Raw genomic sequence first — 72,089 nt, 5'->3', positions numbered from 1 at the left:
CTGGGTGTTCTTTGGAAGGAATGATGCTAAAGCTGAAACTCCAGTACTTTGGCCACCTCATGCGAAGAGTTGACTCATTGGAAAAGACTCTGATGCTGGGAGGTATTGTTAGCAGGAGAAAAAGGGGATGAGAGAGGATGAGATGGCTGGATGGCATCACGGACTCAATGGATGTGAGTTTGAGCGAACTCCGGGAGTTGGTGATGGACAGGGAGGCCTGGAGTGCTGCGATTCATGGGGTCACAAAGAGTCGGACATGATTGAGTGACTGAACTAACTAATTAAAGAGAACCCAGGGAGCTCCCTTGCCCCTAGTGGTGACAATCAGAAACGCCATAGTTGTGACCCTCTTCCTCACGGCCTCTAGAAAACGGAAGAATGCATCCCGTCTGTCCCTTCCACCACTGATGGTGACGCGCTCCAAGGTGTCTGGGGTGCATAAGACTGTCGAATTGATGCATACCAGGCGACACAAGGTGTGCATATTGATTATAGAGATAACCGTGATTTTTCTCAAATTAATTTTAATTATATGTTCACACATAACATAGTTAGTGTGGGATGTTGAATTTTCCAAAGGTGGCCAGATTATTCCACATGCTCTTCTTTGATGAGAACTTGCTGTACTTGATCAGGTGGTGGAGTCTATTTCTCCTCTCCTTTTGCCTGGAAAGACTCCGTGCCTGTTTTGATCAAGGCCACACAGTGGAAATGACCTGGTGCCTGTTCTTCTTGTGGCCCTTAATTGGCTTGGCATGCTCTACATTCTGCCTCTTGGAAACTAGTCTCCCTGTAAGAAATGCTGCTTCCCTGAGACGCCCATGCTGTAAGGTCAAGCTGTGTGCACAGGACCTGGAAGATGAGACATTACATGGGGAGAGAGAGACCGAGGGGTACCGAATGGGCTGGACACAAGAGTGAAAAGCTCTCTCAGGCCTGGGTCCTCTAGCTGTCCCAGACAACATTGTGTAGAACAGAGATAGTGAACCCTCCCTCAAATTCCTGACCTACAAAATCATGAGCAAAATAAACATGGTTGCTTTAAGCCGTTAAAGCTTGGGTCATTTTGTTTCCTAGTCTCAGATCACTCAAACACTGAATAATAAATATTTGAAAGTGACCAACAATTGTTTTTTTTTTAAATCACCCTATATTTAGACTCTAAGTTGCATGTTGCAGGCTTTCACAGACTGTGAATTCCAAAGAGATCTGATTAACATCCATCTCCAAAATGCAGAGGCCCTGAGCTGCCAGCTGCCTGACTGAAAGCCCACAGGCCTTGCCCTGGCCGTCACTCTGCTTCACTCTCCTGGTTGCTTCTAGGAGCGCAGATGTGTGTGTGTGTGCTAGTTACTTAGTTGTGTCCGACTCTTTGCAACCCCGTGGACTGTAGCCTCCCAGGTTCTTCTGTCCACAGGGATTCTCCAGGCAAGGATACTGGAGTGGGCTGCCACTGCCTTCTCCACTAGGAGTCCACATGTGCCCTCAAGCCAGACTGTCTGCTGGCAGCAGTCGCCACGGACTGTGCAGTGTTACTCCTCTTAGGTTCCAAATCCCACTCAGTTTTGCTCATTGCCACTGAGCGCTGTCTCGCCATTGCCACTGCTGTTTGGCCTTGTCACCGACGCTGTCCCAGGGCTTGTCTCAGCCACTAATCTCTGGTGTGGAGGATCCCAGAACCTCACCGTCTCTGATGAAGCCAGTCGCTTCACTGCTTGTCCTCACCCCCTTAACACAGGCTCTGTCCTGCTCAAGGAGCCAGGCGGGAACCAGCTAGTCCTTGGCCGGTCCCTTTCTCCTGACTCTGCTTCTCTCCCCTGGCTGCTGCACAGCCCACTCACCTGACTTGCTCTTCTCCACCACTCCCCAAACCAGTGGCTCCCAGGCAATCAGCGGGTGCAAAGGAGCCATCAGAAGGAACCTCGTGGTCCTTTTTCCCAGCTTCCCTGCCAAGATGCCCTGTTTGAACAATTCACCAGGATCTTGGGTCGGGGGAAGAGCAACAAATGAGCAAACACTTATCAATGTTCCTACACTCAATCAAAAACCTTTTTAAGCGGGATGAAGAATTGGAAGAATTCTTAACTACATCTTTCCTCTTAGATTTTTGCATCCCTGCTTGTGTTGCGTGACCACATATAGACGTGGGAAACTGTTCAAAATCTGAAAGGTATCCACACCAGATGATGGGAAGCAGCCTCAGAGAAAGGAGCAGAAAAAGAAGATGAAAAGGGACGGCTGAGAGAGGAAGGGAGAAGGAGTCAGGGAGAAGGCATCCGGGCTGGAACTTAATAATGAATGGTGCTCGCTGGCTCCTCGGGGACACCCTGGAGCCTCCATCACTGATATAATTGAATTATTGATGGGAAATATATGATGCTCTGGCTGGAGTTGACAGGTGGAAGACAAGCTGACAGCAATTTGAATTGATTCTGAATCTAACAAAGCGGAGACATCTCTGATTTTCAGAGATGCTCAAGGCCCCTGTGGGCAGAGATGGTGAAGAGATCCAGGTTTTCAAAGGGTCTAGGACTCTCCCTGACCAGGTCTGGAAGCAGCAGGAGAACTTATCTAGAATCATGAGCTTGCCCGCTGATTTTTTTTTTAATTGGAGAATATTTGATTTACAATATTGTGTTAGTTTCTGCAGTACAGTGAAGTGAATCAGTTATGCATATACATATAGCCACTCTTTTTTAGGTTATTTTCCCATATTGGTCAATATAGAATATTAAGTAGAGTTCCCTGTGCTATACAGTAGGTCCTTATTAGTTATTTATTTTATATATAGTTGTGTGTACGGGTCAATCCCAATCTCCTAATTTATCCCTCCACCCCCTTCCCTCGAAATGTTCTTTATGTGTGAACCACCAGGGGCTCCTCTAGGACTCTGGGTATTTCTCAAGCAGCATCCAGCCCTGACTCTAATCTGCTCCCTCTTGTCCACTTGCAGTTGGAGCCTGTACTAGGTTGCTAGGGCTGATGTAACAAATACAGTTGAGCCTCAGTTCCCAGAGGAGATTGGTTCCAGGATCCAAAATCCTATAGTCAGCCTCCTGTACATGCCATTTTGTATCCAAGGATCAACCAACTGGGATCGTTTCCTACTGTATTTGCTCTTCAAACAAATCCACATATAGGGGGTCCCACCCAGTTCAAACCTGTGTTGTTCAAGTGTCAGCTGTACCACAGTCTGGGTGACTTAAACCACAGAGGTCTATTGCCTCAGTTCTCGAGGCTAGTAGTCCGTGATCGAGGTGTCAGGAAGGTGGCTCTGTCTGAGGATTCTGAGGGAGGCTCTGTTCCACGATGCTCTCCTTGCTGGGGGTGGTTTGCTGGCACTCTTTGGCATTTCCTGTGCCATCCCAATATCTACCTTTATTTCAGCTGGTATTCTCTGTGGGAGTGGGTCTGTCTCCACATCCATATTTCCCCTTTTTATAAGGACACCAGTCATATTGGGTGTCCTCTAATGACCACAACTTGATTATCCATTCGATGATTCTATTTCTAAATAATTGTCCAAATAAGGGTTGAAAATATCTGGTTACCTCAGTTTGAAATAGAGAAGTGCATCAGATCAACACGTGCACTCCTTGTTGTTGTCTGTTGTTCAGTCGCTCAGTCGTGTCCAACTCTCTGCAGCCCCATGGACTGCAGCACACCAGACTTCCCTGTCCATCACCATCTCTCAGACCTTGCTCAAACACATGTCCACTGAATCAGTGATGCCATCTAGCCATCTCACCCTCTGTCATCTCCTTCTCCTCCTGCCTTCAATCTTTCCTAATATCAGGGTCTTTTCCAATGAATCAGCTCTTCACATCAGGTGGCCAAAGTATTGGAACTTCCGCTTCAGCATCAGTCCTTCCAATGAATATTCAGGACTGATTTCCTCTAGGATGAACTGGATGGATCTCCTTGCTGTCCAAGGGACTCTCAAAACTCTTCTCCAGCACCACAGTTCAAAAGCATCAATTATTTGGCGCTCAGTCTTCTTTTTGGTCCAACTCTCACATCTGTACATGACTACTGGAAAAACCATAGCTTTGATTATATGGACCATTGTCAGCAAAGTGATGTCTCTGCTTTTTAGTATACTGTCTATGTTTGTTGTACACCTTAAATTTACGCAATGTTATATGTCAATTATATTTCAATAAAACTGGAAAAAAAGAAGCAGCCAAAAAAAAAAAGACTCTACTACCAAATAAGTCTGCATTCACAGGTGTGTCAGGACTTATAACTTCAATACCTTCTTGAGGGACACAATTCAACCTGTAACAGAGCCCTTTACACCAGATCTCTGCCCTGATTCCTGTCCTTCTTCAGATAGCAGACTCTGTATTCTGTCTGTTTCCTCAGCTCACCACAGGGGCATCCCAGCTCACTCCCAGAACTCTGTGCCTATCGGCACCCAACTGGCTCCAGAGTACTCTCAGGTTGACACCTCAACCCTGAAAGCCAGGGTTTTTGAACAATAGAGTGCCTGGGTCACTATTGCTAGTCTCATCAGCTTCTACACAGCCCAGACCCCTTCTGATCCTCTGGCGTGTGCAGGCACCAGCCCAGCTAAACTGCTGAATCGCACAGAGCATCAATTAGGGGGATAATCAACATAAAGAAAGTGTATTTGCTACAAAGCTCTTGTTATCTCAGATGTTAAGAGAAAAAAAAAGAAAACCCTCGATTTTCTCAGTCTCTAGGGTAGCCACCAGAGCAAGCACAGAACTAGCTCTCAAAGAATCCGTGTACCAGCCCAGCCCCCACCTACAATTGGAGTAGCTTTGACCAAATCACTTAGCTCTCTGGCACTTTCGTCTCTCACCTGGAATGGACATGCACTGAACTAAGTATTTACAAGTTCTTCATCTCTGTGATTCAAGGAGGACAGGCGAAGATCAGTACATGCGATACATAGTGATATCTGTTTTTCCTGGAAGCTACACAGGGCTGCTGGGCTGGAAGAAGCACAAGCTGAAATCAAGATTGCCGGGAGAAATATCAATAACCTCAGATATGCAGATGACACCACCCTTATGGCAGAAAGTGAAGAGGAACTCAAAAGCCTCTTGATGAAAGTGAAAGTGGAGAGTGAAAAAGTTGGCTTAAAGCTCAACATTCAGAAAACAAAGATCACAGCATCTGGTCCCATCACTTCATGGCAAATAGATGGGGAAACAGTGGAAACAGTGACAGACTTTATTTTTGGGGGCTCCAAAATCACTGCAGATGGTGACTGCAGCCATGAAATTAAAAGACGCTTACTCCTTGGAAGGAAAGTTATGACCAACCTAGATAGCATATTCAAAAGCAGAGACATTACTTTGCCAACAAAGGTCCGTCTAGTCAAGGCTATGGTTTTTCCAGTGGTCATTTATGGATGTGAGAGTTGGACTGTGAAGAAAGCTGAGTGCCGAAGAATTGATGCTTTTGAACTGTGGTGTTGGAGAAGACTCCTGAGAGTCCCTTGGACTAAAGGAGATCCAATCAGTCCATTCTAAAGATCAGCCCTGGGTGTTCTTTGGAAGGACTGATGTTGAAGCTGAAACTCCAGGACTTTGGCCACGTCAAGCGAAGAGTTGACTCACTGAAAAAGACCCTGATGCTGGGAGGGATTGGGGGCAGGAGGAGAAGGGGACGACAGAGGATGAGATGGCTGAATGGCATCACGGACTCGATGGACATGAGTTTGAGTGAACTCCAGGAGTTGGTGATGGACAGGGAAGCCTGGCGTACTGCGATTCACGGGGTCGCAAAGAGTCAGACACAACTGAGCGACTGCACTGAACTGACTGACACAGGGCAGATAAAGCCTCTGTGGTCTGTTGGTGAAACTTGAGGGCCCAGCATAGTCTCCCGCCTGGGTAAGGTGCTCAAACGCCTGCACAGTGTGCCTTTCAGAACTGTCTCATCTGGCCCGGGGCACCATGACCTGCTGCGTATCTGGAACACTGTCCGGGGAGCTGGACCGAGGGGCTGGGGTGAGGGTGCAGCTGCCTTGGGACAGGTACTGCAGGCTAAAGGCCAGGTCAGGAAGATCTCAACCACAGCCCACTCCAGTATTCTTGCCTGGAAAACGCCATGAACAGAGGAGTCTGGCGGCTGCAGTCCCTGGGGTTGCAAGGAGTTGGGCATGACTGAGCGCACATGCACGCACTGGGGCTGAGTCTTGGAGATGCTCAGATGGGATGGCAAAGGCGACAGCAGAGGACCAGCAGACACCCCAGGGACCCACAGGAACCAGCTCTTAATTTTACGTGGGGGCATCGGGAGCTTTCACAGAGGACCTGAGATTTGGGTACTGAGATAGGCATTTTGTTGTGTTGTTAGTCATTCAGTCGTGTCTGCCTCTGTGACCCCATGGACTGTAGCCCGCCAGACTCCTCTCTCCATGGGATTTTTTAGGCAATAATACTGAAGTGGGTTGCCATACCCTCATTTATTGACTCCTAACCCCTAAGGTGGTGGTATCAGGAGGCGGGGCTTTGGGAGGTGCTTAGGGTATGAGGCTGGAGCCCTCCTGAATGATACTGACCCAGAAAAGACCCCCCACAGCTCTGTGGCCTCTTCTGCCACGTGAGGACACAGGAGCCTGATCCTGGAAGAGGGGCCTCACCTGACATGCCTGCACCTGGTCTCAGTCCAGACCCTGATAAATAAATCCCTGTTGTTTATAAGCTACCCAGTTTCTGGTATTTTGTTTCTATAGCCTGAATGGACAAAGGCAGGAGCCAAGAAGAGAGTGAGCTTCAGAAGCACCATAGCGAGGCGGTGGGGCCAGGGGCTTGGTGCTTGGTGCTCCCTGGCCCTGGGACAGTCCCTTAACCTCTCAGGTCTCTTCTATGAAATGGCAGGGGATCTACAATTGAAGGTATTGTGATTCAATATATGAAGTGTCCAGAATTGGTAAACCTGTGGAGACAGAAAGCAGATTGGTGGTTGCCAGGGGCAGAAGGGAGCAGGTGTTCAATGGACATTCTATTTCCTTTTGGAGGGATGAAAATGGCTTGGAACTAGACAGGGGTGATACTTACACAACTTTCTGAACGTGCTAAGTGACACTGAATCATTCACTCTGAAATGATTGACACTGTGTAACATGAATTCACATCAATTAATAAAAAATAAGAGCTGGTTGTTTTTGTGGAGCATAAAAAAGTGTTTCTCATAATTTGGGGATTTTTTTCCCCCTTGTATAGAGCTTCAAAGAATATTTTTCATTTGTCAGAAATGACACATACTGGCCTGTCATGGAGGACAGTGTAGAATAAGTCATTTTCTTTGACAAACTCAATAGCGTTTCCAAAATGCTAAAATGGTTTTAATTGCATTAGTTATTGGGATGTACACAGACTGCTGGTTTAGTATATATATTCCTAGTATCATAAATGTCTTATATACAGGGGAAAAGCCACTAATTTGAAGCATCTAAAATTTGGAGATTCCACTCAAAATGCTGTAGAGAATTGTTCTTTTATCAAGCGCATATTGACTAAAGGGTAACATTTTGAGAACTAGACATCCCACGTGTTACTGCCGGGAGGTGGGGAGGAGTGGCTACTAGAAGCAAGGAAGGGTGAAGCTTGCTTCTGGAGCGTGGATGCTTCATCCAGCATTCTCAGTGGTACCAAGATGAGGGAATCATGGGGACTGCTTTGGTAATGACATGGATGAGCTGAGGAGGGATTCTGAGGAATGGGGAGAGCGTGGAGCTCAGAGGCCTGGTTACTATGGTTTTGTGCAGGGTTATAGCTGGGGAGAGCAACCAGGGAGCCAAGTGCTGCTTTGAGAGGGCAGAGCCGCCCCAGTTCCTAGAGAGCTGATGATGTCCTTTTAAAGCCTTGCCCTAGATTTGCTAAGCAGGCAGTCCTCGGAGCAAGGTGAGAACGCTCAGAGGCGGGACTGAAAAAGCCTTCTTCAAGGATAGTCTTAGCATTTCAGGGTGATCGTCACAGCCTAAATTCCATTAAGGTGGAGATAAATGCAAGGATTCAGATTACAAGTACAGGAAATATCCCGATTCGAGGTCAGAAGACCCATCTTCCAGTCTCAGTCATGTCACCAACTGTGTGACGTCAGGCAGGTCACTGAACTGCTCCATAGCCCACGTGAGAGGGGCCTCAGAAGCCCTCTGCAGCAGTCAGCTCTAACTAAGTCTGTGTCATTCTAGAAGAACACAGTCAGGTTGACCAGGTCATCTATGAGCTAGAAGCCTGGGGATGAACGGGTTCTATAAGCTACAAAAGCCATGCAAAGGTAAGAATTTTTTACTGGAGATGGAAAACATTAAGATATGCTTAATTTTCTCAATCATCTATGGGGCAACAGATATTTAGTGAGCTCAGTGCTGGGTGCTGAGAATACAAAGAAACATAGGATAAGCCTCTGACTTGGAGGAGCCTCGGACCTAGAGAGGAAACAGCCAAGAACAGTGGAATTGGGAAGGGTGGTGAGCGGGTTGGGGTGGGGGAGCGGTCCTTGCATGAGGCGGCACTCAATCTGAGTCTCAAAGAATAATATCCTAGCCAAGGCTGATCTGACTTCAAGGAATAGAAATCTCTTCAAATGAGGGGCTGAGGGATCTCCTGGAACCTAAGCCAGGAAATGAGTTATGTAGCCCAGGGTCATCGATCTGAAATGGAACACTGGAAAGAACAGAGGAGACACATGGTCTCTCTCTTTTTGAAAAAAAAAAAAAAAAAAAAAAATTTTTTTTAAATTATTTTTGGCTGTGCTGGGTCTTCATTGCTGCGCAGGCCTTTTTCTCTAGTTGTGGCGAGTGGGGGCTACTCTGGCTGCCTGGCTCAGGCTCCTCCCTGCAGTGCCCTCTCTCGTTACACAGCACAGCTCCAGGGTGCATGGGCTCAGTAGTTGCAGCTCCCGGGCTCTAGAGCACAGGCTCAGTAGATGCACGGGCTTCATTGCTCCACAGCATGTGGGATCTTCCCACATCAGGGATCAAACCCGTGTCTCCTGCATTGGCAGGAACCACCTGGAAACCATCCTCTGAACTACCAGAAGAGCCCGCCTCTTTTTCATTCTCTCTCTCCTACTCCTCCCTTCCCTCCCTTCCTCCATCCCTCACTCTCTCTCATTTCTGACTCCCTCTGTACATCTCTTCCTTTTTCTCTGTAGATCAGCTTCTCTGTGTGCTCATCAGCCTGTAAATGAGCCCCCAGACTGCTGCCATAGGCTCCAAGCCCAGAATCCAGATAAACTTCTAGTACTGTTTCTGATTTGCTTTGTTTTTATTTGCTTTGTCACTACCTGACCACAAGGTACAGAATTCGTTTGAATTCTAGAATGATTGATCTAGCTCAGTTGTCCAATCCAGGATACCCAACTCACCAGCCAACTGTTTGGGGCTCAGCTGACCATCTCTGGTCCGATCAACAGAGTGCATAGTATTGGAAAGTCTCTCTTCCAAGGGCCAGGCAAGCTACAGGGGAGTAGCAGGCTTGTCTGTCGATGTTGAATCTAGTGGAGAAGAGAGGAGAAGAGAGATGGCAAGGAAGAGAGAGGGCAAGGAAGTAGTATGAGTGAAGGACCATAAGTTCCTTTTGGTATCATGAAGCATCTTGAGAGGTTCGATAAAGGGTGCCTCCATCTAGAGATACTATTTGAATAATAACATCTTAACTGGAAAGGCCTGGCTGCCAGCCTATTAGAACAGGCAGTGGCTGTCAACAGCTGGACTGGTGCTTGAACCTGATGCTTGAATCCAGCATTCAAGGCTGAATATCACACCTGTCTTTAACTATTATGAAAGCTTTTCAAGCATCTGCATTTTTACTGAAGGTTGTGGCCCTCTCTTATCAGGCTCCCCTGCCCTCACTTCTTCTTTTACCAAGTGAACGGTTCTCAGACTGAGGAATGAGTCAGCTCTGCGGGCTGAGTCCGGACTGGTTTTCACCTCCAGGCCACCTGTGGAGTGCACAGCACAGCTGTTCCTTGTGGCTGCTGCTTGGGTCTGAGGGGACTTGACTTGCCTGCAAGAGTTTTGAAGCTGCATTTCCCCTTTTCAGCCTTTCTAGGGATAAGAAGGAGGAAGCTAACGTGGTTGGATGGCATCACTGACTCAATGGACATGAGTTTGAGTAAACTCCGGGAGTTGGTGATGGACAGGGAGGCCTGGCATGCTGCAGTCCACGGGGTCTCAGAGAGTCGGACATGACTGAGCAACTGAACTGAACTGAACGTGTTTGAGCCCCATGGAGGCTGCAGAGAATTCTGGGTGAGTGAGCACTAAAAACGGGGGAAGTTTCTGGAAAGCGTTTCTCAGCCAGCAGTACTTTAACCCTGGCTGGGGTGAGTCTCTACCAAGCTTTGTGTACCGGTGACTCATCTGAATGACTCCTTCCCTCGCCAGAGGGGCTACTGGTTCTTATGGGGCATCTCTTATGTGCTGGACATTGAGCTAAATATGACATGTATCATCATATTCAATCATCCATAGTCCACGATCAGATTCACTGCACAAACTTTTCCATCCCAAACATCCTCAGAGCCCACCTATTTCATATGGAGCTCTGGGTACTCTCTATAAAAACCACCATGTGGAAATAAGGCAGAGAAGATGAAGATGGCACAACCTTTTCACATCATAGCAGGTCAAAGAGCACCCCAGAGTGTCTAGAATTGCTCTGCCCAATGCAATAGCCACGAGCCACTCTGCCTGTGAGCTTTTGAATGGTGGCCTCTGGATTGAGATGTGCTGTTAAGTGGAAACTCTACACTGGACTTCATAGACTCAGCATGGAAAAAAATTGCAACATAGCTTATTAAAATGTTTCCTGTTGATTCCATGTTGAAGTGATAATATTTCAGATATATTGGGTTAAATAAAATTTATTACTAAAGTTAACTTCAAAAAAAAATCAAAAAAAAAAGTTAACTTCAGCTCCTTTTTAAATATGGCTAATCAAAAGTTTTAAATTATGTCTGTGGTTTGAATTTTATTTCTGTTGGGAGGACTGCTCTAGTGGAATGTACTTAGAACATCTCATTGTTTCCTATTGATTAAAAGTTCTAGATGTAATGAAGTTACTTGTTAGTTTATAAACTTTTTTCCAGTAGAGATGCAGATAATTTCTGTTGAGTGGAACAAATAACCCTTAAGATTTCACTGGTTTTATATCTAACCCAGCAATTGTGTCCTAACATTTCATTATTCAATCATTGTTAATTCCTAACATCTTGGCTTTTTATGTGTTCTTTGTACTGGTCATAACATCTTGTTGGTTCCCTAATTAATGAGTTTTTAAAAATCCTTGACACATGTTCATTTTACATTTAAGAGTTTTTTCTTAACTTTTTGAAAAGTTTTTTTAAAAAAAATAAGTGATTTTTACTTTTTAGGCCATCATTAATAGCATGCAAGCCACATATGTCATTTAAAATTTTCTTGTAGTCACATTAAAAAGTAAAAATTAATTTAAAAAGTATATGCCTTTTAATTTTGTATGTGCCAAATATTATCATTTCTATAATCAACATAAAAACATTATCAAGTTTATTTTACATTCTTTTTTCATACTCACCCTCAGAAATCTGGCCCGTCTCAGCCTGGACCAGACACTTTCAAGTTCCTAATAGTCACTCGTGGACGTGGATCTCGCATTGGACAGTGCAGGTTTTGACTCTAAATGTAGAAGTAAAGGAATATGACCAACAAATAAGTCAGCTCAAGACATCCAGGGTCCACATGTGAGCTGGAAGGCGGTTGTCTCTACAAAGACAACCAGAGGCCCCAGGGCAGAGTAGAGCTGTACCTGATGAGAGTCTGCCCCAGTGCTCAGGAAATGCTCATCCCACCTTTGGGATGAGCATCCTGTCCACCCACCAGCTGGGTCCACCTGAAGAAAATCACCTGTCTTTTGGGTTTCTCTCATGCATGCGTGCTAAGTTGCCTCAGTCGTGTCCGACTCTTTGCAACCCTATGGACTGTAGCCCGCCAGGCTCCTCTGTCCATGGGATTCTCCAGGCAAGAATAGTGGAGTGGGTTGCCATTTCCTCCTCGAGGGGATCTTTCTGACCCTGGGATCGAACCTATGTCTCCTGTGTCTCCTGCACTGGCAGGTGGGTTCTTTGCCACTGGCGCCTCCTGGGTTTCTGTTTCCTCGTTTGTAACATGGAGGGGTTGAAGTTCTCTGAAGTCCCTTTCGTCACTGATGTGCCATCATTCTCTGAACTCCTCCTTGGGAGCACCCTCTGGGGAAATCAGCCACTCACTCTTGGAAGCATCTGGGTACTTCTGAGTCTTCCTCTTGTTCTTGTCATCTCTTGACAAGAGGCTGCGAGGCTGGGAAATGGATATGGAGCTGCCCACTCAACCCAGAAGAGGCTGCTCCCTTTGGGCCAGTGGGTAGGATCTCTTGCTTCATGAAGTTCTATAGTCAATCTTATGCAACAGAAGATGAAGGAAGTTAATTCCCTTCTGAGGATTCTAAGAGACTGTGAAGGAAATTAGGAGCCAGGATGTAACAAAGAAGAAAGAGAAACTCCAGGTTGATGGCTCACTTCAGGAGCTGTTAACTAAGTGTCGATTTCTGTAGGTGAAATTCTCTGGAGCCTTAAGACCAAGTCTTAAGTCTGTAGCTCTTAAGTCTGTAGATGTTTTTGCATAAATCAATGAGGGGAGGCCAAACGGATATGCCTTCCTCCAGTCCAACAAGATGCATATCCTGTGAGAATCCAACAACTAAATAACAGGGAGATGCCTCACCTGCTGGTGCCCAGAGAGAGGGCCTATGGGACAGAGGCTCAGGGAGGTCAGTTTCTGTCTGTAGGTATAGGGACTGTCTGAAGATGGGAACTTCCTGTGAATCAATGGACAGCATCCAAAGGCTGGGAGATACAGGCCTTTGAGGTTCCAGGCAAAGTCTACCAGGAGAAATGTTCCACGTGGAGGCTTAGGACCTGTCCAAGTGCTCCCCTGTTTAAATCACCTTATATTAATAACAGTTGTGCTTGAATTACGCCTTTTATTTCAGCTTCTCCAGTGACCGGCACATTATCTGGTCCACAGCAGCTACTCACTAGATGCTGAATTCATGCATGAATCTATCAAACAGTTCACCAGTGGATAAAGCAATGAATAAATAAATACATGATTCTTTCATCAGATGGTTGTTGGACTAGGTGTTTTTTCCAGGCTTGAGAATGGAGAGTTTAATGAGCTAGGAGAGATAGGAGAACCACCCCTTTCTCTGGCGCTGGACAGCCCTTTCTTCTGACATTTCCACAGAGCGGAATGGCCAGGAGCTTTTGAAGCAAAGGCTCCCTTTCCTCCTGGCCCATGACTTACTGAAGCCATCTCCGGACAGAAAGAGGAGGCGGGGAGGGAGAAGCAGGGGCAGAGATATTTTCTGTCACATTTGGACTTATCCATTCAGGCCAGTTACATGTGTCCCATCAAGTCACAGCAGGGTAGGCGCCTTACATACAAGGGCAGCATTATGATTCGTGAGATGCTAGAGAGGGCACAAAAATAGCTCCTCCCCTGTTGCCTGAAATCCTACCACGAGGGATGCACTAATTATTTCTTTATGTCTTAAAGAATAATTCTGATTTTAGGAGTTCTCTATTACTCTGCATAAAAACCTGGGTGAACAGACACCCTTAGTGCTTATCAGCTCATGTCTTAGGGTCCTGTAGGAAAAAAAGTCAGCACAAGATGCCTGAAATAAACTCTGCTGTCTTTGTTCCTTAATGCTGCAGAACACTGGGCCTTTTCCTCCCTGGAGCTTAAGGGTTTAACATCGGGCCAATTTCTGGTGAGGGAAGGCAGATACAACACTCTGACTGCAGGCTATTAAGAGCCAAACAGATCCTTGTGGAGGTCCTTGTGTGAACAAGAGCGGACCCCACCAATCCACAGGGCACAGGACAGACATCTATAATAAAGCCTACCTTGGACTAGAACCCTAGGAGCCAGGTACATCTTTAAAATACATCCTAAGCTTTCCAAATTTGCCAATAACTCAAAGTGATACTGCTATTATCATGGTCCCTTGAGGCTATTTTTTTATATTAAAAAATAGCTGTTAAATATAAAACAGACTTTATTCTGGAAATACGGTCTTGGGAGCAAATTACAAGTGAGATTCCTTCTTCTAACACAATATTTTTTGAACCCCTATTTCTAGTAAGTCATTGTTGCGTGCTATGTATGCGTACAAAATTGCTTCAGTAGGGTCCGACTTTTCTGCGACCCCATGGACCATAGACCACCAGGCTTCTGTCCATGGGATTCTCCAGCAAGAATACTGGCTTGGGTTGCCATACCCTGCTCCAGGAAATCTTCCAGACCAGGAACTGAACCCACATCTCCTGCACTGGCAGGTGAGTTCTTTACCACTGGCACCAACTGGGAAGTCAGGTAGGTGTTCGCAAAGTCAAAAAGGGAAAAATCTTTTTGTTTGTTAGTACAGATGCCAGAAAGAGGTTTACGGCTTATTTACAATCGTTTGCTAAGGATCTATTCTGCGCCACGTTCTATGCTGAGTGAAGAACAGAATGATCAATAGAACATCGTTTTTGCCCTCTAGCAGCTTAATTCACTGTCCCTGTTGGGTGTAACTTGGCTGGGGTGTCTCCAGAATGCTTGCCCTGAGTACGGAGGGTACACTTTTCCTGGTGTCCTCTTGTATGTGCAGATTCTAGCTGGGGATGGTTTTATTCATTGTTGAATTCCTGCTAGAGGTCAGGATAATTTTGGGGTCTCCCGTCAACAAGGAGAGTGTGGTATTTGGGCAATTTATATAATTTTAAAACAATGAGAATGTTGAATAAATGATGTGCCCTCTACTTTCTTAAGAGAGATTTTTTTTCTTTCACAGCATCAGCAATGGGGTGGGGCTATCACATGCCTCCTGTCACGATACCCTGAGGACCCCAGCTCATTTCAGGGCAACTCTTTGAAAAAAGAGCACAACCTGAAACTAACGGGAAAACATCAGGGAAAAACAAAGCCCACAATCAAGAACAGAAACACAGATCATTGGCCTGTACTCTGAAAACATGCCATGAAGACGAGAACCAAGAAACTGTGTCAGGTTAAAGGAAACTACAGAGACATAACTAAGATCCTGGGTTGGATCTTAGACCCAGAAAAGAAGTTCCTTTCTTCTGCCACAAAGGTCATTAGCAGAACAGGCAGGTTTGAATAAGGTCTGTAGACTATAGAATCGCAGGTGTAAATTTTATGGGTTTGATCATTATATAGTTTTATATAAGATTTTCTTATTTTCTTTTGTTTTGGCTGTGTGGTGGCTTTCAGGATCTTGAGACTCCTGACCAGGGATTGAATCCAGGCGCCCCCTGCAGTGAAAGTGTCGAGTCCTAACCATTGGACTGCCAGGGAATTCCTGTGACTGTCTTTTCTCTTTTCAAATAAACACTCCAGCATACACTGGTAAAGAGGCATCACCTCTCAAATTTACTCTCACATGATTCAGAAAAATTACTCAGGGAGAAAAATATGGCAATATATTGACATTTGGAAAGCTTGGATGAAAGGTACATAAAAATTCTTCATATTATTTTTACAACTTTTCTCTAAGTCTAAAATTTTACAAAAGACCGTTTCATGTTTGCTACTCTTGTTAAGAATATGCAATCAAAAAAGGTTTTTAACTCTAAATCACCTGAAGTTCCACAACATTGATCCTATTTCTTTGATGAGAGGACACTCTCAAATTTTGCTAAATGTTTTAAGATACATGGACTATATTAATATATAACAGTTTTTTCTTAATAAAAGACTGATTATAAGGCTTTCTTCCCAGGAAAAAGTGGTTGCTGTTTTGTGTCATAAGACAGATTTTATTTTCTGGAAAAAGTAAAATTCCTCACTGGTGTTTTTGCTTGTTCCTTGAAAGAAAAATTAATCAAGTACGAACATGTTTTCTCAGTTTACTGAGCTGAGTTTTTTTAGATTACCTGCCAGATTATTCAATTATTATTCAATCACCTGTTCAGTTTTTTTCAGTGTCTTCTTTTTCATTTTGGTTTCTATTCTTTCACCTTCTTAGTCGTATCAAAAACCGTTTTTTCCTGTTTCTTTCAGATGGCTCTTTCACTCAAGCTCTTAGAGTGTGAATCCTTCCGTTCTTTTGCAGTCTCACCCTTGTCATTTTTCACTGAGCTGAGATTGTTTTAAAAGTGGAGATGAAGACCTAATTGCACAGCCTGTTAATTTCCTTCCTTTGCGGTGCACTGATGGAGGGATGGGTGGGCAGCTTCATTCTCCATGTCCTCACCTGGCCCACTCCGCCTTCGGCGGCCAGCTGCACTGGCTCCAGCGGGGTTGCATTAGGTGGGGGCAGCTCTCACAGGACGAGAACCAAAGAAAATGAGCATTGCTCTCCTCTGACCATGACAGATGTTTTAAGCCAACTTTCCTAGCCATCTGTTGATTCTTTGGAGATCAGTCACAGATTAAATCTTGAGCTCTCTCACCATCAGCTGCTGCTGCTCTGCCCTTCAGGGGATCCCAGCCAGGCAACCCTTTTAGACCAAGTTCCTGGTCTTGATCCTGGCCTCCTGGAAGCATGTCCACGTTCTTTTGTCTTCAGAATCCTGAGAGCAGACCATTTCGAATGCCATCACTTTTCCCCATCTGCTATCAGTATCACCAGCTAGACACTGTCTCGACTCGAGAATTCCCAGTGAACCTGGCTTCACAGAGCATCACACAGTAGATTTCACAAGTTTATGAAATGCCCTCTCCTTTCTTCCCGAGCAGGCAGGTGGTGGTGGTGGGACATGCCCAGCTCTTTAAAGCTTTCTCCAAACTGTCTCATTTTCAATTTTTCTGGCCCTTCAACTTTTATCCTTAAGACCAAGTGTGGACTAAAGTCTCCAAAAACGATTATCTGGATATCTATCTTGCAAACCTTGGGAAAGAAAACAAAGGACCAACAGCTGTATTTCTATTTGACCTAAGTACTTCTGTGTACGGATCATAAAAAAGTAGATTTTGTACTTTTAACTCAATAGACTTTCCCTACAGAAACCAATTAAGAACTCCTGAAGAATCCAAGAGATGAAAAAATATTGAAAAATTTAAGAATCGGTTGGTGATGGACAGGGAAGCCTGGCGTGCTGCGATTCATGGGGTCGCAAAGAGTCGGACTTGACTGAGCGACTGATCTGATCTGATCTGAAGGTGCGAAAGGAAATGCCTCAGTGATTTAGGACTGAATGCAACATGTTTCCTCTAAATGTTAAGGAGTGAGGAACTTAGGGTGAATTCGCTGGTTTGGCTGGTATGACAATTCTTCAGACCCCAAAATTCTTCAGGATAGACCCAGAATGTGCTGTCAAAAGTTCCTAAAGACTTTCCTCTTTCATGTTGAGACCCTTCATTCCTCACTTGTTTCAGTGTTTCCTAACACACCTTACTGGCTCAGTCATTCTTCCGGCCAAAGCTCTGGTTCTTGCTTCCTACTCCTGCACAATTAAATGCAAAGGATGGTAGGAGTTTTAGGGTGTAATGCATGGGGTGGCAATTTTTAAGTATTGACGGCTTCATGAATCTTGCTATTTTCCGTTATTTTTAAAACTGCCAATCGTTTTACCATTCAAGCAAGCTTTTGACTGATTGGCCCTCTGTACTTTGTTTCCATTTAGTTCCTTTCCTTTCTTTGACTTTCAATACCCAGAACTGGGTTAATCAGAATCCTTGTTTCACCCCTCTTCTTGAATGGATCTCTGAGTATTTGTGAACCCACTGCCCTGCTCCCAAGCAGATAACCAGTAACGTATTTACCTTGTCTTCCCATCCTAGCCTATCCCTCTCCATAGTTCACCTCTGTTCTACATTTTGTACTTGTCATACGAGTCCTCGGTACAGAAAGTTTTATCACATTGTTTGCCTAGGCAAAAGATCTGCTCATTTTTGAACTTTATATTGTACTGTATTATGTAGTTTACTGAGGCTGTTTTCTTACTCAATGTTATTAAAATTCAACCATGTTATTGACAGGACCATAGTTGACTTACTTTCATGAATGAGGACTATCTCATGGGAAAAATATTTATCCATTTCCTTTCAATGAACGTTTGGATCGTCTCTAGGTTTTTTTCCCAATAGTTTAGCTCTGAAAACTCTATTTCAGTTTCTTGGGGCACACATGCAAGTATTTTTAAGAGATGTGTTCAAGAGAATTGCTTGGCTACTTTACAAGATAATGCCAAATTGTTGTCCAAAGGGATGTAATTTAAACTCCAATCAACACCGTATGTGACATTTCCATCCACATGATCTCCAATGTCTGGTACGGCCAGACTTTCAAACTGTATCAATCAAATGGAGTAAAACGGTAGTTAATTTAAGTTGTGGTCTTGGTTTACCATTTCTCTGTTAAGCCTCTTTTCATGTATTTAATGATCAGATATTTTCTTCTATAAAAATGCCTGTTCTGAATCTTTGTCCATTTTCCTATTTTTATTATAATTCTTTACATATTTATACTCGCTTTTTGTCCAATGTCTTTCCTCAGTTGTTTCCTTCCACTTCCAGGTATAAAAAAATTCCTATACAGTTGAATTTATATTAAGGTTCATATATTGACTGCTTTAATGTTTCTAGTTTTCTGAGTCCACCTTTACTAGACTTTTCCTTACAGACTTCAAGGTCAGCAAGTTACTCAAACATCTTATGACCATTCCAAAGTTTGCTTTTAAATCTTTCATTCTTCTGGTTTGATTTTTGCTTCCTGGCTCGCGCGACCTTAACCAACGAGCAGTGGAACCTGCAGCCTCTGCAGTCAAAATGTGAAGTCCTGAACACTGGACCACCAGGGTACTCCCTGATTTGATTTTTGTGCATGACAGGAGTTAAGAAAACCAGTAGAACTTGCGTTCATTAAAACAAAACATAAAATTATGTGTTACCTCTCTCCTCTTGACAGTTTAAGGTGAAAAACCTGTTGTGACAGGTAAAACATTAATCTCTGCTTAGGAAACATGTCTGCTAAGCAGATCCAGACTTTTGTTTCGCAGACTGAAGCTTTTTTTGGGGGGGCCGGCAGTTGTTGAGATGTTTTACACACCCTTGTTTTCTCAAATACCCAAACATTACATATTCCCTCTCCACCTAGACTTCAGCAAAGTGGACACTAAGTTATAGCTCATGAAGTAAACACATATCCCTGGGCTTTAACTTAAATTAGAATCCCTGAGACTGGGTGCTGGTAGTAAGCATTTTCGACAAGCTCCCCTAATGTGATCAAAAGCATTACAAGTGAAGAGCCACAGGTGTTAAGAAAGCAGAGCCTGTTTCTTCCTACACTCTCACAGGGCTCCTCACCTGAGTGCAGGGAAGTCTTTCAAGTTCTATCTTGATGCCTTTGTGCAGACTATAACCTCCATCAGGTCCCATCCATTTTCCAAGTCTGACTCTGACATAAAATCTCTAAATAAAGTCCACCTTAAACACTCAGAACAGTGGCTGGCCCTAACCAATCTCTGATATTAAAAAATATAAGTATCTACTGAAATATTGATAGGGTTTTAAAGTTCTTGAATTAGAAATAATTTTACTAATGACTTAATTTTTAGTAAGTCTGGGTTTTCAGAAATTTATGGTACTTATGAGTATTTACATGAAATACTCAACTGAATCCCTGGCATCACCTAGGATTGATAATAGCTGTGCCTAAGTATATCCATTCAATATATCTTGGTTTCTGCATTCTTATATACTATGGGTACACAGGTCAGAAGCAGATGTCCTTGATATACTTGGGGGCTGACAGTCAAACACAGACTTCAAAGGACCAGGTGAGTAGTATAACCAGACTTGGATGTACACAAGCAACATTTTTAGTTTTCAGACTTTTAAAGTAGACCTACCACTGTGATGGGTTCTTAAATACCATTTCTTGATACCAAAAGTATCAGTTTGCTTAGAGACATGTTGTAGTTTCCAAAACAAAACAAAACAAAACAAAAAAAAAAACATAAGACCTATGAAGACCCAGTGAGCAGATCTTACGTTTAGGTCTCTTGTATTTTTAAAGGAGCTAAAATTAATCAAGATTGTGATTGGTCAGTCACATCAAGGTAACAGCAAAGTACTTTATAGGTGCAATTTCACATTCAGCAAAGGATCCAAGTCCAGCCATTTCCCAGATGCCTAGTCTAAGCCACCATTTTAAGACTGCAGATATTTTGATTCCACCACTATAATTTCCTATATGGTATGTGACAAAATAAAGTGGCTTTCTTACTTCTTGACCTTTTTTCTACAGGAATGTGTATCTCTCTGAGCACATAGGGCCATTTAAAGTTCTCGCACACTTCAGGCTCTCCTCTTAGGGAATAGACTACAATGTTCCTGCATCCAAATAAAATGCCACCCTCCCCTACTGGCAGTATAAACCACTTAGACCACCACCACCACCACCACAGGAAGTCTCAAATTCTTAGACCTGCAGTCAGTCAACTCAAGACTTTCAAACATCTCACCATCAATCAATAAAGTCAAGTCACTCAGTTGTGTCCAACTCTTTGTGACCCCATGGACTGTAGCCTACCAGTCTTCTCAGTCCATGCAATTCTCCAGGAACAGTACTGGAGCGGGCTGCCATTCTCCAGAGGATCTTCCCAACCCAGGGACGGAACCCGGGTCTCCCACATTGCAGGCAGACGCTTTACCATCTGAGCCACCAGGGAAGCCCAATAAAGTTAAGACCTGACACAAATAAATCTTTGGCTGCATATTACAAACTGGCTTTAACTAGTTTTAAAAATATGCTCTGGGCCATGGCAAGATTGTTGACTATTTTTAGAGAAGACAAGAAAACTCCTATAGTTACTAAGCCCCTTGACATTACCTTTTAATCCTCTTTGACCCCCACCCCAACTGGAAAAGCTAGGACCACAGGCCAAAGTGGCAGCAAAATTCAGACTTCAACTGATCACACTGCTACCCACTCACGAGGCACAGCTCTCAAGTGGATATATACATTTAACAACTCCAATACTACACATACACCAAATACAAAAAACGTTGAGGTCTCCAAATTCCTGGGAATGTTGACAGAAACAGACATGAAGCCTGAATTGGGGGCAATTTAAGAAATGTTATAAAAATTTATTATTCGGATCTCAAGGCAAAAAAAAAAAAATCTCAGGTTGAAATCTTCATCTACTGGGCACTACTATGCAAAAACATTAACAGCTAATATTAATGACATTTTATGACAATTTCAGAATCAAACTAGCTTAGCAGATGACTGAGGCACATAAGTAGGCAAATGAGACAAGCTTTAGATTTTATTTATAATTTACGTGAATAAGATCCATCTCCTCAGTCTAGCTTCATTCCCTGTAGCTATAAAAAGATTTCATGTCCTTGGCCTGGCGGTCAGCAGAAATTAACAGAAAAAGAAAAGAGCTGTGAGTGAAGATGCATTATTGAGTTGTCCCAAATGCATAAGAGATCTCTTACTCCTTGAAAGAAAGACCCCAAGGCCTCCATTGCACTTTTATTTGAATGTAAGATTTGGGATAGTTGTCCCAGAGGGCTAATTCCCAATTTAATCTGAGGTCATAATAAAACAAACAACAAAACAGTATTTGGGATTTCAGTTTCTCACCCTTATCATCAAGACTCACTGCCTCCCATCATCAGTATTTATTGAGCATTTACAGTGTACTAGGCACAATAGAACATACAGAAAACATTGTCCCTGCTCTTGAGGAGCTTACATTCTAGAAGGAAAAAAAAAAAAAAAATACACCTCTTTTAAAATGGTTATTTTTGTTTGGTGTTTTCTGCAAGGTACTGAGGAAATAGTTGGTAGGGTGAGCTTTGGGTATTACTTAGCCCCATCATTATTTAAAGAGAGGAAGGGGAAGGAATTTAAAGGCAAAGACAATGACAGACCATTCAGGATAGGGTAGGGTGTATAGGGAGATAACACAATCTCATCAACTCAGGAGAGATTAGCTGCAGTGAATAGGAAGAGGGAAATAGTCTGTGGGATGCAAGCAAAGGAAGCAGGGTGTCCTTAGACATTGAGTGGAGCCAGAAAGATCATGCGGCCTTTTCCCCAAGTACATGGCCACCAAGTAGGAATGGTTGGTGACAAGACAGAGGCTAAAAAAGGTAATCCTGTGCACCTGACAAATAGAAAGAAGAAAGGATCAAAACTGAAGACAGGCTAAAGAATACCAAGAAATTCTTAAAAACAAAAGTGATTTGGAAGCACAAAACTTACAGTTAATGCTACCCAATGTCATGATGGGCCAAGAACACTGTGGCTTCCTAAGTTAGAAAATGCCATATACCAAAATTTTAAATGGAATAACATTACTTTTTTCAATCAACTCCCCGTCTCTGAAAAAAATTTTCAGGGGGAGGAGGGAGTATAGGACATGGTTGGGAACAGTAGTAGTTATCTTAGTAGTATTTTACCGTTATGACAAACTTTGTATTCAAACTTGGTAAAAGCCCATTAGCTGCCAAGAGGGAATAAGGAATAAATTTCCAAAAATGTACAATTTTCTTTAGAGAAGTTTCAGAACCAAAAGACTAATTTACATGAAAAGCTGTAGAGAAAGTAGTTGAAAAGTCCATTCATAAAACTTTTATTCCACTTACATGAACTTAATACACGTGTTCTTAACAATTATGCTTGGATTGTTCATGAAAATCTCATAAGACATTAAACAAAGCTAGCCATCATCTCAAGTTATTTCCCTGTTAACTATTTTTTACAGCACATGCATGTTAGGCAAGTATCAAAAAAAAAAAAAAAAAAAAAATCACAAAAGCAAAAAAAAAAACAAAACAAAAAAAAACTAAAAAAAGTTAAATACATGGGTTTTTGTTTTACTGCTGTGCTTGATATACATGAAGTAATGAATATCAAGCAATTCATTTTTACTGCATCTTTACTTGTACATTTGTTCTTAGGTTGCCTAAAACATTTAAATACAAATAAAATGAGTGTAGCAAAAATAATGAAAGCAAACAGCAGGTAACTTTACAAATAATGGAATGTGAACCGTTTCTGCCCTTATCCAGAGTAAATTGGGTCACAACTAAAGGAACACTTCTATAGCTGCAGTCAACAGTGTGCACACTGAGTCTGAGTATTCCACAGATAACACATGGTTTAACATGCAATATCCATGGGATATCCATTTCTACTACAGCTTTGTAAATGCTCCAAACCTAAAAAGTACCCACAACTACACCTGTGATTGGAACCAATTATCCCTTTTATTCCCCACCAGGACATACCAATATGCAGGCAGTTTTCTTTGCTTAGACATGGAAGCAGTTTTAACACTGGCCCTTGTGAAGCCACAATGTACCAAAAGTACTATGCCAAACATTTATAACTTGTATAAAAATTCCACATCCCCATATTGGCCACCTCAAGATGAAAACAGATAACTCCCTAAATGTTAACTGGCTCTACTCCCCTAATATTAAACATAAAAACCACATGGGAAATATAGAAATTCAAATAGAAGTAACATAAACCTGTCATAAATCGTAAACAAAAAACTATTTGTGGGACAGCATGGATGACAAATGGTCTACTGTGTAAATTTTAGAATGAGGCAGACAAAAGTTGGAAGGCAGGTTAATTTTCCCCTCCTTCTCCTGCTTCAGCTTCGTCTCCTTGGGTATCCGATGTCCACAACTAGTTAAAAAAGAAAGAAAGAATTTTTAGTATATTTCAGCTTGAAAATTTTTTATCATATACTCCAAGGTACCAGAATGTAAGCACAATTATTGGAAGGCTTAAAAAATAGCAGCACTGAAAATAGCCTCAAGATATAAAACACCTCCAGGAAACTATCCAATACCCTGTGATTAAACCATAATAGAAAGTAATAAGAAAAAAATGTGTATATGTGTAATTGAATCACTTTGCTATACAGTAGAAATTAATACATTGTAAATGAACTATACTTTAATAAATTTTAAAAAACACCTGAATATAACACATTTATTTCCTACCTAATCATTCTTCCAGCACAGTAAATACATACCAGAGTTGTCTTTAAATAACAAAATCAGATTAAGGAAATGCTTGGCTATTCATAGAAGGTAAAGAAAAAGTAGATGAAATCATAGAAATGCCAATTCTAAACATCAATAGCTATCAGATTATAGACTGTCTTCAAAGGCTGCAGTGTGTAAGTTCAGTGCAACTAAACCATAACCCTCAACTCGGCCCATGCTCAAGGAGCTCAGGCTGACTTGACTACGTCCCCCTCGTAGCTTTAGACTTCCACTCTAAAGAGAGTCCCACACTCTATGACATTCAAGAGTCAGGAGCAAGTCTGGACTAAAATACAATTTAACTTTACTAACATTTTGTTTAGGAAAACATACCTTTTGTGAATCTGTCTGATTCAAAATATATAGTTAAACACAAAACAGTATGGTCAGAACCAAATCTTACAAGAGGTAAAAACTGAACTGTCTCAAACTGGTAGGACTATGAAGCCTATTGATTTTTAGATTATTACAGCTTTTCATCAGGTTAAAAAGATGATTTTTAAAATTATCTCAGCTGCTTCAAATATCAACAGTTTTTCTAAGTCTTACCACCCTACAATGATTTTTAGAGGTAATTATAGAACGACTACTTCAAGATGACCTTTGAAATTCTATACTGCTTCATACTGGAAAACAAAGCAAGGGGAACCTTAATGTTTTTCTGTCCCCCAAATTACCCATTAGTTTTATTAATCAAATATATTTCTGGCCTGGAAAGGAGACTCTTTGAACAATCATACAGTTAGCTGAATGATCTCTAGAAGTCTGTACTGCTTTTATTAAACTGGGAGTCTTGTAAGACAAAATTATCCTTCAACATTATCTTTCCACTTCTAACTTTCAAGGATCCTTGTATTTTTCACAGAAACATGAAAAATTGGATAAAAGGTGTTTCTCTTCCCAGGGTTATGTGTTGACAGTATTTGTCAACTGGATTCAGACTCAAATACTAGTTTCAACAAATATGTCTTTGCTTGACATGTGAGTGAGTGGACAATCAACCCTATAATGGTAACAGGCGATACGACCAGGGCTCAGAGAAGGCACATAATAGTGACTAAGTCAGAATCTGAACCTTGGGTTTTCTTCTTACTCAGCTGTTGTATGCTCTTCAAGCTATACCGATATCAAAATTCAGCTGCAAGTATATATTTCAGATCAGGCCTTCTCAAAAAGTGCTGACAATACAATTCACTAGTGATTGGGTCTCAAATTCTACCTTTTAGAAGTACCTCATCATTTCAAACCAGAAAAATATGAAAAATTAGCTAACAAACTGCAGTACTTCTTTCATTTAATGTACATAAAATTATTCGCTCTTTAAAATGGACTATAGCATACCCTCTTGAAAATAATAACCTTCCAAGTGTATAGGAAGCCCTAAAGTACACTTTCTAAAATAACTTTCAGTGTTTAATAACAACTATACAATATTGTTCAAAAAACTGCTGAGAACATTCAACACTAGAATATATAAATTGGTTCAGAAAATTCGCAATGGACTAGATAAAATAAAGCTGATGATGTATATAATGATGTACAGTCCCCAAAAGAAAAGGACCTAAAGCTAATAAAAAACCAGTAGCACTAAACTATAATCTTCACTCCTAGCTCTTTATCTGGCACATGACAGATCCTTAACACTTTTCACTCAAGCCTCGTAACTTCAAATTTAGTATCTATGTGAAGAACATGAAAACCCATGGGCCCAAAGAGACATATCAACTAACTGCAATATGTAGACTATTTGGATCTCAATGCAAGTAAAAAACACTATTGGGGGGAGGAGACAATATACAACAAAGACAATACAAAAAAAACAAGTGATAACTGAATGCAAGAAATTTACTATTAAGGAATTAACTGTGTACTTTCTCAGTGTGATATTGGCATTGTGGTTTTAATGTTTTTCAGTCTACAGCAGCAGGCCTCAACCTTTGGCACCAAGGATCAATTTAGTAGAAGACAATTTTTCCATGGACCAGGGGCAAGAGATGTTTTGGGGAAGATTTAAATGTATTACATTTATTGTGCTCCTATGAGAATCTAGACAGCATATTAAAAACCAGAGACATTACTTTGTCAACAAAGGTTCGTCTAGTCAAGGCTATGGTTTATCCAGTAGTCATGTATGGATGTGAGAGTTGGACTATAAAGAAAGCTGAGTGCAGAAGAATGATGCTTTTGAACTGTGGTGTTGGAGAAGACTCTTGAGAGTCCCTTGGACTGCAAGAGATCCAACCAGGCCATCCCAAAGGAAGTCAGTCCTGGGTGTTCATTGGAAGGACTGATGTTGAAGCTGAAGATCCAATACTTTGGTCACATGATGCAAAGAACTGACTCATTTGAAAAGACCCTAATGCTGGGAAAGATTGAAGGTGGGAGAAGGGGACGACAGAGGATAAGATGGTTGGATGGCATCACCAACCTCATGGACATGGGTTTGGGTAAACTCCAGGAGTTGGTGACGGACAGGTAGGCCTGGCGTGCTGCGGTTCACGGGGTGGCAAAGAGTCGGACATGACTGAGTGACTGAACTGAACTGAATGAGAATCTAAGTCACTGCTGATCTGACAGTAAGTGGAGCTCAGGCTGTAAAAACAGATGAAGCTTCACTCACTTGCCCACACCACTCACCTCCTGCTGTGCAGCCCAGTTCTTAACAGGCCACGGACCAGTACCAGTCTATGGACCAGGGGTTGGGGACCTTGGTCTACAGTATACCAAAAAGGGTTATCATGACCTGCCACAGTAAGTCATTTTTTTTTCCCTAAGAGACTAGACAAAACAGATGTCAGTCTATGCAGAGTATCTGAAATTGTATCTGAAATTTTATAACTAAAGTTATTAATGCCCTACCCCTAGCTACATAAATACTGTTGCTGTTTAGTTGCTAAGTCATGTCCAACTCTTTTATACTCCCATTGACTGCAGCCCGCCAGGCTCCTCTGTCTATGTTATTTCCCATGCAAGAACAATGGAGTGGGTTGCTATTTCCTTCTCCAGGAATCGAACCTGTATGTCTCCTGCACTGGCAGGTGGATTCTTTACCTCTGATCCACACCAGAGAAGCCCTACATGAATACAGAGGCAACTTTAGGGTCATCATTTTTAATGGACTTCAAAGATAACTTAAGCACACTTTTGAAACTAGAAGCAAAATTCTCCTGTGACTAAAAATGGAAGGAACAGAATTATTTGCATTGAAATGAAAAATAAAATGGCCTTATAGCTGAAAGTCCAAAACCATGAATTACAAAATTATTTTAAAAACCTGAATTTTTAATAAATATGTAACTAGTAAAGGGCACATTTTTAGTCCCTGGTCTAATATTTCAGCTTCTGTAAGATGGTTTTCTTCAGTTTTTAAAGCAGATAGGATCTTACATTAAAAACAAAAAAAAAGGACTAGAAATATTCCTGTCGTAGTCTATAAAACATATATAAGCACACTTCAGAGATACTAAGAGTTCAATTTTATATCACCACAGTAAAGCAGAAATCAAAATGAGTCATATAAATTTGTTTCCAGTACATATAAAAGTTATATTGACACCATACTACAGTCTATTAAGCATGTATTATGTGTTTAAAAAATCCAATGTACATACCTTCTTAAAAAATACTTTACTGCTAAAAAAAAGTTCATCATCAATTGAGCCTTTAGCCACTGAAATCTTTTTGGAAGGTCTGAATCACTGAAAATTACCAAAATGTGACCCAGAGACATGAGATGGGCAGAGAACCCTGCTCAACAGAGTTTCAACAAGCCTTCAATTTGTAAAAACCACAATATCTGGAAGTACAATAAAACAGAAATGCACCTATAATCTCTTCATTATTAATTAACCATTCACAGTGCTGTTAGGTACTTACTGTCAAGTTATCTCTCAGTAACTGCATTATTAGCGTGCTGTCTTTGTATGACTCTTCACTTAATGTATCAAGTTCAGCAATGGCTTCATCAAATGCCTGTGACCAAAAAAAAACACATTTCAGTGCTCAAATAATGACAACTACTGAATTTCCACCTAACAGGTAAAAAATACATACTGTCTTTGCAAGAGAGCAGGCTTTCTCAGGGGAGTTCAGAATCTCATAATAGAACACAGAGAAGTTAAGGGCCAGACCCAGTCTGATAGGATGTGTTGGTTGCATTTCCTTTTTGCTGATTTCAAAAGCTTCTTGGTATGCTTGCTGTGACTGATCCACAATCCCTGGATAATAAAAGGCACCAAAATGTATCAATGAAAAGTACTTTGTTTTCATCCCTCGAACCAAATCTTTACTCATCCAGTAATAAATTCTGAAATACTAAGCTGCTGCAACTTAAAACTGGCTCCTAAATTTAAAAAAATAAGCTTCTCCTAGAAACCTACTCTAGTCACTGATCAACGTCAAGACAAAACAACTCTGTAACCATCTCAGTATAATTTTTAATTAGTCTGTACTGCTCTACAGTTATGCTGTAATTACTATGTCTTAAAATTGTGAGGAAACATTCCTATACATAAAATTGACTTGTGAGCAATCATACATTTTACGAAAGCAATTACTAGGCAGTAGGTATACAGCTGACCCTTGAACAACACGGGGCTCAGGGATGGATACCAACTGTTCACGCAGCTGAAAATCTGAGTATAATTTTATAGCTGGCCCATCACGTCCAACCTTGTACAATGTAGTACTATAATATTTACAGAAAAAAAATCCCTGTGTAAATGGATCTGTGCAGCTCAATCTGTGTTCTTCAAGAGTCAACTGTACAGTCTCAGGAAAAAGGAAAAAAAGAAGGGAAGGGACAGGGACTGGGGGAAGAGAGAGAAACAGAGAGGAAAGGGGAGAAAGAGCAAGGAAGAGTGAGCAGAGTCCATTTGCTGCTCTTCAAACAACAGAAGAGACCACCTCTGGCCTCTGTTACTTTGTAACATCCAGCAGACAGGCTGAGGCAGCCTGCAGACAGGCTGAGGCAGCGTACCTTTCTTGTCATCACCAGCTGCAACCTCAGCCAAGTAGCGGTAGTAGTCTCCTTTCATTTTCAAATAGAAGACTTTGCTCTCTGCTTGTGAAGCGTTGGGGATCAAGAACTTTTCCAAAAGAGACTTGGGGAGAAAAGAAACAGTCATAATAAGACTAAAATAAAATTGAAAGAATCTTCATTTCCAAAACACACACCACAACTTAAGTGATAAAATTTTAATACCCAGTCATTGCCAATAATACTACTTTTGAAAGTAGAAGGGTCATAAATTTGTGACAGCAATACTTAAAATTTGAAATTAGTGTTCAGCTTACTATTTAAGGCTAATTTGAATACTGGCCTTTCCCTCATAGTGCTTATTACTTTACATGCTGATAAAGACTGAATGTTTCAATGAATGTGAAAGCATGAAAGTTGATAAGACTTTATTATTATGTGTTATTATGTTTTATTAATACATATTTAACAAACTGGCAAACTTTTCGGTTTCAAGGTAGTCATGACACTAAAATGGAAAGAAGACAGAAATTAACCTTTTGAGACTATGAAGCTATATGACTTAAGCAGAAACTGTTAATATAATAGACACTACCAGACTCCATGACAGAGGAAGCAGAACAGAACTTCATTTATAAGACTACAATTAAAGTAATACCTTCTAAGGTAAAAAGCTGTTCGAAGTAAAAGTTCTATTTTTCCTATCTAAATTAAGAAACTGGTAGGAGTATGAGAATTTAAGATCTGAAGAGTAAACCTTTAGTTCATTAAAGTGATTCTCAGCTAATAAGAAATACATTTACCAATCACCTCAAACAAGTAAAACTTCACCCTACATAATTCTGTTCAAAACTATAACAATCTAATTAAATCCAAACATGCTAATAATTACATTCTACAAATGATTTCAGAAAAACATGACTTCACTGTATTAGGGGGATTAAGGCACAATAAACTAGTGATTTTTTTTTTAAGGAGGAGAAAGATAATATTCCAGTAGTAGAATTAGGCAAAATGTTTACTGTTTTTAAAAATTCTCCACTTCCTATTAAATATACTCTACAAATCAAAGTCAATTTTCAACTGGGCTTAGCCCCAAACAAGTCTCAATCTTTACAAGGAATAAGGGTATTTAATTCTTGGTTTCTATTCTTATAGTTGCCCAGTGGTTTAGTCTATACAGCACTTCCTTATATGCCAAACAGTTTGAAAAATGCTTTAAAACAGTAACTCTAACTTTTTATGTTTATCCCATTATCATGTTCCAAACGGTGAGTGGGTGAGTAAGCTTTAACCTAGCTTCTCTCCCCTTCCTACAACTTAAAACTACATATACTCAAATGAATTGGGTAGGTTTCAAGATGGCAGTAGGACCAGGTTGCAATGCATTACAGGAAAAGGTTGGAGGTGACAGAATTCAACCTGAAACAATGTTTCCTGTGATTATTAGTTAGCCTGAAATCAGAAGAGCACTTTGGTTAGGTAACACAATTCTTACTACAGGACACCCAAGCTGTCATCCCTCAGCTGCAGAAGTGTTCTGTCATTCATTCCTTCATTCAGTTAAGTCTTAAGGCTTCCTAGGTGGTGCTAACGGTAAAGAATGCACCTGCCGATAAATGCAGGAGATGTGGGTTTGATCCTCGGGTGGAGAAGATCCCCTGGAGTAAGGAAACAGCAACCCACTCCAGTATTCTTCCCTGGAAACTCTCAAGGATAGAGAAGCCTGGCGGACTACAGTCCATGAAGCCACAAAGAGTTCGACACAACTGAGGGTACACACACAGTGTGAAACCTCAACCAGACTAGAAATAAAGGAACCCTCTGGGTTTGGAGCACCACTGCCTTCTCTGAAGGAGGAATGCCTACGAAGACTCAGCAGAATTCAAACTTCTGCCGTTTTGTCTCTTAGACACCATCATTCTCTTTTGAGGCATGAACACTGTGAACATTAGGGCTGGTCTTTGAGGATCTGCCTCAACAGCATAAGAACATTCCATTTAATATAGTGGTTTTAAAATTAAATGCCCAGGCCTTTTCAAGTTTTATATCTTAATACAAAATGCATTCATTCAACTATGGGAGACCATATAGCATAATGGCTTTGGAGTCAGTCTAGGTTTAGACCATGGCACTCCACAGCTGGAAGGATCAATTCCACTTCTGACTGGCTAAGCTAAAGGTTATGCTATGAAGTCTAACTAAAGAAAACATGTATTGCGATTAACCAGAATTCACAAATAACTTTAAACAGCAGAAAAAAAACACACACATATAAATTTAAAGAAGGCTCTGTATATTATTCAATTGTGAACTGCTCTTTAGCTCATTTATGTAAATTTAAGATTATACAAAGAATATCTCCAAATGAAAGAAGTGACAAGTAAAGGCCTAACCATGACATCAGTTCTCTATCTAGGTATTTCTAATTCACATTTTACTGCTTCAAAAAAATTTTTTTAAACATTACTTATTCTCCAAAACTTAAATATCACTGTGTGAGGCACTGAAAACAGTGAGCAAGACAGAACAAGGATAAAATGTCAAGCAGGGAAGGCACTATAGAAACTAAGGATTAACACAGCCTGGACGTGTCCTACTTTTCAGTGACTTTTATCTAACCCACTGTGTATCTGTAAAGATGAAGGACACAAACATGTGCAGTTAGTTAAGGGTAAATCATTTAAAATAAGTATACAAACTTAGAGAAGTTACTTAGGCAAGGTGTCAATAAATGTCCTAAGAATTTGTAACCCATCTTTTATGGGTGGTAGCTTCTCTCTCTCTAAAAACTACTGTTTTACATTAGGGTAACTCACACTGAGAATTTTTCAATTAGCAATTAAGTACCTCTTCCTCCAAGGTGAACACTGAATTTATCCATAACATCTGATTAAAACAATCACAACAAAAACTACTTTTTAAAGCTATTAACCGGATGCACTCATCTCACATGCTAATAAAGTAATGCTCAAAATTCTCCAAGCCAGAGGAACCAGAGATCAAATTGCCAACATCCGCTGGATCATCGAAAAAGCAAGAGTTCCAGAAAAACATCTATTTCTGCTTTACTGACTATGCCAAAGCCTTTGACTGTGTGGATCACAACAAACTGTGGAAAATTCTGAAAGAGATGGGAATACCAGACCATCTGACCTGCCTCTTGAGAAATCTTTATGCAGGTCAGGAAGCAACAGTTAGAACTGGACATGGAACAACAGACTGGTTCCAAATAGGAAAAGAAGACATCAAGGCTGTATATTGTCACCCTGCTTATTTAACTTATATGCAGAGTACATCATGAGAAACGCTGGGCTGGATGAAGCAAAAGCCGGAATCAAGATTGCTGGGAGAAATATCAATAACCTCAGATATGCAGATGACACCACCCTTATGGCAGAAAGCAAAGAAGAACTAAAGAGCCTCTTGATGCAAGTGAAAGTAGAGAGTGAAAAAGCTGGCTTAAAGCTCAACATGCAGAAAACGAAGATCATGGCATCCGGTCCCCTCACTTCATGGGAAATAGATGAGGAAACAGTGGAAACAGTGTCAGACTATTTTGGGGAGCTCCAAAATCACTGCAGATGGTGACTGCAGCCATGAAATTAAAAGACGCTTACTCCTTGGAGGGAAAGTTATGACCAACTTAGATAGCATATTCAAAAGCAGAGACATTACTTTGCCAACAAAGGTTCATCTAGTCAAGGCTATGGTTTTTCCTGTGGTCATGTATAGATGTGAGAGTTGGACTGTGAAGAAGGCTGAGCGCCGAAGAATTGATGCTTTTGAACTGTGGTGTTGGAGAAGACTCTTGAGAGTCCCTTGGACTGCAAGGAGATCCAACCAGGACATCCTAAAGGAGATCAGTCCTGAGTATTTATTGGAAGGACTGATGTTGAAGCTGAAACTCCAATACTTTGGCCACCTCATGCAAAGAACTGACTCATTTGAAAAGACCCTGATGCTGGGAGGGATTGGGGGCAGGAGGAGAAGGGGATGACACAGGATGAGATAGTTGGATGGCATCACCAACTCCATGGACACGAGTTTGGGTAAACTCCGGGATTTGGTGATGGACAGGGAGGCCTGGCGTGCTGCAGTCCATGGGGTCACAAAGAGTCGGACTTGACTGAGCGACTGAACTGAACGGAACTGGAACCTACAAGTAACAAAAGGCAAAAGTCAGGCTGCTTACTGGCCTAACGATAGACCAAAAGGACCAAGTGTCAACACGGTGGTGAATGTTTCTGATAAAATGCTGACTACAAAAAGCTGAAAAAGCAAACTCATCACTCTGTATCCATTAAATAAACAGAGTTTTTGTGTCACTTATACCTCAGTAAAGCTGTTAAAAATAAAAGCTGAGACAGGGATACATGACAAACTTAAAATCTTTTGATGACATAAAGGTAAAAACCATTAGGATTTAAACAAAAAAAGCAAGAAACACTGGATTAAAGATTAAATTTGGTTAAAAAGGCTAACTGTGAAAGAACAGAACGGTGGTAGACTGACTCCAGAGATGGCCTCCACCATGCTCCTGAGTCAGGGTTAACTTTGTTGATTAACTTTAACCAAACAGTGATAAAGATGACTCCTATTCCAGTTCCAGACCTAACCCATATGAGGACTAGCAGCTTCCCCTATTTCTCTCTCTGAGCCCTAAGCTAGTGTTAAAAAAAAAACAACAACAAACTATCCTGCTAGAGAGCAAGGTCAAGTCAGCTCCAGTCATGAGACATGTTTAGTGAAGCCACACGGGTACTTCAGACCCAGCTCAAGACAGCAATGAACGACTACAGCCAACACCATGTGAAAAACTGTCCAAAAGAATCCGGACAAGCCAGAGTCATGAAAAAGAACTAAAACCACTGTTTCAGTTTTTATCGGTTTGTTATGCAGCAATAGACAATTGAGAAAATAAAAACATCACTTCAGTAATAAATGGCATTTTAACACTTAAATTAAGCACTTTATATGGATTAATTGATCCTTCTATAACCTTACCTCTGAGGCACAAACTACAATTAGCCCCATCTCATAGAAGACAACAAACAGGGCCCAGCAGCGTACGTGCTCAAAACTACAACTAAGTTGTAAAGGTACAACTCCAACGAGGCAATATGACCTGTTCTACATTATTCTGCATTTTCTCTGCCTACTAAGAAGCAGAACATGATTCAGAGATAGTAATTAGAAATCAAAGTTAAGGATGATGTTTTAGCTCTACACCGTGTTGATGAGACCAAATCTTAAAAGTATATTGTTCCTTTAAAAACAGAGACTTCACTGCCAGTCCAGTGGTTAAGACTCCACTCTTCCACTGCAGGGGACAAGGATTTGATCCTTGGTGGGGGAACTAAGATGTCAAACGCCCCACCCCAAAATATCTAGACAGGCTTTGACAAACTGGAGGGTATCCAGGAAAGCAAGCAAAAATGTTGATGAAACTAGAAACAGTCACGAAAACTGAAAAAAATATGACATGAATGGCTCCAGAAGACAAAACTAAATTTAGGCAGAGACAGATTTCTGCTCAGTATGAGAAAACTTATGAAACAAATTTGGAATAGGTCATCTCACTAGACAGCAAGTTCTACTCTTCTTACAGAAACTTTAAAGGAGCAAATGACTATTTTTCAGAGATTCATCAATCAGATGTGGTTTCATTCAACTCTGAGATATGGAAGATATAGAATTCACTGCTGCTGCTGCTGCTAAGTCACTTCAGTCGTGTCCAACTCTGTGCGACCCCACAGACAGCAGCCCACCAGGCTCCCCCGTCCCTGGGATTCTCCAGGCAAGAACACTGGGGTGGGTTGCCATTTCCTTCTTCGATGCATGAAAGTGAAAAGTGAAAGTGAAGTCGCTCAGTCGTGTCTGACCCTTAGCCTTCCAGACTCCTCCATCCATGGGATTTTCCAGGCAAGAGTACTGGAGTGGGGTGCCACTGCCTTTTAAGTTAACTAGAGGTGATTTAAGTATGTTAATTTATCAGACTGAACAAAGAGAAATCAATGTTCAATTTTCCAGATTTAAAAGCCAGAGGAGAAAAGCATGATCGAAGGGACAAGACCATGATGGGAATAAAAACAAAAGGAAAAAAAAGGAAGTTGCACTTCTTAGAAAGCAGCAGTGACAAAAATTGGAGAACAGAAAACAAAGAGGAAAGAACTAATAGCTATTTTCAAAACATACATAAACGAGAATACCCTGCACTAGGTATACAATACAACCTCCTATGTTTCATTCACGGGTAGTAGTACAATGAAGGTGATGACACCTGGGACACTGTGACAATCTGAATTTAAAAGGAGACACAGCATTATACAAGGAAAGACGCAAACAAGGTGCCACAGTTTCTACTTATAAAACGAAGGTCAGGCTGACTACTAATGTACCTTTCACTTGTAAAATTCTCCATGTAACACAGTACATTGACCTTCTAATCTAAATGTAATTTACAACAGGAAAGGAGTTTCGTGTCAAACACAAACTTTCACATCGTGCACTCACACACTGGACCGGGTACCATGTGAACACACAAGAGACCTCGCTGAAACAGAATCTGATTCAGATTCACAGTAGTTACTCAAGCACTTAAAAAAAAATCTGTTTTTGATGATAGCTACTGTCTTTTAAAGATAATCATGGTCATTTAAAAAATACCTAAAATCAATTCGCTAAATTAGAGTTAATGCATGTTCTGACTTTATGCAGTAGTCATCTCAATAACGGGATTGGAAGAATAAAACCCACACCTGAAATGTCTCTGTAAATGGTTCATAATCCAAGCTAAATACATGATGTAATTCTGGAGAGGTTGCTGAACCTTAATCTCATCAACAGACAAATTACGTAGGGTTTGAGATTTTAGAGTTAAAAGATTTTTCTTCTTTACAGCATCAAGTACAATTAACTTCTTAGGTTGTAAAAACACTTAAGATATATGGGGTAAAGTAACGATTTCTGCCTCCAAGTTAAACTACCCAAGGCAGAATATATAAACAATAGTTTCTAATACATGTATTGATCCAAAGAAGGTCAATGCTTTGACTTTGGGAGTGTATTAATACTAAGGAACCTCATAAACTGACAGGTTATCTAGTTCTGACTGCCCTTCTTAAGGTTCAACCTGCCACCACTACAATAAACATTTAATCCTAACTATGGTCAAGTATTTCTAATAAAAGGTTTGTGAAGTAAAAATCCACCTCTATTCTAATGATATACCTCTCTCTCTCACTGTCCTTCAATCTGACTACAGACTGAAATTAAGAGTAAAACATCAACTCTTTAGGAACAATCAAGACTAGAGAATACCCTAAAACACCAAAACTGCAGCTGACCTGGTGGTGGCAAGGCCCTAATTTCTGGGCATCCAAGCATTTCTTGGAGCAACAGTTTGGGGTAATAGAAACAATATAAACTAAAATCAGGCAAACTTATATCCCTGTCTCATCATTAATTTTGAGATCTCAGGCAAGTTAATCTCTCAGAGCCTTAATTTTCTCATCTATAAAAGAATTAAACGAAATTCAATTTTATACAATGATTTATCTTTTAATAAAAAACATACAAATTGATTACAATGAAAATCTACTTTAAAGGGCAGCTGCTGCTGCTGCTGCTAAGTCACTTCAGTCATGTCCGACTCTGTACGACCCCATAGGCAGCAGCCCACCAGGCCCTGCCGTCCCTGGGATTCTCCAGTCAAGAACACTGGAGTGGGTTGCCATTTCTCTAAATGAGTATTAATATAAACAGGAAAGCACCCGTCACAGCTCCTGACAGAGTAGGCATACTCTACTCAGATGTAAATTTAAGGCCTGGGGATCTTGACATTCAAAAATCTGCTTTAGTGTGCTCCCTGGTGACTCAGACGGTAAAGCGTCTGCTTACAACACAGGAGACCCGGGTTCAATCCCTGGGGAGGGAAGATCTCCTGGAGAAGGAAATGGCAACCCACTCCAGTATTCTTGGATGGGTTCCCATGGATGGTGGAACCTGGTAGGCTACAATCCATGGGGTCGCAAAGAGTCGGACACGACTGAGCAACTTCACTCTCAATTTTAGTACTCTACTTTGGGTTCAGTCATCAAAAATTTGTTTATCTAGTAAGAGTGGTGAAATAATGCACAAAAAACCCTTTCATTTAAAACATAGGATTAAATTATATCAATGTACAAAAGATAAAGCAAACATTTTCCATTAGTACTTATTCTTTTTACAGCAAACATGTAAAGGGCACCAGCTATGGAAACACTGCTTACTAGCTATGTCAGCTTGACAAAGTTCTGGAATTTCTCTGGGCCTCAGGTTTCTCATCTGTAAGAGATACTGGAAAATAGGTGCGACTTCATGAATCTCCCCTAACAGGACTCCCAGGGTCCACAGATCACTTTTAAGAACTGCTGACTGACTTAAAGCAATCTGAACCATCCACCTTTCAATATACCACGCTCTGAGCGACTGAACTGAACTGAAAGGTATGTTCTCCCTCAAGCTAATTCTCAGCAATACACTAATTTCTGCCAATATCAACAATGGACTAACTACATAATGTTACACTCATAAAACACTACACTGACATTAAAAAGAAGTTGTGTGCCAATTGGAATGAAGCATAAAACATAATCAAAGTGTTGTGTGTGTGGATACAACTTACAGAACAGTTTTTATATGATCCTACTTGTATATATTCTTCAAGGACAGAACTGTTTGCACAGGCACTGTAAGTTCCCAGGATAAAAAAAAAAAGAGAGAGAGAGACTGTTAGAGATTACCTCTGAGGAACTGGGATGATGTAGGGAGAGTTTAATTTTTTAACTTTATATCCTATGCTCTACAACATCCGTTATTCAGAACAATATAAAGTAAATTTTAATTATGATTTTGCACCTTCAACTTTTCATATATCTATTCTCAACCTGCTTACAGGCTCCTTAAAGACACACGTTTTGCACATATTAGGCACTCAAACATCAAATCCCAAGGCCAAATTAACATGCTATTTTAACAGCCTCATTTAAATATAACAGAGGAAACTTAGAACAATCTTGACTATCAAAAGCTCATCATCTTCCCAAACTTCTAAATAGTTTAGGTAAAATGTGATGGAAATTACTGAAGATGATATTGAAGGTTAGATAATTAATATTTTGCTCCAAGAAGAAAAACGTTCTGTTTCTTTAAAGACCTAAAGTCAATAAAGTCAAGTCGCTCAGTCGTGTCCGACTCTTTACAACCCTACGGACTGTAGCCTATCAGTCTCCTCAGTCCATGGCATTTTCCAGGCAAGAGTACTGGAGTGGGCTGCCATTTCCTTTTCCATTAAAGACCTAGAATTGTTCAAAAATGACAGGTGTCTGGTTGCTGTTCTAAGCACATATATTCAGAAATAGCAGCCAAAGGGCAAGCTAGGCACATCCTATATGCTTTCAGGACCCTTGGATAAGCTCTAGGTTCTATGTAATGACTCTAGAGCGGGCAACTAAGGAAGACAAAACAACAAAAATTCACCAGAGACAGGGTGGGACAATAGTCTGAGGCAGTAAGGTGAAGTAAATCTGTTTGGAAGTCAGAACACCTAGATTTTGGTAGTAAAACTCTGCCACCAAGAGCAAATAGGAGTTTCAGATAGAAAACCATGATACACCCCCTCATTCAGTCTACTGTATTTTATTAACAGCATTCTTTTCAAAACCTTCTTTCCAAATTTCATCCCAGGAAAGTTTCTCTAATGCACTGAACACTTCCCAACCCAACATTCTTCCTTTCTTTATTAAATGAGAATCAGACATTATATTGACTATAATGGGTATTCACTAATTTTTTTAAGTGTTTACTACAGCTCTGAAGAATGACCATCTGCCATGAAGCACTCATATCACTGGGCTATAGGCTATGATATGGCTTATCAATTAGAATGAAGTGAAGTGAAGTGAAAGTTGCTCAGTCATGTCTGACTCTTTGTGACCCCATGGACTATACAGTCCATGGAATTCTCCAGGTCAGAATACTGGAGTGGGTAGTCTTTCCCTTCTCCAGGGGAGCTTCCCAACCCAGGGATTGAACCCAGGTCTCCTGCATTGCAGGATTTACCAGCTGAGCCACAAGGGAAGCCTGTAAATTAGAATACATGAAGCCAATTACTGAAAATAAATTTTGAAAGTACAAGTTATAGAGCTGGGATATCTTCCCCTTTCAAAAAAGTAATCCAATTATTATAAAATGACATTAGCACTTTGGCAAACTATATTTAGTTCTATGTGGCTCAGATGGTAAAGAATCTGCCTGCAATGCGGGAGACCCAGGTTCAATCCCTGGGTCAGGAAGATCCCCTGGAGAAGGGAATGGTAACCCACTCTTCTTGCCTGGAGAATTCCATGGACAGAGGAGCCTGGCGGGCCACAGTCCATGGGGTCACAAAGAATTCGACATGATTGAGGGACTATCAAAAGCATCTGCCTACAATTCGGGAGACCCAGGTTCAATCCCTGGGTTGGGAAGATCTCCTGGAGGAAATGGCAACCCACTCCAGTATTCTTGCCTGGAGAATCCCACAGACAGGGGAGCCTGGCAGGCTATATAGTCCATGGGATCCCAAAGAGTCGGACACAACTGAGCAACTTCACTTTCACTTTTCATTGATTAAAAAAATCATATTTATGGGGCCCATCTATCTTAAAAAATTTTTAATTGGTACTTTTATACTATAGGATATTTTCAGAAGTCTCACTGCTGTTTAAATTTGAAAATATAATGTCCTAAAAATAATGGTTTGGTAACAAGAACAGCACATGTATCCTAATATGATACACCAAGGAAGGCATAGTGTCATTCCCAGGAATTTTTCCCCAAAATGCACAATCTGAATTTACTCATGAGAAAATCACCAGATGAATCCAAACCGAGGATTAGTTTACCAAAAAAAGAAACCCGCCAGAACTCTTGAAAAAAGTGGCAAATACATAAAAAGGCAAAGACTGGAAAACTGATCCAGATTAAAGAAGAGTAAGGAGACAAGACAAACTGTGATTCTGGACTGAATTCCAGACCAGAATTAGACAATTACAGTGGTACACTCTGTAAGTGCTATGGGTTACATAAATTTATTTTATCCATTATTAATTTATTGATTTTGATCATTAAGAGAACCAGGTAAAGGATATATGGGAACATTTGAAATTATTTCAAAATAAAAAGTCAAAATTATAACAAGCTAGAAGAGACCGTTTAATTACCGTATGGGAGAAGAGGGTACTTTCCCTTTTGGTTATTTAATATTACAATTATTATACACAAGTTTTAAAGAGGAAATCTTCCTACTAGGATTCTTTTTCTGGAAGATTATCATTGAGTTCTGCTCTCCAACCTTATACCGTTTTCATGCTCATCTGGGTTTTTCAAATTTCCTTATTGGGCTGGTAAAACTTGTGTTTAGGAGATAATACGAAAACTAGTGATGTATTTGTAAATAAAAATATGAGGGGTGGAGACGAGGTTCCCACTTCGTTTCAGACTATATTCCACCTAATTGGTCACACTTTAATTTCCATTAATGTAAATATACATTAAAAAAAAAAAAAATCACCAAGCAAATAGTAAATAGTCCCAGAATTTCAAAGCAAAATAATCAACTTCTAAGAGACATTTATGAACCACAATTTGAAAACAGCTGGGGAAGCATCTCCTTTGACTTGACCTCACTACATATGTGTACACTGAAAAGACCAAGCTTCCACAACCCATTCCTCTCTTTTAGATTGTACTATCACAGCCCTCTTCCATGAACACAACAAAGAAAAAGAGATCAGGATATAGATATTACACATTTATACCAATCAAGCATAAAAAATGTCGATGGTTAAAAGGTGCCAAGAACTTGAAGCACAAGGCGTTCAAGTGTGATTCCTGTTATTTTCAAGTATAAAACTCTAAAAATGCAGTCTAAAACTAAAGCCATCACATTTAATGAAAATGTTATTCTTCCCAGTTTGCAAGATGGGATTAAACCTTCACTAAAAACACACTTCTAACTTCTCTAATTATCCAACTCATCAAACAATTCAAATACGTGAAATTCCAATGAAACAAAAAGTGGTCACTCTCTGCAAATTAAATGCAACTGGATCTCTCCTAGATTAACAAACACACATTCAAGTCAAGCAACTAGACATCTTGTTGTGCTTCAGCATCTTGATCTATGAAAATGAAAAAAACAGGTAGGGCAGATGCTCCTTTAAGCCTAAAATCCACTGATTCAATAAAATTCACCTCCCAATTTATTATTCAATTTAAAAACTCAGAAGCCCCACAAATGTCATTTTAAATATCCTCAATATGAAATTTATTTCAACAGCACAATGTAGAAGGTCAAAATTCTGGTATTGCACAATTCCCTTGTGCACAGAGAATTTCCCCAAACTTTCACTTTGGGGAAAGAGAGTGAAAAGAAAGCGGCTATTTTTGTTGAGATAAAAGGCCCATCAATTTGGAAATTATTCTTACTCCCTCTTGTGGCTGGATTGCTTTCTTTTCAATTACAACTTCATCAGTTGCTTCCAAAAGTGCTCCACCAAAACTGCTAGAGAATTAGGTGGTGTCAAGAACTGATTTGGGGCTCCCCTGGTAGTTCAGCTGGTAAAGAATGGGCCTGCAATGCAGAATACCGAGGTTTGATCTCTGGGTCAGGAAGATTCCCCTGAAGAAGGGAATGGCTACCCACTCCAGTAATCTTGCCTGGAGAATTCCATGGATAGACCATGCAGTTGCAAAGAGTCAGATATGTTGAAGCAACTAACACAGACACACACACACACACACACACACACACTCACGCACGCACACATGAAATGATTACGCTGGTATCTGTACACTTTTTGACTTTCTGTGCAATGTTGGCACAAAGTAAGATTTTAGGTGTTCTGTGAATGATAAGGTCACACTGCTATGAATGGGCAGAGTTGCTTAACTTCAAGGATGGAATTATACAGGACTCTGACCAGTCACTTAACTGAATGCATTTTCCATTAGTAAGAACCGGTAAATCTGCACCATATAAGTTTTAGCATATCAACAAGAAATTTGATAATGCCAGATTCAAAATGTACCTCCTAAAAATTAAGATGGTAAAACATACCAAAAAGAACTTACTGAGTATTGATTGGTAACTGCTAAAACGGACACTAGGGGGTTTTCCTTCTCCCCTTCCCCAGAGCCCTTTTCAGAGCTGGCATTAATGTTGATGTGGGCTGAAGTTTCTCACCAGTCAAAGCTCCATTTCCCAGTATTTCCATCACAAAGGATGATTTAAAAAAAAAAAAAACTCATTTTTTATAGTGTTTTTAAAACTTGCACATGCACGTTGTATATTATGTACAGCTCCCTAGTGGGACCAGATTTTATCAGCCACTTTTAAAATAGAAGGCTGAAGACCAGTTCTTCTGAATTTGACCAACACAGCACTTTCCCCTCTGGGTTGCTGAGATTTTTTATGAACAGAGGCTTTTTTCCCGGTTAGTATTATTTTTTAATTTTACTTTTTAACGTTTGTTGGTTTCTGCCGTAGGGCAACGTCAATCAGCCATAACCATACATATATCCCCTCCCCGGTGGGCCTCCCTCCCCTCCCCCATCCCACCCCCTAGGTCATCAGAGTGCAGGCTGGGCTCCCCGTGTTAATACAGCAACATCCCACTATCGGACAGTGTTGAGTAGAGACTTTTTATATTTATGTTTTTCTTTATAGCACACAGCTTATAAAATAGCAGGTAATCAATAAATATTAAACTTATTAACTTTCTCTTAAATTTAATATCCAATAAACAAAGCCTCAATGCAGTGATAACAAAGAAGCACAAAAGTGCTATCAGAGAAGGTAAGCAGTATTATTTGCTATTTAATATCAACACAGAGATGTATTAACTCTACATAAAATACCCTACAGGTAGATGCTATTATCATTTCCATTTTGAATATGTGGAAACAAGAGTCACAGATATGAAACACTTGCCCGAAGTCATAAAAAATGAATTAAAGAAAATTCAAACCACCAAGGTCTATGTAGACTGTGCTAGGCTATGTCACCCTTTTAAAGTGAAGCAGCAGTTTACATTTTTAGAAATGTTACACAAGATTATTCTTCAAGTCTTATCCTTATGATCCAATTAAGTTTGATGATAATGCTGTCTCATCAGGTGGAAACTATCAGAGGAAACTGAAAGGAAAGGTCATTACAAGAGCATGATTCTTCTGATGTCATAAACATCTATTCTCAACACAACAGAAAAATACTCATCAAATTATTGACTTGAGAACTTCCCTGTTCTAAGTAAACTACAACTTACCTACATAAATCAATGTCCTCAACTGTCCATTTCCCAGAATAACATTTTGAAGGTAATGTGTTTTGAGTAGGATATTTACCAAGTGCCCCCGGGTTCAATGTAGTTCAAGTATTCCTTTGAAATTCTGGGCAACGGTTTTTAATGTGTGTTTTAAGAAGCAAAAATAATTATGATCTGACAATTCACAAGTCTTGAATCAACAAGAGAAGCAGGTCTATCTCAGAAACACACTTATATTTAATCACCTGGATGAGAAACATTCAACTCACCACTGGGTTCCTTGGTAATACTGTTAATTTGAAAGAACTCCTAGATCCCCCAACTTGTTTGCAAGACAGAAGTTAACTTCCACTAAAACATTTCTAACTTCTCTAATGTTGTCCAACTCGTTAAGCCAATTCAAGTCAGTCAAATCCCTATACTACAAAAATTGGGCATTCCTGGGGCTCCTGGTTTTAAAAGAATGAACATGCATATAAGTCAACCATTCGGACCAAGTCTTAGCTTGACTTATTTAACTCTATAAATTGACATTTGGACTATCTTTATGTTCTTTCTTTGTCATCTGTTATAACCATATTTTTATTTGGAGGAGAACAAAAGAAAGCTCACAAATTCTGTTGCAAGAAACTAAGAAAAAGATTATATGGTAAACTCTTTTACTAATCTATTCCAATAAAAACAAACATGAACGTGTCATCAACAGAACCACACTGCTAACATGTCAACTATATTTCATCCATGCTCTGCTGTCCCCAAGACCCATACTATAGCAAACGAATGTCAACAGAATAAAATTAGTGAAATCTGCCAAGATATAAAACTATTTTATAGCACACTACTACTTATGTGATATGTTAACAGAAAATGCAAAACTGTCATCAATGACAAACTGCAATTGTATAGCAATTTTTACAGATACAAGTTTTTCGTTATTACAGGGAAATGCTCACTAGAGAATAAAATGGAGAACGACCTGTTGCAAAGAAACGTACTTAGTACAATGGTAACTGATAAGAATGTGGTGGCTAAGCATGCCATTTTTCCCAAGCCAAATTCAAACTTGTGCCATCTAAATATTAAGTATATCATATTCCTGCAGTGTGTTTTACAAATTAAATACAAATGTCAATGGTCCTGCTTTTAAGGGGAATAAAGGAATAGAGCCAACCCTAAACTCAAAAACAACTTAGACATCAAGATTAAAGAGTTATTTGGTGCAAAAGTAGTTGCAGCTTTGCATTGTTGGAACTTTGGTACTGAATACATTCTTAAAGTAAATGTGGTTATTTTATACATTATATTCATGCGCATTTCTTGCTTTATGTTTTTTTTTTTTTTTTTGCTAATGACATTACTATTTTAGACTGCAGAAATGTTAGACAAAAAGCAAATTACAGCGATTTTTAAATTCAAGTTCAAAATGGGTGGTAAAGGAGCAGAGACAACTGACAACAGTGCATTTGGCCCAGAAACTGCTAACAAAGGTACAGTGCACCAGCGGGTCAAGCAATTTTACACAGGACGTGAGAGCCGTGAAGATGAGGAGGGTAATGGCCAGTCATTGAAGCTGATCCCCTTACAACTGCATAGGAAGTTGCTCAAGAACTCAACATCCACCATCCTACAGTCGTTCGAGATTTGAAGCAAACTGGAAAGGTGAAAAAGCTCAGTAAGTGGGTGCCTCATGAGCTGACCGAAAATCAAAAAGTCGTCGTTTTGAAGTGTTGTCTTCTCTTATTCTAAATGAATCATTTTTTCATCTGATAGTGACGTGCAACAAAAAGTAGATTTTATGACAACCAATGACAACTACATCAGTGGCTAGACTGAGAAAAAGCTCCAAAGCACCTCCCAAAGACAAATTTGCACCAAAAAAGGTTACGGTCATTGTTTGGTGGTCTGCTGCTGGTGTGATACACTACAGTTCTCTGAATCCCAGCAAGACCATCATATCTGAGAAGTCTGCTCAGGAATCAATGAGATGCATCAAAAACTGCCACGCCTGCAGCCGGCACTGATCAATAGAATGGGCCCAATTCTTCTCCACAGTAACACCCGACCGACCCAATGTCGCACAACCAACACTTTAAAGGTTGAATAAATTGGGCTATGACTACTACGTTTTGCCTCGTCCACCATATTCACCTGAACTCTCACCAACTATCATTTCTTCAAAGCATCTTGACAACTTTTTGCAGGAGAAACATTTCCATGACCAGCAGGAGGCAGAAAAAGCTTTCCAAGAGTTCATCGAATAATGAAGCAGATTTTTAAGCTATAGGAATAAACAAAAACTTTCCTCTGTTGGCAGAAATGTGTTGGTTGTAATGGTTCCTATTTTGATTAATAAAGATGTGTTTGAACCTAGTTATAGTTATTTAAAATTCACTGTCTGAAACCACAATTACTTTTGTACCAATCAGAGTAAAGAAACCCTCAGGCCACAAAGATGGAAATTGGCAATGGCTTGTATCAGGGACAAGAAGACCAAACAAGAGCCAAAGGCACAGAAGGAATTCTTTTTGTTTTATAAAAAGATAAGAGAAAGAGCTATCTGTATGCAGCACAGAACTGGGAAAAGAACAGTAAAGATAAGTTCAAGTGAATGACCACCACTAGCAATATAAAGTTTATAACTTAGCTTCTGTCCATTAAAATTAGGTCACGTTTATTCTTACAACATCACTTTCTTGCCAATATGCATATGAGTGGGAGAGTAAAGGATAGAATTACTAGTAAAATGGGAGTGGCAAATAATCCTGGGTACTACCCACAGGAAATGTATCATACAAATGAGTATCAACATGAATGTAAAGAGTTGAGAACCAACTCTTTACAATGATGCAGCCAACACAGCAATTAACTTGCAATTAGAAAAAGAACTCAAAGGTGAGTCCAAGATGTCATTGTTAAAAGTCTAGAAAATGTGCTAAAAATTAAGAGGTTAGAAAGAATAGGTAGTTTCAAAAGGAAGAGGAGCTCCTGACTGCAGCACACTGACATTGACAGCAGAGGTTCAGTGCTCAAGAATCTATCTTCCAATGCAGGGCAAGTTGGTTTGATACCTGGTCAGGGAACTAAATGCCCACGTGTCAACAGACAACTAAGCTCCACACTCTAAAGCCCACACACCACTGCTGGAAAGGAGCCCATGTGCCCCAACGACATATCCTGCACACTGCAACCAAGATCCTACATGACACAACTAAGACCTGAGGCAACCCAGTAAATACATACCAAAAAAGAGAAGGAAAAAAAACCTCCCTGAAGAGCAGTGTTTATACTCAATGCAAAACCGCAATAAAGAGAGATGGAAATCAGGATGAAATCACAACAGGGATTATCTCAGGAATTAAAATTCTAAGGCCTATTAGCATTTCAGTGGACTACATTAAGTTTTTCTGAGCTTAACTGACATCAGAACACCCATAATTTTGACTTCCTCTTGCAATGCAGAAGATACCGGTTCAATCCTTGGGTTGGGAAGATCCACTTGAGGAGGAAATGGCAAACCACTCCAGTATTCTTGCCTGAGAAATCCAACAGACAAAGGAGCCTGGCGGGCTGTACAGTCCATGGGTCGCAAAACAGTTGGACACAACTGAGAGACTAGTCAACAGCAAATTGTATTTATGGGGGGGGTGGGGAGAACCCTATGTCTTTCCAAAGTTAAAGCCCCACTTCCAAAAAACCCAAAGTTAATACTTAAATGATTATAGCTATGATGGAGGGCACTGAAAATCTGCTTCTGATGTTAGTAGGGGAAACTTAGCTCTGATTTTCTTTATAAAAGCACAACTATTTTTGCATGTCTTGGAAGAGGTAACATCTGGCATCACTTCCTTTGGGTCAAGTTTTTGCAAGGCCATTAAGTCCCACATTCATTGATTTATAACATAATTGACCCCTTCATGCTTTAACCAGCACCCTCTCTCTCTTCCTAATCTCATCTCTTGCAAAATTACTGCAAAGGCTTTTGAATAAAGCAACTGTTTCCACCTAATGCACTGACAGAATGAACCATCACTTAATTTGCTGGATTAACCAAACCTCACTTAACAGACTGGCTTTATGCCAGGCCTTTTTCATTCCTAGGCAAACACCAATAATGCCCATGTCGTTTTATCTTTGGGCTAAATATTCACATACATTTTTCAGCTACTCTCTGAAACCCCCTTTAGTTTCTATCAGCAGTTATACCATTACTGAGCCCTGTATTTGTTCCCCAAGCTACGCCATTATACTTGGATATAATTACTTAAAATGCTATGCTATTTTTGTTATCAAGTTTAAGTATGAAAAGAAGCATTTCTAATGCAATTACAATGAATGTTTTGAAATGACTATTTTTAAAGGAGACACACACATGTATCACTTGGGTTATCCAAACAATTGAAAGATTAGAAAAATTCTGATTATTTTCTTTTAGCTTTTAAGTTCTTACTCTACTACGTAAACTCAAATTACATTTTGTAAAGGTTGCGTTTCTTTTAGGGGTGGCTAGTAAGTTATTTTCAAACCGTAGGTCTATGCACATTCAAAGAAAAGGTCTTAGCTCCGCACTAGAAATGCGCAAATGAACACACACATTTGTTTTAACTGAAAATGTTTAGAACAAGTAGGAACACATTTGAACTACTTTTCAATTAACCAACTAACTAGGATCTTCTACTGTACCACTACTGACAGATGTTATCATAAGATTTTTTTACTCATAAAGCTGGGCATTTAATTTTTGGCCACACCCTGCAAAACATGTGGGATCTTAGTTCCCCAACAAGGATGTGAACCTTCACCCTCTGCATTTGAAGTGCGGAGTCTTAACCATTGGACCACCAGAGAAGTCCCCAAATTGGGTGTTTTTAGAAGAAAAACTGAAAAGCAAAATTACTCTTGGTAAACTATAAAGACACTCTAGGTATCTTATTTCCCGACCTCTCTAATTCAAATGCCTCTGCTGGGGCTGAATACAATTTCTTCCTCTTTCTTGGGCAATATCAGAAGAGTCGAAGAGTTCTTAAGTGTACATGTTCTCCTCTACTTTTAAGATTTTTCTTAATTTTCTTTTTGAATTTCAATTTTCAATTCTGTAATCTATTCCTTAGTTCACTTTTAACTATCTTCACAGCTCATCTAATCACTAAACTTCTCCAAGTCATCTGTATCTCTTTCTAGAACAGGCAGGAAAGACTTCATTATTATATTAAGTATTGCTAGGCTGAAAAAGGATAGGTAACCTGTTGCTCTTGACCAAGCTGTTATTCTTCCCCTTCCCACCAAATAGTAAACACCTGTCTTTCCAATGTTTCTTTCCTTTACATTTCATACACCTCAGACTTTCCAAATATACAAACTACCTCATCAGGTACAACAGTTAACTGTTACCAAGAAAACTCTTAAAAAGACTGCTGAATTTTATTACCAAAAGACTGTCCAATGTCCTTCTTCCTGGAAGGGATTGCTGCTATCTCCTATGTCATGTAAGGTCTGTGTACTTTGAAACATACCAAAAACAGTTATTTGACAAAAACATGTAAATACACAGTCAAGAAAATGAATATAACACTGCACAATTCTTTTGAGAAGCCCTTATTCCAATAAATGAATTGTCTAGTGATTTTCAACTTAAAACACTTATATAGCAGTTTTTAAAGCCCAAGGCACTTCCCAGCTTGCTCCTGCTTAATGGCAGTTCTATGGAGATAAAAACCAGTGCCCAGCAACAACACCTTAAAAATGTAGAGAAGCATAATAAAATGGAACTCAGACAAGTTAACTGAATCACACAACAAATATTGTTGCCAACTGTTATAAATGACAGACTCACGATTTTACTAATTCATGTCCTAATAAGGAAGCCATTCTTTAACTTATTCCAGTGGCTTTCAATTCTTAAAATGAAACCTTTGAAAACTTGCTGGCCAGTATGGGCCTCTGTCCTTGAAAGACAAAGAATTTTTAAGGTTTCTTGGATCTTTTAAATTTCATTCTTAGATTCCCAAGTTAAAGAGACCTCTATTAACTTATAGGCAGGTTTGTACTACTCTCACTGCTTTAATGCAGGAGACCCGGGTTCAATCCCTGGGTCCGGAAGATCCCCTGGAGAAGTAAATGGCAACCCACTCCAGTACTCTCGCCTGGAGAATCCTATGGAGGGAGGAGCCTGGTAGGCTACAGTCCATGGGGTCGCAAAGAGTCAGACACGACTGAGTGACTTCACTTTCACTGCTTTAAAGAGAAGCCCCAAACTGAAATAAATGGGGCACTAAGAGCTCTCTCTATCTGATTTTCTCCACAGCAGTCCTATGGGGTAGGTATTATTCCCATTTAACTGAGCTCAGTTTTCTCTGATGACTAATATCTTCAGGTCACCCAGCCATTTAAAGGTAACACTAGTTACGACTCAAAACTTGCTCTTTTTAGGCCGTTATATTATTGAGTTTGAATTAGGTACAACCTAGTATGCATATGCTTATTTCATTTTACATTTCATCATCTTCAAAATAAAACTACCTAATTTTTGGCTTCTTGTGACTTTAGGCAGAAGAGGTATCAACCCCTTCCCCCACTGACACAAGAACATTTGGTCTAAGATCTGCTAGAAAAGGCTGACTGCATTAGTTCACATACTGTAATTTCAAATTTAACAACACAAAGAAGAGAACCATAATTTCGCATAAAGAGAAGTTCATGTTGTGAAGAATAAGGCCGGTGACCATGTTCTTCAGTAATGCTCTAAAACTTCTGTACAAAGTAACACAGTCCCTGCTCTTTCACTGCTTAGTAAATAGTATAAATTAAACAAACACTTGATAAGTACATGTAACTAGAATGGCAATAACCTAATAAGAGTAAAGAGCTCTTCAGAGAAACTTTGAACCATGGAGGTTAGTTCCTACTAATAGGAAGACAAAGAATATTTTTTTAGGCAGTATAGAACAATGAAGTTGGTTCATCAATGATGCTATCAGCCAATAATATCAATTCTGAAAAGCAATTATCTGCTTATTTTTCTCAAATTAAAAGTCAAAGAAAAAACTAGAGCAATAAAAATTACAACTGGTTACGTTTTTATTATATAAGATATTGAGATATAATTGGGCACACGTTCACTAATTATCAAGCAAATCAGGTCAAATCCTTTTTTTCTCTAGGAGATGTAACAGTTCTGCTAGACTTTATTCTTCCATTTTACTTAAAAGGAGAAAAGGAATTTTATGCAAGATGTTTCCCGAGTCAACAGGACCTGTTTGAAGAAAGATCGGGAAAAGAAGCCTGCCTGTAAAGAATCACAGTATCTGTAAATATCCAAGTTTCCCCAAGTTGAAACAGAAAAGGCCTTGGAAAATTAGCCGTACTGCTGACCTAGTTCCACCTCTTTTTCAAAAGAACCCAAAAGCTCATTTACTTAACAAATAATTTGAGTATCTACTATATATTAGGAGGGATGAGCCATGCAAAGATCACTAATGGAGCTTCACTTCTGAAAAGACTAAGGCTGGAAGAAAAGCTTTAGAATTCTCTGAGCCTTTTATATAGTAAAACAATTAAACTTTCATTTATCTATACTTTCAAAGTGGAAATTTCATTTATACTTTCGAACTGGAAATTTCATTTAGACTTGATGCGAAGCCAGTGTGCTATTCTGCAGGAGAACAACATAGTGATCAGCAACCAGTATCAAACTCCCTTAATAATCATTTCAACAGGAAAAGCTATTCAGAGATTAATCCAGATATTCTCACCCACTGATCCAATGCAGTATTTTTTTTCCTTGATAAGGAAAGTAATGCTAAAACTGCTACAGTCTTTTCCTAGGAAAAGTCTCACAATGACGGGAGCTTTTATACTTTTTGTGTGGAAAACATGCAAATACCTACCTGGAATTGCAAATAAGCTGTTAGTATAGGATGAATGTTACCACATCCCCTTTTATTCCTAAAACTGACTTTTGTCTTAAGGGAAATAATAAAACTCTTAATTATTTAATCTACCAGGTATAATAACTGGGGGAAAAACATTAGAGGGAACAAAATTTAATAACACACTCAGGTTCTTACCAGTAAACAGAGCAAGGAAGGTGGGGAAAAGTCCAATAGTATTTTATTATAGGGAAACATGGTATTTTCAGATTTTAAATATTTTTATTACATTAGCAAAGCATAAGATAAGCATTTGTCATTGAGTCTCAATAAAAGCATAGAACTCCCTTCTCATTTTAGAAATGAATGATAGCTATCAATGTAAAGATTTCAAGTAAGCAATCAAAAACTACCCACAAAATAGATACCACACGAGAAGACTGTAGCCCACATAAAGATAGAAAATGTTATTCTTCTTTAAAAAGACAGTTTAAAGTAAATTATCATTTGAGAAAAACACTCTTAATTTAGGAACTGAAGCTATTCCATCAGCGTTAGACTACTGTAAAGGAATCATAATACCATTACAATTTTAACAAAAACTCCAAACCCCCATCAGAAATAATTCTATATTGCTTGTTATAGTACTTCTTCCATGAACAAGATTCAAATAGTAAGAAGTGCAGCTGCATTTTCAGAGGAAATGGGATTCAGCCTCTGTATACCAGAGCCCTGTCAAACAGAGACCCATGTGTATGTAAGAGTACCCATCTGCAATGTAAGAGTAATCATTTAGTTAAACCCATTTTAAATATTAACTCCCAGTTCATTAAAAAATGAAAGTGTTAGTGTACACAGGTTGTTATATGCTAAACGGTTGCACTATCCACCAACTTATTCTTATATTTCAACTTTTCTGGCACAGAAAGTCGCCATTTGTAAGAAAATTTTAAAATTAACCAAAATGTAATGTTCAAGTCTTTTAAGCTATTTAGAGAAGCAGTGCTTCAATGGAGTAGACACTGAATTCTTAAAATGCTTCTTGACTGAACCTGGAAAATCAAGCTTTGAGTTTTTCATAATCTTTTAATGTGGTTGTCATCATTCAAAATTGACTTCCAACACTTAAATGCAGAAAGGCAAAAACAACTGTTAAGCCAGTTTTCTGCATGGCTGACATTATATTAACATTTCAGTGGCTAACCAGGGAAGGCTACTAGGTCTACAATGTCTACTACATCTTACATAAAGCAAGATAGGTAAAATTTCTGCATCTATATACTTTTAAGAAAATCAGTTCTAGAACTACTACAAATATTCTAACCACAACTGAAATGGTAATTCGATTACTTTACCTTTTCAATTAGAACAAAATATACTACCAATCTCTCTGAGCTGACTGATAATCACCACAGAATTCATTTAATACAAATCTAACCACAACTGTTCTAACATTTTAGTAATGACACTCTGAAAGACTTGGAAATCTACAATACCCCACTTTTAAAAGGAAAAGAGAAACCAAAGAAAGAAAAAGTTGAGAGTAATGGAACTGATAATCATTACAGAAACCCTGTATTACAATGATACTAGACTGAATGGTTTCTCACCAGTACATCATTGCAGATATCTCTTAGCTCGGTCTCTATTTTCTCTCTGTATTCTCGAGCCATCTGCTGTTTTTTCTCAGCACCTTCCGTCTTTTGCTCAATACTGGAGACGACCCTCCAAGATGACCTACGGGCTCCTACAACATTTTTATAAGCAACTGAGAGAAGATTCCTCTCCTCATTGGATAATTCAGCTCCTTGCTCAGTTACAGACTTCATGCAGGCTGCCATGTCATCATATCGCTCAGCCTGCTCGGCCAGTTTGGCCTTCTGTACCAGCTCGTTTTTATCCATGACTGGATGTTCTGCAGGGGAAAAAAAGTAGCATTTAGATATTTTTTCCAGTAAAACAGACTAAAAATCACAGCCTTTGTAAACATGTTAACACTTCAAACTTAATTACCGATGGAAGATTCTCTACATGTGGAATTCAATGGAACTTCACAAAAGGATGCTCAGGGGGGGAAAAAACGTGGCATACTCAGCGTGCATAGTGTACATTTAAAGCCATTAAAATCGGTTTAGCAAAACTAAAATTACATTATCTCATCTTTGTCCACACGATCCGTAATTTCACATAAAGTTGAAGCACACTTGACTAAAAAGGCTGCCTTAAAAACCAATCCTTAGGTTACTTGGTCAAAATCTCAACTCTAGTTTCAAATATCACTGGGTAATCAAAAATTAAGCAGCTTTTTTTTTAGTGAAAACACCACCTATGAATACTACTACCATACTTTCAGAATCACGATTCCTGTCCGTTTAATGTAATTCATGTCCTATTACTGTTAGTATCTGCTCTTGTCAAGTGTTTAAATTTTAGCTGATAACACTCCCACCCCAAGTCCACGGATCTTTGCAACAGCTGATCACCATGCCAATTTCCTGGGAGAAATGACCGTATTGCTTATTTTAATACTGTGACTGTAAAACCACCACCAAGGATCAATAACTAACCCTAAGGCTTCATTCATCTGTACCTTGTTATATGCACATGGGCTTAAAAAAAAAAATCCGTGAGTCCCGGAACTTCGATTCTTACTATATGTGAGCACTAAAATGTAGATAGTAAATGCTTCCCAGTATGATCAGTGTTTCTGATGTCATTGTTCAGTTTAAATGCAGACTTAATGCGCCTTGTTTCTAGTAGTCAAAAATTAATTACATACATTATCACTCAAGCTGCCCTTATCAAGACCTCCTAATTCTTTCTCATTTTAAAGCTCTGGGCTTTTCAATCTTCCCCTTATGCTGTTCCTTAAGAGATCCTTTTGAAAGATCCTAAAGCAGCACATAAAGATACTACCCCCTACAGTGGTCCCAAAGGGTACATGACTTACGATGAACAGAGGAGTCACTGTCACTCACTATGGGAACTGACTCCCTTTCTTTACCTTCCCAGGGAAATCCCACAAAACATTTCTTTGTAAAAAACCAAATCGGAACTAATCCTTTGTATTTAAACAAGTAACTAGCTAGCCTGAATAGGAAGTATACTGTTTTCAATGTCAAACCCCAAATCTATTATCGCATAACCTACCCCTTTCTTGCAATTACCAATTCTCCCCCCTAAAAATTAAAAAATGCTCTCAGGCTAATGCTACTTCTAAAGAAAATTATCTACAACCAGTACAAAGGTTCCTCTCCCAAACCCCTCGGTAACAAGGGGAAGTGGACTAGTTTTCTCAAAGAATAAGCAGTGCTCCCAGGACTCGCCGCACCCATTTAACCCTTCACCGGCGGAAGACTTCGAGGTGGGTGAAACGACAACGGGCCGTCTGTGACTTTAAAGGGCAAACCCTACCGTCGGCGCCAGCCGCAACCCCCCTCCTTGGCTCCGCCCAGGCTGGTGCCTCCGCGCGAGCCCCCGCGTCTCCCTCTTTGTCATGGCGGATCTGTGTCAAGGAGCCCAGCCTACTGCCTAGTGTTAATTCCCCCACCGGGGCCCGGGCTGGGGGGATGCGAGGAGGAGACGCGCGCTCCCGCCTGCGCTGGGAATGGGAAGCCGCCCGCCCGCCCGCCTCGGGGGCACGGACGCCGGGGCCGCCCGCCCGCAGAAGCGGAACCACGAGCGGCCGGCCGCGGACACACCCCACTGTCCCGTCGGCGTCCGTCCGCCACCGGCCGCCGCGGGTGCTCCTTTAGCCTCCGGGGGCCCGACAGCTGCAGCTGGTGGGGGAGGGGGCGAGCCACACCCAGGCGAGCCCGGCCGCCGCCGGCTGTTACGCGCGGGTTCACCCGCCCCGCCGAGCGGGGTCCCGGTCGACACGCGCGCAGGGACCCTCAGGTCTACCAGGCCCCCCCACCCCCGGGAGGACGAGCGAGCCCCGTGGTCCCCCGTCTTCCCCACCCTCATCGCTATCCCCTACCTGGGCTCCGAACACCCTCCCCCCACCTCCTCCACGCGGAGATAGAAAGCCAGCCCCATCCCCCCCAGCCCGCCGGGAATATTCAAGTTCTCCCCCCCCCTCCCCCCCCCGCGGAACCCGGGAAATTCGGCTCGAGGTCTCGGGCGGGCCCCACCCCGGGGCCGGCTCGACCGAAGCACGGCCTCGCCCCGCTCTACCTGGCGGGCGCTTCCGGGCCGCCTTGGCTCGCAGCCCCGTGGCCAGGTCCGACCCTCCCGCCGCCGCGCCGCCGCCGCCCGGGTTGGGGAGGAGGGGTGGGTGCCGCCGCAGCGCGGGGCGCGGAGGCTGCGCCGCCGAGAGGGCGGGAGAGGCGGGGGGAGGGGACGGGGGGCGGCGGGGAGGGGGCGGCTCACCTGCGCCACTGCAATGCCCGCGGCCGCCGAGTCATTCTCTCTCGGACGGAAACGGGCAGCGGGGCGGCGCGGAGGAGGGGGCTGCGGGGAGGTGGGGCGGGCGCGAAAAAGAACGGATCGCGGCCGGCGCTGCCTCGGTCACCCTCGGGAGGCCGGCGACCGGGCGGGTCCCTGGGGGAAACCTGGCGTGCGGGCGCTCTTCCCACCCCCACCCCCCAACCCCCGGGGACCGGATCAGACCGGGCGCCCCTCCGGGCCGAGGCGTCGATCCGGAAGCAAGTAGCCGGAGGCGGCCGCGAGCCGCCCGCCAGAACCCAGCGGAAGAGAAGCCGCCGCCCGTCTCCGCCTGAGAAGACTCCGCCTCAGCCCAGCGCCGCTCCCAACCGCGGCGCGAGCGGGACTTGAGGGGATGCGGAGCAGGGACTGCTCCCGCGCTTTCGGATGCTTGGCCTAGGACAGGAAGAAGCGGCGCGAGGTGGCGGCGGCGGTGGCGGCCGAGTCCCTTACCTGTGTCCGGAGTAGGTGGCGGCGGACGGACGGGGCTCAGCAGTCTCTGGGCGGCAGCGGCGAGGCTGAGACTCTGTCCCTGGATCTCGCTGCTCACAGGCTACAGCCGCTCCGCAGACACGGGGTTTCCTCCAATCACCAGCCCCGGCAGCAGGGGCACCACACGCACGATGACGTCAAACGCTGCTATGGCAACCGTTGATTGGTGCCCACAGCTCTGGGGGCCCAGAGCAACCGCCGCTCCCCAGCGCGCGGCCGTCCTGCCCGCCCGCGCTAGAGGGCGAGCGGAGGAGCGCGCGCGTCCCCTCCGCTCCCAACTCTCCTCCCCAGCCCTCTCGGCTTCCAACTTCTATACTCCTGTCCTGAGGGTGCCCGAACAGAAAGCTCTTTTTTTCTTCTTCTGGTCACCAGTATCCCCACCGTTTCCCTCGCCTTCCCCACGGATCCCCCGCAACCCTTCTCCGGCTCGCTCCCCCAAAACCAGACGGGAGGCAATTTCCCCCCACCCCCACTTAGGGTTCGTACGACCCTTCTGCGCCTGCGCCAGTTACTCCCTCAAGAAGGGGCGCCCGTTCGGCAACATCCGGGACCTTTCACACTCCCCCCACCCCCTCCCATCCGCCTGGCCCGCCCCGCCCTCCGTGCTTTGCGGCGGCAACTGCCCCCCGGGGCCATCCGGAGGGCTAGATTACGAGAGCGGCTCCTCGGCGCTGGCATTATGATCTGGAGTTGGGGGTGGGGGGCACGGTCAAAGGGTCGGGGAGGGGCGATGTGGCGCGCTAGCCCCCCAGCTTCCCCCAACACACACGCCGGGCGGGGCGATCGGGGCGCGCGGCCCCTCCCTATCTCCTTTCCGCTGCCGCCCCTTTACCTGCAGCCTCAGGGACTGCGCCTGGAGGCCTTTTAAGGCTCGGGATAGAGGGAGGCGTCCGGTCCCAGTACGTGGGCTGAGCCACCAGTTGGTTTTGCCAATCGGGGCTGGGGCATCAGTGCGCAGTGACAGCTGCGAGGGGACAATGGGTGGGCACCAAGTGGGAGTGAGGTGTGGCGGGCGGAGCTGGCGGGAGGTGAGGCCTGGGAAGAGGCCTTCAGCCTCTGAGAGGGAAAGACGGCGTCCTTAGGTGGAGGCTTTGAGGGGGCCCTGGAGGCCATAACATGACAGGAGGCAAAGAGGTTTGAGTGTATTTCCTCGTTTTTTGTAGGTTGAATTTTTCCTGTCCAAAATAAAGCTTTCACTTAGAGACCTCATGCTTCCGTGGTTTAAAACGTGATTACCTGTTTTCTCCTGAGAGGGGAACGTGCTGATCCCAGGGCCCGGGTTGACCCAGCGGGCGGTGGGCCGCGGGCGGGGCGAAGAACAGGGACCGGGAGCCAGGAAGAGAGGAAAGAGAAGGGCGGAAATTGCAGGTGCCGCGTTAACGTGCCAACCTAAAACGGTAGGGCCTCCACCCAGTCAACTTCAGGAAGTTCAAAGACGTGCATTCACTGTGTGAAATGTCTTTGATCCGTCTTCCTTTAGGTAAGTGTTAGAAAAGATTAGTGCCTGGATGACCTACCAAACCAATTGCAAAAGTCATTGAGAGTTTCTAGAACTCAGAACTCTTCCTGCTACCCATGTGTGAGCTCCATCTTGGCCTCGTTGACTTTTCCAACATCACTTTATTGAGCACCTACTGTGGTGGTTTGGTCGCTGAGTCGTGTCCGACTCTTGTGACCCATGAATTGTAGCCTGCTAGGCTCCTCTGTCGAGGGGATTCTCCAGGCAAGAATACTGGAGTGGGTTGCCATTTCCTTCTCCAGGGGATCTTCCCGACCCGGGAATCGAACCGGGTCTCCTGCATTGTAGGCAGATTCTTTACCAACTGACCTACAAGGGAAGCCCCTGAGCACATACTAGGACCCTGCTTTAGGCACAGCTGACAAAATAGCCTTCCAGGAGTTCAGCCTCAAGTTCCCCAGAGAATTGAATTTATCAGTAACCGTCACATAAAATGTTTGCTCACTCTTTCAGCGCCTGGTGCTTCCGAGCGCCTTGTCTGTTCTGTCTGATGGGTACAGTGCGCCACAAGACTGTTCTACAAATGACATTTGGCCTGAAGTTCCAACTGGCGGTTAGATAGTAAAATATAAACGAGAAAGAGGGTTTTCCACTGATCAGTTCAATTTCAGTGGTTTTAATTTTCCCGTCGGAACAGATTAATAGTAGAATGAATGAACAAATTGATCAGAGTTTTGTTTCTGGGATATTAAAGTCTCCTTTCTTTGATTCCCAAGCAAATTCTTTTAGAGAGTGACTCACTTAAAATGACTAATATTTCAAAAGCTTTCTTTAAAAGAAATTCTTGCCTCTAGTTTTATACCAGATTTCAGCACCAGAAAGAAGATACTAAGTTTGAAAAATCTTTCCTAAAGGGAAGTTGATGGGAGTTCCCTGGTGGCCTAATGGCTAGGATTCCAGGCTTTCACTGCCATGACCTGGGTTCTATCCGTGGGATGAAATAGATTTCTCACAAACCGCACCCCATCAAAAACGTGAGGTTGTTTAATATCTCAAGTATATATACAGATAGAATATATGCCCTTTGTTTTAGAGGAAGTTTAGGGATTTTGCTGCATTAAATAAGTTGTGGATTTACCTTAGGAAACAGCTAAATTAGATTTTTGCCTCCTGCTTTAAATAGCAAGGCTTTTTTGGTGAAAGGACAGGAACTATTAGGTTTTACAAACTCAGATCAACGTGTTCATGGAATAAAGTGTAATGAGTTTGCAGGGAAGCAAGAATAGGGAATGTCATGGAAGCCCCAAGTGACAAATACTTTGAGGAATAGGAATAACATATGCCAAGGATAATTGAAAACAAAGAAATAGAACCTATGAACTTGAACTCTAGGACATTCACTAGAAACTTTCACTAGTAGTCTGACTTGTTTTATTTTCTTCACTGCTCAACCCTGTTGTCTCAGTCAAGTTACTTAACCTTCTGTGTCTTGATATTACTGTCAATAAAGTACTGGTGATAAAAACACAACTCATTAAATGATATTGAAGATTAAATGAAGATATATATATATATATATATATATATATATAGGGCTTCTCAGGTGGCACAAGTGGTAAAGAACCCACCTGCCAGTGCAGAAGACCTGCCAGTGCAGGTTCAATCCCTGGGTTGGGAAGATCCCCTGAAGGAGGGCATGGTAACCCACTCCAGTATTCTTGCCTGGAGAATCCCTTGGACAGAGGAGCCTGGCGGGCTACAGTCTATAGGGTCACAAAGAGTTGGACACGACTGAGGTGACTTAGCACACATGCATGTGACTGAGCACTAATAGGACATATCCAAAGCCATGTTCTCCACTTGTGGCTTTGGTCTGCAAAAACCTCCTTGTTTTAACCTCTGTTCGATCTGTTAATGGACATCTATTTGCCAGTTGAAATAGGATTCCAAGGCTTTAGAGGAAGGGGACCATAGATAAAAGCAGTCTGAGTCCCTGAAGGCCTTTAAAAGTCAGCCTTGATCCTATAGGACTTTATCGAAGGATACCTTTTCTTTTTTAAGCCAGTGAAATTTAGGTTTTATCTGTTATAACAGCTCGCGTTGTAATGTCTGTAGATATCATTGGCAAATCCAAAGCATGGTAAGGGTTTTGTTTTTTTTTTTTAAGAGGAAATGTGAAAGAAAAAAGGCACAGGGAGGGAAAACAAGTGAGAGTAAGGGCCTCTGCTCTTATGATATTTTATGTATTCTCAACTAATCTATTGACTCCTAGAATGACTTTAGGAAAGTTATATTTTCTCAATTCTTAGTCACTCTAATAGTCTCACTACTTTTTAATTTACTATTCACTTGATGCCATCCTTATTCTTTTGTATACTGTTTTAACCTTGTTTTTCTTAAAAAAAAAAAAAAAAAAACACACATAAAACTTGTTTTTCAGTCCATACCTTTTAACTCTATCCTGACATCCCAGTCTCTAAACGGTGTTCTGTGATACTTTGGTCACAGACTGGATTTTTTGCATGCTGATTAAAAAAATTAAAATGTAAACCAATAAGAACCCCAAGTCACCTGTGAGCTCTCATTTCATACCTTCACCAGGCCCTTAACTAGAGCCCACTGGTCAGAGATTATGCTGCTTTGGAGGGATAGAAATGCATGAGTCACACTCCCTCCCTGAAGCAACACATGGTCAAGGGACAGACCCATACACCAAATGCAATTACAGAGAAGCACAGCGAAGTAAGGGCTCATGAAGGTAAGCAGATTGTGTTTTGAGAAATCTGAGCTGTGAACACTGTACATGGAGAAGTGAGAAGGGTTCCCTGAAAAACAAAACCTCATATTCATCCTACAAATTACTTATTTGACCATCAGCAGAGTCAGTTTTGCTTTTCTACCTCAAACGGCATTTTTAATTCCACAGTGAAATTTTAGTTGCCTTATATTTTTAATTTACTGATGATCAATAAAGACACTATCTCCCCCGCCTTCCATTAAGTACAGAGAGACATTTTCTAAAGTCTTCTTTTCCCATAGTAAAGTCTTCTTTTCCCATCTTCAGTTGTATGCTGTCTTCAGATAGCTCTCTATTTCCTTGCACTATAGAGTTTTTTTTTTCAATCTTGTGTTGAGGTGGTGATTGTTTTCCTATTACGTATCAACAAGAGAAATTCCTTCCAGTCTTAGAGTTGGCCAACCGGCAGGTGAAATTTCCTCTGCTTCTCTTTGCCATCCTCTTGAAAAGATAGATAGATCTAAAGTTGTAGGAGAGTGCAGGAACACACTTACCTACCCAAATGCTGGAATCCAGCAGACATTTACATTCATCATTTGTGGAGCAGCCGCCATGACAGGATCTTCCCCTGACCCATTGTCCAGTTGTCTGCAAGGAGGGGAATTTATGTTGTCAAGAATCAGGGGCTATCTGGGGTTCGTCTTTAATCAGCTGTGATAAATGGAAAAACTGCAGTCTTGAATACTGTGGGCTGTCAGAGTGCTTCCCCACAATGCTTTATCTGCAGCTCCTTATGCCAGGGGTCTATCCATCACATTCTGTAGCCAGCCACCCCTGCCTCGCCGGTTCTCTGCAATTCTCCTGTGCCTTCTCCTGGGATCTGGAGATTCTGATTGAATAACAATGTGAAGGCTTAACTTCTTCCTACCAATTTTGCTCTTCTTTCTTGAGGATAAAGTATTCATGATAAAGTTTCTTGATTTAGTTCCCTCTGTACTGTAGTTAGTGGAAATACCTCTTGCAAATGATTGATTCTTAACTTTCAAAAACTTTTTCATGAAACTTTAATGGGAAAATGGGAAAGATTATAGCAAAGATGGTAATTTGGCACTATTTTACTATCTTAACCTTTAAGTCTCTATTGCAGTCTCCAGTATTATAGGATTTATTTTAGATTCATAACAAAATTGAGAGGAAGATACAGAGCTTCATATAGTTCTAGCACCCACTTATGCATAGCTTCCCCTATTTTTGACATCTCCCACAGAGTGGGATATTTGTTAAAATTAATAAAATTGAGTGGTATTTTCTTAAAATACATTTATAGTCATTATCACCCAAAATTCAACATTTACCTTTAGGTTCACTCTGAGTATTGTACATTCTACAGGTTTGGACAAATGTGTGATGACATATGGGCCTCTCCACTGGCTCAACAGTAAAGAATCTGCTTGCCAATGCAAGAGACCTGGGTGCGATCCCTGGGTTGGGAATATCCCCTGGAGAAGAAAATAGCAACCCACTCCAGTCTTCTCACCTGGGAAATCCCAAGGACAGAGGAGACTGGCAGGCTACAATTCATGGGTCACAAAAGAGTCAGACATGACTTAGTAACTGAACAACAAAAGCAAATTATAACATATATCCATCATTATAGTGTCATACAAGGTAATTTCACTGTCCTAAAAATTCTCTTGTCCACCTATTCATCTCTCCCCCTAACCCTTGGTAACCACTGATCATTTTACTGACTCCATAATTTTCTCTTTTCCAGAATGCCATATAGTTGGAATCATAAAATAGCAGCTGTTCACATTGGCTTGTTTCACTTAATAATTTGCATTTAAGATTCCTCCATGATTTGTTGTTTTGTGGTCTTTTTTTAAAGGATTGAGTAATATGCCATTGTCTGGCTGTACCACAAAACTGTGATACACCCATTCACCTACCATAGGACATCTTGGCTGCATCCAAGTTTGGGCAATTATGAGCAATGCCACTATAAACATCCACATGCAGGTTTTTGTGTGCACGCTAGTTTTCAACTCCTTTGAGCAAACACCAAGGAGTGCCACTGCTGGATCATATGGTCAGAGTATGTTTAGTGTTATGAAAGTGAAGCGAAGTCCCTCAGTCGTGTCCGACTCTTTGCGACCCCATGGACTGTAGCCTACCAGGCTCCTCCATCCATGGGATTTTCCAGGCAAGAATACTGGAGTGGGTTGCCATTTCCTTCTCCAGGAGATCTTCCCGACCCAGGGATTGAACCCGGGTCTCCCGCCCTATAGGCAGATACTTTACCGTCTGAGCCACCAGGGAAGTCCTGGTGGGAAACCACAAAACTGTCTTCACAGTGACTGTATCATTTTGCATTCTCACCAGCAGTGAATGATAGTTCCTATTGCTCTACATCCTTGTCAGCATTTGATGTTGTCAGTGTTCTGGATTTTGGCCATTTTAATAGGTGAGTAGTGTTATCTCATTGTTGTTTGAACTTGCATTTCACCACTGACAAATGATGTGGAGCATTTTCCATATGCTTATTTGCCATCTGTATAGCTTCTTTGATGAGGTGACTGTTGAGGTCTTTGACCAACTTTTAATCCAGTTGTCTTCTCATTGTTGAGTTTTAAGAGTTCTTTGTGTAATTTAGAAAGCAGTCTTCTGTTAGTCTGTTGCAACTATTTTCTCCCAGTCTGTGGCTTGTCTTCCCATCCTCTTGATTAATTATATTTTTAATATATTTTTATATTTTGCAAGCAAAGGTAAAAACTTTAATTTGGTGTTAAGCATTAAAATAATTTTGGAAGGTACCATCGAGATTAGTAGTGCAGAAATGAAGGTACTGGTTTATGATGCTTACCAGAAATATTTTCTGAATTCAAAAATCATTTTGTATGAGAGATCCTCATACATACAAAGCAAAATGAAAAATGGTACAGGTACTGCCATGTCTGATTATCCCTTGGAGCTTTCCATCATTTGGCAATCGTTTGAGGCAGGTGAAAGCAGCTGGGAATTCACAGTTTCCAAAGTGCATGATTTACAATTCAAAAGTAATCATGAAGTGAAGAGGTTAGAAGAAGAATCTGTCCCTTTCTGGACTGTATTTCAGCCCTGAGGACCCAAGAATAAGTGAAAGGAACATTTGGGATTCATTAAGGGTTGAAAATAGAATAATGCATATATATTAGAAGACTTAAAAATCCTCTCCCTCCCCCTCTCCCCCTGCCTGCCCCTGAACCTTTAGGCATCTGGAAAAGGAATCAAAGGCAATGTGAATTTCTGGCAGTTTTCCCAGGACCTGATATAAAGTTTTTCAGGACCTAAGAGCAGAATTTCTGTATTGTAGTTTTCTTGGACTGGGGCAGTCTCTCTCAACTTGAAATTATTTTTAGGAGTAGTTGACACACTTTCTTAACCATGAAATCCTAAAGACTCCCTGAAACATTTTAATATTTCAGCAATTTGACAGGAAATTTAAACCAAATCCACTCTATGGGACAGGAGATGGTTGTTTGGGTCAGTCAGATGTATGTTTTTAACATGACTAACTTCTGTACAGTTAATACCTCACTTATTTGTTAAACATTGATTTTTTAAAAAGGCTAATATAGTCAGAAGACTTCAGACTCGGTCAACTAAAAAATGAATAAGCAACAACTATAAGAACATTTAAATTGGTAAGTGACCAGTAAAAGGAAAGGACACATGTGTTGAACTGTTTCTCTAAATCACCATTGGCCAAAAGATGTAGCTAAGCAATGTATAAGATGAGGTCACCTTCCTTTTGTGACTTTCCTATCATAGCAGTGCAGCTAGCAATAGCTTATGCATGCAAGCAGCATAAATAAGTCAAAATATTCTGCTAGGCAGGGCTGTAGATATGAGAGGGTAGGGATTAGAAACAGTACGAAGGTCAAGCTTTAGAAAGAACAATTAACCCTGAGCTGCTGACAAAGAAGACTTGATTATTTTATTAGGGTAAGTTGAGTGTCAGAGGTCAGGGAGAAGTGGGTGTTGGTCTTGACTGAGAATTGAGGGGACTACAGATGCAGGAAAAGCCCCGACGTCTATTGCAGAGAGTCAGAGAATGGAGAGTGAGTTCTAAGACAGGATTTTGTATGGTACCCTACTGTTTTTTGCTGAAACATCTCAGGGCCTTTCTGGAAGGGCAAATTAATATTATCAGGACCAGGGGATTCTGGAATATCAGTGAAACACTCAATATCATCATGGATGGTCTTCATTGTCTTTAGGAAAACAGAACCCCATCAATGGATCTGGGTTCTGGAAAGACCATGTTTATTGTTTCTTTCATTCTTGAACAGATGTTTGTTGAGTAGCTACTTAATAAATACCAGATGTAACAGGTGCTGAGAGTGGGAAGATGGAAACAAAAAAGACACTGCTGGACCACAGTAGAGTCACATTTTGGTGGGAAAGACAAATATATTAGCCACTCTTTGTAGGTAATTGGTAAAGACTGGTTGAATGGGGGAATAATAACTAAATAAATAAATGGATTTTTTAAAGAGAATAGCATGTTGGAGATTAGTAATATTGCTATGTATGAATAATCACCTGAATAAATGAAATTCACTGATAAACAGATTCTCTTTATTTAAACCTAGAAATAGTAGGAAGTATTTATTTTTTAAGAAAAACTGAGTAAGTTTTCTTTATGTTCATTTCTCTGTAAAGGACCCCAAGAGAGATTTGGTTAGTGACGAAGTGAGATAGGAGAGTCAAAGGAGAAGAGAAACAAGAACTGGATAATCCAGTTATGTATAAATATTGAAAATAAAGTGGACATTGTCATTTTTGAAATGTTTACTTTATTCAGACCCAAGACACAAGCTTAAAAGAGGCTATTAGAATTAAAATATCACCTGCAGCATGCCAGGCTTCCCTGTCCTTCACTGTCTCCTGGAGTTTGCTCAAACTCATGTCCACTGAGTCAGTGATGCCATCCAACCATCTCATCCTCTGACTCCTTCTTCTCCTTTTGCCTTCAATCTTTCTCAGCATCAGGGTCTTTTCCAAAGAGTTGGCTGTTCACATCAGGTGGTCAAAGTACTGGAGCTTCAGTTTCAGCATCAGTCCTTCCAACGAGTATTCAGGACTGATTTCCTTTAGGACGAACTGGTTGGATCTACTTGCAGTCCAAGGGACTCTCAAGAGTCTTCTCTAATACCATAATTCGAAAGCATCAATTCTTTGGTGCTCAGCCTTCTTTATGGTCCAACTCTCACATTCACACACGACTACTGGAAAAACCATAGCTTTGAATATATGCACCTTTGTCGGCAAAGTAAGAATTTTTTTTTCTACGGGGATCACAATAAACTGTGGGAAATTCTGAAAGAGATGGGAATACCAGACCACCAGACCACCTGACCTATATGGTTAGACCACCAACCATATAGGTTTCTTGAGAAACCTATATGCAAGTCAGGAAGCAACAGTTAGAACTGGACATGGAACAACAGACTGGTTCCAAATAGGAAAAGGAGTATGTCAAGGCTGTATATTGTCACCCTACTTATTTAACTTATATGCAGAGTACATCATGAGAAATGCTAGACTGGAAGAAGCACAAGCTGGAATGAAGATTGCCGGGAGAAATATCAATAACCTCAGATATGCAGATGACACCACCCTTATGGCAGAAAGTGAAGAGGAACTAAAAAGCCTCTTGATGAAAGTGAAAGTGGAGAGTGAAAAAGTGGGCTTAAAGCTCAACATTCAGAAAACTAAGATCATGGCATCCAGTCCCATCACTTCATGGGAAATAGATGGGGAAACAGTGGAAACAGTGTCAGACTTTATTTTTCTGGGCTCCAAAATCACTGCAGATGGTGACTGCAGCCATGAAATTAAAAGACGCTTACTCCTTGGAAGGAAAGTTCTGACCAACCTAGATAGCGTATTCAAAAGCAGAGACATTACTTTGCCAACAAAGGTCCGTCTAATCAAGGCTATGGTTTTTCTTGTGGTCATGTATGGATGTGAGAGTTGGACTGTGAAGAAGGCTGAGCGCCAAAGAATTGATGCTTTTGAACTGTGGTGTTGGAGAAGACTCTTGAGAGTCCCTTGGACTGCAAGGAGATCCAACCAGTCCATTCTGAAGGAGATCAGCCCTGGGATTTCTTTGGAAGGAATGATGCTAAAGCTGAAACTCCAATACTTTGGCCACCTCATGCGAAAAGTTGACTCATTGGAAAAGACTCTGATGCTGGGAGGGATTGGGGGCAGGAGGAGAAGGGGATGACAGGATGAGATGGCTGGATAGCATCACTGACTCGATGGACGTGAGTCTGGGTGAACTCCAGGAGTTGGTCATGGACAGGGAGGCCTGGCATGCTGAGATTCATGGGGTCACAAAGAGTCAGACACGACTGAGCGACTGAACTGAACTGAACTAATAATTAGGGATGTTTTTCCCCTTGAGTTTCTTGAGAAAGTAGTTATGTTTATTAAATGACTGATGAATCAGTTAGTGAGTACTGGGTGTTTTGTATTTTCATAGAGAAATCATTATATTTTTTGTTCAGACATTTTAAGAAGATAAAAGCTTGAGAACCATAGAAGAAATAAATTTAAATGTGGTCTGTGGAAGAGTTTGCAAGTTTGCTCCTATACACCTTCTTCCTTTCTTCTAGAAACATTAAAAGATTTTCTGATAGTCAACTGGGCACAATGCTCCCTGCAGTAAAAGACCACATTTCTTACTGCCCACCCAGTTAAGTGGGCCTTGGAAATAAGTGACACCTGAGAGATATAAGGGATGTTTGATGTGAGACTTCTGGGAAGTGTCCAGAAAGGGAAAGGATGCTCACTGCCAGAATGTGGACACAGTGAGGGCTGGGACAGCCTGGACCAAAGTGGAATATGAAGGAGAGTGGAGCAACCAAGCAGAAGGGGCCTGGGGTTCTCACAGCTTCCTGGAACTGCTGTACTAGTCCTAACCTGCACTTCTGTTGTTTTTGTTAATAAGATTAAGTATGTCTGTCATATGCAGTCAAATGTAATCCTAGCCAGTAGTGGTATGCTGCTGCTGCTGCTAAGTCACTTCAGTCGTGTCCAACTCTGTGCGACCCCATGGACAGCAGCCCACTAGGCTCCTCTGTCCATGGGACTCTCCAGGCAAGAATACTGGAGTGGGTTGCCATTTCCTTCCCCTCTAGTAGTGGCATAAATAGTTCTAAAATTGTTACCTATTTTGTATGCTTGTCATGGATTCTGTGACACTAGTTTGAGATTCATTTCTCTTTTTTGCCTAGCTACGGTTTTTCCAGTAGTCGTGTACAGATCATAAAGAAGGCTGAGTGCCAAAGAATTGATGCTTTTGAATTGTGGTGTTGGAGAAGACTCTTGAGATTCCCTTGGACAGCGAGGAGATCAAACCAGTCCATCCTGAGGGAAATCAGTCCTGAATATTCATTGGAAGGACTGATGCTGAAGCAGAAGCTCCAATTCTTTGGCCACATGATGCAAAGAGCTGATTCATTGTAAAAGACCCTGATGCTGGGAAAGATTGAGGGCAGGAGGAGAAGAGGGTGACAGAGGATGAGATGATTGGATGGCATCACCAATCAATGGACATGAGTTTGAGCAAACTCTGGGAGATAGTGAAGGACAGGGAAGCTTGGCATGCTGCAGTCCATGAGGTTGCAAAGCCAGATACAACTTAGCGACTGAGCAGCAACAACATTGGATGTCCAGTTGCTCTAGCATCATTTTTTTCTTTTTTGGAAAGGTATCCTTCCTCCATTGAATTGCTTGTGCACCTTTGTCAAAAAACCAGCTGGGCACATTTCTGTGGGCCTCCAATCGGGGGTTTGATCCCTGAGTTGAGAAGATCCTCTGGAGAAGGGAATGGCAACCCACTTCAGTATACTTGCCTGGAGAATCCACAGACAGGAGCCTGACAAGCTACAGTCCATGGGGTTGCCAAGAGTCGGACAGAACTGAGCTACTAACACACACACAGTTTAGTTCATTCCTTGTTATTACTGAATACTATTCCATTGTATGGATAGTCCACAGGCTCTTTATCCATTCACCCATTGTTCGACATCTGGTTGTTTTTTGCTTTTGGCTCCTATGAAGAAAGCTGCTGTGAACGCTGACAGTTTTTGTGTGGACATCTATCTGCTTTCATTTCTTTGGGGCTAATATCTAGGAGTGGGACAGAGGGCTCTTATGGTAGGTATATGTTTAATTTTATAAGAAGCTGCCAAACTGTTTTCATACACAAGCAGTGTATGAAAATCCCAGTTGTTCTGCATCCTTGCAAACAGTATTGTCAGTCTCTTTGATTACAGCGACTCTAGTGGGTGTGTAGTGCTATCTCATAGTTTTAAAATGCATTTCCCTAATGACTAATGAGGCTGGGTATATTTTCATGTTCTTACTTGCCATTTGTATATAATCTTTTCTACATGTTAATGTTTTTTTGTCTTATTAAGTACATAATTAAAAAACTCAAATAAGTATTTTGAGGGAGATTACCTTTAAAGGAATGCTGAAGTGGTCCTTCCCAGCTTCAAAGTGTATTAGGTCTTTAAGAAAACAAAATTTGTTCCTCATTTTTTTTTTTAAAGAGGGAACTACTTTCCTAATTTATTTGGTGTATATATTTGGATTCTTGTATATAATAGTAAGTTATTTAAAGAAGGATATACAATAGAATGGGCTTCCCAGGTGATGCTAGTGGTAAAGGACCTGCTGCCAATGCAGGAGATGCAAGAGACACGGGTTTGATTCTTGGCTTGGGGAGGTACCCTGGAGGAGGGCATGGCAACCCACTCCAGTATTCTTGCCTGGAGAATCACACGGACAGAAGAGCCTGGCGGGCTACCGTCCATAGTATTGAACAGAGTTGGACACAACTGAAGCGACTGTGCACACACACGGCGTAAGCACATGCAGCAGAATAATTTAAAAATATATGGTGCTTACTGTTCATCCTTTGTTGAATTAAAGTGAAAATGACATTTTGGTGATCATAGTGCTAACAGAAGGGGCTTCCCTGCTGACTCATCAGTAAAGAATCCGCCTGCAATGCAGGAGATGCAGGAAACTTGGGTTCAGTCCCTGTGTTGGGAAGATACCCTGGAGAAGAAAATGGCAATCGACTCTAGTGTTCTCGGGAATCCCATGGACAGAGGAGCCTGGTGGGCTACAGTCCACGAAGTTGCAAAAAGTTGGACACAACTGAGTGACGAGGCACACGTTGCTAACAGAATGTGAAGGACTTAAACTCTTCAAGCCTGCGTGTTAGCAAATAACTCTTCTTAGTAATTTTTCTGACCCTTTTCAAAGGTAATCATTTCTTCTAACTTTGAAAAGCTTCTCAGCGTTGCCAAGATGTGCCTCTTGGCATGCCCCTTCTGGGGATGGCAGTAAGTGCCATGATCCAGTGGGGTAGAGACACCGGAGACAGATGGAGGGTAGTGCAATCTTCCGTCTTGCTTTTTGTTTCAATCCAGTGGATTGAAAACCAGCAGTAGATTTGATGCTAGAGTCCACCAAGCACATGGGACAAGAATGACGTGGAAGTCAGCAGTTGGTTACATTGTTAAAAACAAATTAACTTTATTTATACACTTTTTGGTGGCATCCTAACTCAGAGGCAATATGGCAGAGTGAAAAGGGATTAGGTTATAGGGTCACTTACACCCTCTCTGACCTGATCCTCAGTTTCTTCATCTATAAATAGAGATAATAATATCAGATATAATGTGAAAATTAGTGAAATGTAAATAATGTCTGCCACTCTCCTGGGCTAATAGTAGAGGTTCAATAAATAACAACTCATTCTCATTTTTCAGTGATCCTAGTCTACAAGCTAACCACTTAAAAATCAGAAATGACTATTGTAATAAGACTTTAACTTTAGGTTGTGTTTTATTATATGTTGTTTTCATTAATTGGATAGTTACTGTGTACCAAATTGTGCACCAAGTGCTTTATATATGAATTCTCACAAAACTAACGTGAGGTAGGTTTCCTTATTCTTTTTTTTTTAAACTGGAGAAAAGTATACAAATTTTATTGAATTTTTACTTATATATAGGAGCCTTCACAAGAAAATGGAGACCTGAAGAAATGACCAGAGCAGGATGCTTTTATACCAGAAACATTTTAATAGCCTGGTTTTCCTCTTGCTGTAGGTAATCCACTTGTTGTCTGATATGAAAGATGCAGCTCACCCTGGGGATAGAGGCACTGTTTTTAGACACATTGGGGAGCATTTAGCCACATGAGCAGTTCTGGAGGCTGATATCTTGGATCTTCTCCTTATTCTTATTTTATAGCAATTAAATTAAGATCCTTCAATTAAGTAAGGGGCAAAGCTTGAATTCTGACTTTGTGTCAGAATCTGACACAAAGCCAGATTCTGACACTGGTATTTTAACTCCTACAATCCCCTGCATCCCATCATTATTTTTATTTGCATTCTATGCTTTCCATAATTTATACCTCATCTTGCCTTAAACCCCTCATCTATGTTTGCAGATATGATTGCAAATATTTTCATCTAAGTTGTTGGAATGGTAGCATGTATAAACTTGAACAAAATGTGATCTGTTTAGCATTTCTAAGTTTTCTCCCTGACAGGCTCTAAAATCTACAAGCTTGATTCTTCCAAGTCATTATTCCATTCAATTAAAAATAAATTCCCAAGGACTAGTATAGAGAATGAATATTGGTATTTGTTGGTATAACTCTGATTTTTAACTAACATTGAAAATAAATAAATGAGTTTAGGTAGTACTCTTATAACTTCTTATTTCTTCTTTTCTTTTTCATCTTTAAGCTCTTTAAAATTTTAATTTTCAAAGTATGATCTCAATTACTCTTTTAAAAATTAAAATTCCCTCCACACAACCTCTTAATGGTTGCCTTTTTCCATTTTAATCTGGCTTCTGCCTGGGAATAGATGATTCTTATTCCATGAACTGAAGGCCAAACCTGTAGGAGAGGCAAGGAATTATCAAACCGGAACCTATCTGCCTGATTCTAAGCTGTACATACACATGCCCTGTGTGTGTGTGTGTGTAGCTCAATTCCAGTTTGAAATCAGGCTTTTAAGGCTTTACATACAGGGAAGTTACAGAGACTTGGTATTAAAAATAGTATTGTAAACAGTTTTATGTATACAGAATGACTTTAAATAAGGTCTGCTTGAGATAATGTCCTGCTAATTAGATGGTGAACCGTTAGTGTCAGCTGTTCGTATCACCCACAGCAGCAGGCAGATCAGCCTGACATTCAAAATTTAGAGACATGACAGCTCCTGCTGTGGGAAAAATCACCATAGGAGGTGAGGAGCAAGTTGGATGAGCTCAAGGTTTACGAAAGTTGCCCAAACCCAAACCTAAGGGACAGTTGTTAGAGTTTCAGGGTCAAATCTCATCTTTTCACTCACTCTTTTACAAAGAAGAAATAACTGTCAGCATTGTCATTTTGCAATTCAAAGGACAGACTCTTTAAGGAAGTGACATCCCCAGATCGCCTGTGATGACAGAGTTTCTCACCAGGACACTGGGTAGCCAAGGACATGGTGCCTCTTTAGGCAACAACAGGGTGGACGTCCGCTGCCCTCTGGTCAGCTCCATGCAGCGGGAGAGGAGGAAGAAACACCAGTGTCCTTCAGGATGAAGCCTGAGCACCTGCTTCAGCCCCTCTTCAAAACTAACTATAGTTAGTTTGTCCCCATTCAACATGGGACCG

General features: G+C 41.2%; 1 protein-coding gene across 4 annotated transcripts; it reads right to left on the bottom strand.

The window, feature by feature from the left end:
- Window positions 1-21,270: 21,270 nt before the first annotated feature.
- YWHAZ (tyrosine 3-monooxygenase/tryptophan 5-monooxygenase activation protein zeta) lies at window positions 21,271-56,318 on the bottom strand. Of its 4 annotated transcripts, none has more exons than XM_019973801.2 (6): window positions 56,110-56,318; window positions 52,842-53,146; window positions 29,016-29,139; window positions 28,091-28,254; window positions 27,914-28,009; window positions 21,271-23,672 (listed from the first exon to the last, which is right to left on the bottom strand). In XM_019973801.2, the coding sequence occupies exons 2-6, from the start codon at window positions 53,133-53,135 to the stop codon at window positions 23,613-23,615; spliced, it is 738 nt and encodes a 245-aa protein (XP_019829360.1). In that variant the 5' UTR covers window positions 53,136-53,146; window positions 56,110-56,318; the 3' UTR covers window positions 21,271-23,612. The 4 variants fall into 4 exon arrangements, with proteins under 4 accessions (XP_019829360.1, XP_070658939.1, XP_070658940.1 ...); XM_070802838.1 differs by lacking the exon at window positions 56,110-56,318 and adding an exon at window positions 55,603-55,775; XM_070802839.1 differs by lacking the exon at window positions 56,110-56,318 and adding an exon at window positions 55,408-55,432.
- Between the last annotated feature and the right edge of the window lie 15,771 nt (window positions 56,319-72,089).

The sequence above is a fragment of the Bos indicus genome, chromosome 14, assembly GCF_029378745.1.
Source record: "Bos indicus isolate NIAB-ARS_2022 breed Sahiwal x Tharparkar chromosome 14, NIAB-ARS_B.indTharparkar_mat_pri_1.0, whole genome shotgun sequence".
In the NCBI taxonomy this organism is placed as follows: Eukaryota; Metazoa; Chordata; class Mammalia; order Artiodactyla; family Bovidae; genus Bos; species Bos indicus.
Note: the sequence above shows the minus strand (reverse complement) of the source record. Positions and strands in the feature narration are given on the sequence as shown.

Excerpts from the sequence above, each read along its gene's own strand:
- YWHAZ (XM_019973801.2), bottom strand. The coding sequence starts at position 53,135 with ATGGATAAAAACGAGCTGGTACAGAAGGCCAAACTGGCCGAGCAGGCT. Across the intron at positions 28,010-28,090 it reads CCTGCTCTCTTGCAAAGACA|GCATTTGATGAAGCCATTGC; the intron begins GTATGTATTTTT and ends TTTTGGTCACAG. Across the intron at positions 23,673-27,913 it reads TACTGAGAGATAACTTGACA|TTGTGGACATCGGATACCCA; the intron begins GTAAGTACCTAA and ends TTTTTTAACTAG.